The 72,057-nt window shown below is 42.7% G+C and overlaps 2 protein-coding genes across 6 annotated transcripts; one reads left to right on the top strand and one right to left on the bottom strand.

Moving 5' to 3' along the window:
- Positions 1–30,912: 30,912 nt before the first annotated feature.
- Positions 30,913–49,110, top strand: MPND (MPN domain containing). Of its 5 annotated transcripts, none has more exons than XM_063455930.1 (13): positions 31,290–31,350; positions 35,607–35,810; positions 41,866–42,096; positions 42,188–42,329; positions 42,564–42,636; positions 46,327–46,423; positions 46,517–46,589; positions 46,673–46,749; positions 47,295–47,463; positions 47,554–47,624; positions 47,700–47,789; positions 48,268–48,360; positions 48,795–49,110. In XM_063455930.1, the coding sequence occupies exons 1-13, from the start codon at positions 31,342–31,344 to the stop codon at positions 48,870–48,872; spliced, it is 1,407 nt and encodes a 468-aa protein (XP_063312000.1). In that variant the 5' UTR covers positions 31,290–31,341; the 3' UTR covers positions 48,873–49,110. The 5 variants fall into 5 exon arrangements, with proteins under 5 accessions (XP_063311999.1, XP_063312000.1, XP_063311998.1 ...); XM_063455931.1 differs by having other exon boundaries at positions 31,297–31,350; positions 42,191–42,329; XM_063455929.1 differs by lacking the exon at positions 31,290–31,350 and adding an exon at positions 30,913–31,136 and having other exon boundaries at positions 47,554–47,789.
- Positions 49,111–50,070: 960 nt separating this feature from the next.
- On the bottom strand, positions 50,071–68,519 carry SH3GL1 (SH3 domain containing GRB2 like 1, endophilin A2). The gene is made up of 9 exons (XM_063455926.1): positions 68,371–68,519; positions 61,891–61,959; positions 60,655–60,727; positions 60,281–60,424; positions 57,176–57,309; positions 56,436–56,594; positions 51,047–51,275; positions 50,877–50,933; positions 50,071–50,656 (listed from the first exon to the last, which is right to left on the bottom strand). The coding sequence occupies exons 1-9, from the start codon at positions 68,413–68,415 to the stop codon at positions 50,460–50,462; spliced, it is 1,107 nt and encodes a 368-aa protein (XP_063311996.1). The 5' UTR covers positions 68,416–68,519; the 3' UTR covers positions 50,071–50,459.
- Positions 68,520–72,057: the final 3,538 nt, after the last annotated feature.

Below are 72,057 nucleotides of genomic sequence, written 5' to 3'. Positions count from 1 at the left end.
TTAAACATGTTATTCAAACAACCCAATATCAACAGGCAACTTAAAAGTATATATACAGTTCTTGTTTCCGTTTACAGAGCTACCGTTCTGGTGATAGAGACTCCTGGAGGCACAGTTCACTAGGCCTTATTAGGCGATCCCGCCATCTGCCACTCTCCCTGAAGTCGACGCTGCAGTTGCTTGTGCAGGAAACAGACCCCATTATTTTATTGGGCGCAGGCCCACCTCTGGCTCGCTTATAGTGGGGTTCCTTTCATTTTTCCAAATGAGGATCTTCGTTGGATAGCCCCATCTATATTGGATGTTGTGGTTCCTCAGCATTTTCGTCATGGTAACGAACTTCCTTTCGGCGACACATTGTCAGCACTAACAGGTCCGCATACAGCTGGATGTCGGCGTAGGAATTAGTTACTCCATTTACCTCCATTTGTTTAAATATACATAGGGATTCGGGAAAGAGTGCAGGTAACTTTTTTCTTTGTTTTTTTACTGTATGTATTGGGGCTGATGTGTACTATGGTCATTGCTGCTGCCCAAGAGTAGTGGGAGTTTAAACGCAGGGCTTGTTTTTTTATAATCATATATGGAATGGCACTGTATAGTCCTGTATCCTTGGCTTACCCCTGCTGGTGTCTTCTGCCACTGTTATAGTTGAGCCTCAACATGACCTTACTACTGGAGAAGGAAAGGCTCTGAAGGTGTTCAGGAAGAGGCGGAAGCCAAAAAGTCAAAGGCCCACCTATCCCACGAAAATTGTCTGTCTTCAATGTACAATCCTTAGGTCTTCCCAATGTGGTGTTTTCAGTGACTGTGCAATAAAAAACAAACAAAAAAAAAACCAAAAAACGATAAAATAATTAAACACAATGTGCTGGGAAACCCCTTACAAAACAGTCAATGCTACTGTTTCATGTGACAAAACAAGGAAACTCAAAATGCTTTGTTCACAACACAAGCACTAGCCTTCGGAAGCTTAGAGAGCTCTTAACTTACAGTGATACAACCAAATCAATACAAAAAAATAAAACACACTTGCAGAAAACAATGCAGGAGAGCAGGTATCCAGCACTTTACAAACCGGTGGGGAAGACAAGGAAATGAAAAAACAAAATAAATAGTATTTTGTCGACAGCCATCACATTATGCAAATATATGCAAATATCTAAACAAAACATTTTAGGCATCTAGCAATTGTCACATAGAAATGTCACAAAAATGCAAACAGAGAAAGATTTAAATCTCAATGATTATAGTTTTTTTTTTTTTTTACAAAGTTCTCACTGAATCCCCTGGCACGCTTCTTGAGCAATGTACTTAATCATTAAAAATTAAATGAGTTACTCACAAAACACATAAAGAACTATTATTTTGTCCTCAGATGGGCCACTTTTGTTATTTTAAGATGATGTTTTAATAAAGACATTTTTGGATTTTTAATTTGGACTACCTGCAATTTATTTTTCAGTAGGCCAGTAATTGTCATTTCTACATTTCTATTTACAGCACTGAATGAAATGGAGAGTTGCTCAGATTTTAAAGGGAAAATATAAGAATTGACAGTAAACTTTGCAATGTAATATACAAGTAATGTACAGCCCCCCAATGCATGCCCATGAAAGGGACACTATAGTCATCAAAACAACTTTAGCTTAATGAAGACGTTTATCTCCTGCTCTGCATATTGGACTTTAATCACACACATTGGAGGCTCCTGCAGGGTCTAGCAAGCTATTAACAGAGCAGGAGATAAGAAATGTTCAATTAAACAGACTATTCAATAAAGGAAGTGTAAACATTAGATCTCTCTTTACAGGAAGTGTTTAGGAAGGTTGTGCAAGTCACATACAAGTAGGTGTGACTAGGGTGCATAAACAACGTGATTAAACTCCTAAATGGCAGAGAATTGAACAGTGAGATGGCAGGGGCATGAGCTACACACTTAAATGGCTTCATTAAGCTAAATTTGTTTTAGTAACTATGGTGTCCTTTTAACCCCTTAAGGACCAAACTTCTGGAATAAAAGGGAATCATGACATGTCACACATGTCATTTGTCCTTAAGGGGTTAAGGTAAATGTGTGCAATATATATGTTAGTCTTATTTGTCCTGACAAAATCCAGCTCTTAGTACAGGACATGTTGGACAGCACTTCTCTAAACAAAAATTTAGAGAAGTAATTCTTGCTGCTTTTTTTATTACATGTAAAACAGCAAACATTATGAAACGCAATATGACAAGAGGGTGATAGATGATAGCACAGAGGGACAAAAATACTGATTCGGACAGGAATCAATCCGCAGTTAAATATTTCTTCTTAATTTCACAGAAAGGAATGATTCCAACCCTATTGCCTGTTGGGGACCAGTGTGATGGTACGTTAAACTAGCTACTAGTCTTTAGAATTTGTGAAATTCAGAAAATAACCTCACTACACGTATAGATGCAGTTGATTTACCTTTACATTGTTTGCAATATAAAACAAATGTAAAAAAAAATACCTTATAACTTCTGCTCCTGTAGAAATACATTTCTGTACAGGGACCCCCCTCATCCAACTTGAAAAGGGAAAACGAATGTTACCCCCTCTTGCACTGTACACAAATCTTCCCAGCTTAATCTATATAATGTGCTGCTCAATAGCAACCAGAAACAAGCATTAAATAGGATTCTATGCATATAGCTGGGAGATCTGCAAGTACAGTTGCATGGGGATCTATAAATTAATTAAATAATCCCTTTGTGGTTGCAAGGAGGATCTGGGCTGGCCATTGGGCAAACCAGCAAATACCTGGTGGGCTGGAGAAATCAAAGATCTCCTGCACTGGCCTAGCGCAAATATATGGGGAAAAGTTCAGGGAGCATCGAGTCTGCACCTACTGCTGGAGCAGGATAACGAGTAATCCCAACACTCAATGGAGAAACATGGTCTGCTTCAACCAGAGAGTGCACTAAGGCCATTGATTCACTCAAATGCATCCCCTCCCTTGGTCACATGTAACAAAAGGGAGGGGAAATAAATATTACATTTAATTACAATTATCGATGTAATTAATATTTAGTAATATTCTGCTCCCCCTCCGCAACCTAAAGACTCTAGTGGAAACTAGACTTGGGTAGCAAGGAGGGTAAATCTGTTTGCTAATAATTACACAATATTGTTACCAACACTGAGTTTATTACTACTTGCTCTTTGTAACTATGAGCTGTTATTCTTATACATGCCATATTGTGCATATGCTTACATTGGCATGGCAGACTAAGAGGATGACAAACGTATCTCTGTCCAAGATACACATCGTTATTTATCAGCATAATTAAAAAGGTGTTTATTTACTTAAAGGGAATCTCTAGTGTCAGGAATACAGACAAGTATTTCTAACACTATAGAGCTCGCTGAAAACCCCTCCCTTGCAACCTCCCCCCGCCCCATTAGATAAAGGGGTAAAAAACACTTTACAACTGTTTACTTACACGATTCCAGTGCTGATCTCACTCGGCGCTTGATCGTCCCTCTGCCTTCTCCGAATTCACAGACGGGGGCTAATGCACATGCGAGACGAACGCATTCGGCCCTCCCCAAAGGAATGTCTTGAATCAATGCTTTCCTATGGGGGTTTTACTGATGCTAGATGTCCAGCATCGTTTCGGCGACTTGGAGTCCAGTAAAATCCCGGAAGCCCCTCTAGTGGCTGTCTGGAAGATAGCCACTAGAGGCAGTCTTAGTCCTGCAATGTATTTATTGCAGTTTCTCAAAAACTGTAATGTTTTACACTGCAGGACTAAGGGGTACAGGGACATTGTATCAACACCACTTCCATGAGCTGAAGTAGTCTGGGAGCCTATAGTGTCCTTTTAACTATGAATGGTGGAATATTACATTCTGAACTGCTAAACTTGGGTCATAATAGCTTGACCTTGATTAACTCAGCTCTAGTCACAGCTTTACGGCTTTACTGTTTTAACGTGAATGTTACCATTTCATAAACTACAATTTAGAGTGAAGTGAATAAACCCCATAGTGAATTCAAAGCAACAGGGGGGGGGGGGGGAGAGGGGGGCAAGCGGCCAAACGGAGCAGATGCCATTCCACATAGCTCCAGGCCCGAAAATCTAAATCAAACATATCGGCTAAACCGCGCTCCATCGACCTCCACAAATATCAGCCAGGCCTGTGTGACAAGTCAAGGAGCATATACATGCCATTCTTTTGTGGATCGCATGCCCAATCGACCCACAAGAAACAGCGGACATACAGGCCCAGATACCTGTGGTTTCCTGCAGGGCATGTGGAGACCCTAGCTGATTGGGCTCAATACTCACCTCCTCCGGACACTGAACATATTTCACCGGAGATGGGTCGCACAAGGCCAAAGACTCCGGCCACAGCAACACATGGGACGAGAGACATCAGCCAACTATTAATGGGCACCCCAATCCTGAAAGCCCTGGAACGGGCGGACAGAGTGGCCTCAACAGACCTGTCAGAGGAAGAAGTCAGCACACCTCAAGCTAGGCCTACCAAACACACTCCATGAAACTCCAGTGCACCCGCAGCAACGCCAGCCTCCAAACAAGATATTGTTGATTTGTACGATCGCATACGCAAACGGTTTGATGCAGATATAGCGCTGGTGCAAGAAGAGGTGCAGGCAGTCATGGAGAGGGTACGAGTCACTGAAGACAATGTGATGGACCTCAAGCATGGCCTCTCTATCCTCGAGGGGAGACGATGCGTGCACTGCAGTTATCACAAGCTACTACTAACCACAGAGTAGACAATAGGGGCCGACTAAATAACCTGAAGATTAGAGGGGTTTCAGACACGGCGACCTCTGAAGAGCTTCCTCCCTGCTCCAAAGATTGCTGGCTACAGTACTACCTGCCAAACAGGCAAAGTCGATAGTCCTGGATGGAGTGTACCAGATAGCAAAGTCGCCAAGAGCATCCGTGGCCTCCCCCAGAGATATTATTATGAGATTTCAATCCTTTGCCGACAAGCAAACAGTCATGATTGCTCTGAGGGATAAAACACCCCTGACCTTTGAGTCTCACCAACTGACTTTCTACCAAGATCTTACCCGTTCTACTCTGCAATGGCGCCAAACCATGCAGCCTATAACCCAAGGGCTACAAGAAGCAAGCATTCCATACCGGTGGTCCACTCCACGAGCCTTAACAGTGCAGGCAGCGGAGAAAATCCACAGGATCACAAGTTCCTGACAGTTCTCGGCATTGAGGAATTGATGCGCGTGATCCATAGCCCTCAACAAGGGCACCGCTTGGATGCCCCGAAACATCAGGCCCTTTGTTCCCTCCAGGGAACGGGACTAAGTGACTTAAACACACTATGGCAACCCGCTAAAATACTCTCCTTCAGTTAGGGAAAGTTCAGTTATACTCTTGTGTTGTAATATGTTTTATTTAATTTGCAACTGTTCAATTTTATTCCATACGGCTTTACGGTGTCAAAGCCGCTTCCCGGGAAAATAGTCTTGCAACATAGGCATATAGACAGAGGGGAGGCAACAAAATAATTCCCTAGGTTAATGCAACACCCTTGGTTAGTGTCAGGATCGGGACAGGGATCCAACACGCAAAGTACAAACAGGAGGTAGGTACGTATACCGGACCTTAGAATGGCCGGACTAACGTAAGGAGTAAGCAAAGAATGGTCTAGAGACAAGCCGAGGTCGAGGGAACGAGAGAGCAGATAAGCGAGAGACAAGCCGAGTCAAAGGGTAATAGAGGTAAGCAGGGTAGAACAAACAAGCCGGGTCAAAACCAAAGAGACAAATAGATAACAAGAGCACTGAGTGACTAGACAAGCTAGAACCACGACAGGGCAATGAACAAATGCAGAAAGCCCTACTTTATACCCTGGTTCTAGATAGGTAATCACGCCCCCGACGAGTCCTGATTCGTGCTCGGGACTTGATTGACAGGTCGGAACGGATTGTCGTCATGACGTCGGCTACTGAGCGCCGCGTCATAAAAGGAAGCGGATCCCTCGCGGCCGGCGTGTAAACGACCGAGAGAACTGCGAGGAACGAGTGAGTCAGCCCCTCTGAGAGGATGAACGTCTAAGTGTCTCACCTCCTCTGAGGTAGAGACAACAGGTACCCTGACAGTTAGGGGTAATAGCATGCACTGAGAGCTCAACTAGAGCAGGTCCAGTCCAACACAACCTACGGCCTCATAGATGGCCCCTCAGATCACACTAAGGCATCCTTAGTCTAAGACAGCACTCCCTGCCGGTACCCGAACCTTGAAAAGGGACCTCTAGCATGGAGATACCACACTATAGCCAGACCAGAGGCCAATGATATCTAACGCTAAAAGAGACACCGATAGTTCGAGCTACCTCAGTTCTAAATCGTGACAAAAATATAATCTTAGCATTTAGGAACGACCCTACCAGACATTTATTATATAAAAAAGTGCTGTGAATCGAATACCATGTTTATTGTTTTTCGTTCATATGCCTGATACTATTGTCGTGGTGTATCTGGCTTGCTTGTCATATTGTTTCGCCAGCACGAAAAATAAAGATTGACAAAAAAAAATAAATAGCAGAATTGAAAACACAAATGAATCATAGAATTTTTCCCAATTCATTTATTTTGGCCTAAAATGGAAATCACCGACAATTCTCATTTTTAGTGGATAACCCTAACGGACAGAAATCTATACCTCTCCCTACTCTGTAATTACATATGATTTTCCCATCTTACATTGTCTGACAGAGCAAATTCTAATCATAAACAGACAAGGGACACTTAGTACATTGTCCATGTGTCTGTAAAAAACTGAGGGGTCATTCCCTCCTTCTTCTGCCATGAGTAATGCGCTAGGCTGTATGCAGGGCGAGCAGAACATTGCAGGTCACACTGTGAGCAGCTTAATTTTATTGGTCAGCAATGCCTCGCTGCGTTTTTTGCATGTGCATACAACCTATAAATCCTGGTGCACGTGAGATTAGTCTGACGGACAACCAAAAAAATCTTTAGATACCTCAGGCAGGTGCAGCACACCACCAAGTCCTCTGGATAGGACTGTTAGTTCCCAGCTCTTATATTGTAGCATACCATGACATCACACACATACAGTGTCGTTACGGTCTGCCATAGAGAATCATTGTGTGCATCGCAGTAACTCCTGTGCATCCGCCTACAGTCTCTAATGTTCTATGAAGAGCAACTGAGTGTTGCAGGGGGGGGGGGGGGGGAGGGGACAGTAACAGAGATATTAAAGGGAAAGTAGTGCTAGGAATACAAAGATGTATTCCTAGCACTATAGTACCCTCTGCTCCCCCTCACACCGATAAAACCCTTTTGTCACTTACTGGATTCCAATGCCGATGTCACGCGGCGCTGGGTCAGGCTCTCTCCACCAACAGGTAGGACCTAATGCGCATGTGTAGTGAGCGCCACTATTGCATTAGGAATCAATGCTTTCCTATGGGGTTTTAGCTGACGCATGTTGTCCTCATGCAATTCCGCTTAGGACCCAGAAGTGCCTCTAGTGGCTGCCTGGTAGACAGCCACTCTAGGTGGAGTTAACCCTGCAAAGTAATTATTGCAGTTTCTCAATAACTGCAATAATTACTATTGCAGGTTTAAAGGGACAGGGGTCAGGGTGCCTATAGTGTCCCTTTAAAAACTGTATTATTAGGACTACAAATATGAATTCCTAAAGCTAGGGGGAACGGTTTGGATAAGGCAGATTCTGATAAAGCAGATTCTACCAACACAAGTGCTATTTACAGGTTCAGATAAGGCAGATTTTGCTAACACTGGTTCATATAACACAGGTTCTGACACTAAAGGTTCAGATAAAGCTGATTCTGTTAATACATGTTCTGATAACACTGGTTCTGATAACACAGGTTCATAGAATGCAGGTTCTGATAGCACAGTTTAGATAATGCAGATTGTGATAACACTGTTTCTGATAAAGGCAGGTTGTGATACCACTGGTTCTAATAACACAGTTTAGATAATGCAGATTCTGATAACACCGGATCAGATAAGGCAGGTTCGATAATGCAGATTCTGATACTACTGTGGTGGAATCTCGGTAAAAATAAATTTAGTAGGCCGAGATTACCACGTGGCATGTGTACGTGCATATGCTGACGTATCGATCAGTTGGTTGCACGAGGCAAGATACGATCAGTAGTGTACGGAGCATGTGCAAGAATACAGGATATAGTATTCCCCTCCTCCATTGTGCTGGACAGGCCATGCGGTCAAGCAGGAAGTTAATTCTTATTTGTATTGATTGGTCAAGAGAATGTGCAGGTGGAGCTTAATATGGGAGGAGTTATGTGCCTATATAAGGAGCCTGCACTATTGTCCGGGGCTCAGAACTTGCTGTATTTTGGTGACGCTAGTCCCTCTGAGTCCCGATCGGTGATCCAATAAAGAATCTCTTCCTTCCTGAAGAAACCTGTGTCCATCTCTCTGTGCTTCGCTTCCGTCAGTTTCTCCGGTATCATTTGGTGCATTGGCCGGGAAGCTCATCGTTCAACGGTAGCTGAGAGGCAGAGGCGTGAGACGGTCTATCTTTGCCCACGTTCTCTACGGCTGCACCCCTGAACTTCTGTGTGGACCTCCCTTCGTCTCGGCGCCACTGGTCTGTTGTCCAGGAGATCATCGGCCTCTACGTAAGAAGTGCTGGGGTGTCCCCGTCGATGAGTGTGAACTCAGGTTCAGGAATGAGGAGGTAAGACAACTGCTGTTCTAGACGGCAGACCCACTAGGGGTATACCGATTGTGCGGTAGGCCCAAAGGGGTTTGAATCTGTGTATCTGCCCCCTCTGTCGGAGGGAAGGAGCGAAGGCGCACCGCTCAATCGAACGCTCTTTAGTCAGACCGTTTGATTTGGTTAGGCGTCAGGCGGGGTCCTGTGTAAATAGCCCTAGCCGGACACCGGTGTCTTGTCTAGACTAGCGTTCTAGGGTGTATATTACGTTCGCTAGGTCGGAGGGACCGGGAGACTAAGCGGCGCCTGTGTAAATTCGGTTCGCTAGCTCTCAACCTATCTGGGCTAAGTGGGAAGGCGTGTAAATTTGGAACCCACTAGACTTTTGATAGTTATCGACTAAGAGGCGCCTGTGTAAATTCGGTCCTCTAGCTCGACTATATGTGGTGCTTGGGCAGTGTGGCTAACCAAAACGGGTGTATATAGTTTTAGGTAGTCCATTCAAGGTACTGGCCAATAGTTTAGTTGGGAATTGTAAATGTGATAAAGATTGTTTAGTAAAGTGTATATCTTGTTAGATAGCGCGAGCTCAGCCGTCTAGCGAGAGTGTTAATAGTGTGTTGCTGTATTATAGTGCACGGTACCATAACCCTGTATATTTACTGACACTGTATATAAGTACTAATCACTGTCATCTAATGCATGTTTAACACCATAACCACTAATAATTGTATTGTGACCTTAACTTGTGCTTTGACCTATGCTAACCGTACTGTAACCGCTATTTGTAAAAGACGATGTTACTGGGGTGTGTTATAGACGGGTAATTCATATATAGAGAATTATAGCGTGGGTGATTGTATAGTTTCGCCAAAGGGCATAATATTGATTATATAGTGACTGGTGTAACAGCTGTGTGTGTACGGGAATTCCCTGAGTGTTCATTGTATTATTGTGTACGTTTCACTTGGTAACCGTACCACGTGGTGCTGTTGCCAGAGGAAACGGGTGTGACTGTTGAATAGTACGCGTGTATAGTATTCGTTGTCGACGACGTTCCATTGTTAAGTATGGGTGCGTCGCAGTCAACGATTCCGGATCCCTTAGGTTGTATGGTGAAGAATTTTAAAAAGGGATTCAAAACTTGTGATTTTGGGGTTAAAATGTCTCCTGTACGTTTGGTCACTTTGTGTACTAGGGAGTGGCCTACTTTGGTTGCGGCATGGCCGCCACGTGGCAGTTTGGATCCAACTCTGGTACAGCGCTTACACGTGGCTGTATCAGGTAGGCCTGAACTTTACGGCCAGTTTCCTTATATTGACTGTTGGAGACAGGTCGTAAATGACTCGCCAAAATGGATTCAGACATGCCACGAGGAGCAATGTCGCCTCATGGTGGCTAGGACTTGTTTGTCCACTAGGACTGGTGTTAGGCCCATTTTGGACACGCCCCCTGAGTCCGAGATCCCTTTGCCGCCCCCTTACTTTCCTTTAAGAGGAAGTGACGTAAAGGCAGGAAGTCCTGCAACCCTTCCCTCATTGCCCTCATCCACTTCCGCTTCCTCCTCCAGTACAGAATCCACCCCCTCTCGTACTAAATCTCCCCTTCCGGAATCAGAGCCAACCCCCATTAGGTCTGAATATCCTGATTTGGCGCCACTTCAGACTTCCGGTCAAGCTTCTTCTAGCTCGACCCGAAGTGTCTTATTCACTACCTTTTCCCAAAACCAAGCTCCCACATCCTCATGCCCTATCTCTCCCCGACCGGAACCTCTAACTGACGCCCCTCTACGTAGCCCCATACAAACCCGACAACTGACCGGTACCCAACAATTAAAGCACTATCAGATGCCTCTTCGTCTGAATCCCGGGTCAGCCTATATCGATGCCGCAGGTCAAATGGCACATGCTGACCCAGTCTTTGTATATGTCCCATTCACAACAACCGATCTCTTAAATTGGAAGACCCACAATTCCTCGTATACTGAGAAACCACAAGCTATGACTGATCTGTTCACCTCAATAGTACAGACACATAACCCGACATGGGCTGATTGCCAGCAGTTATTAATGACTTTGTTTAACAATGAGGAAAGGACAAGAATAAATCAAGCGGCCATTAAAGCACTAGAGGATAGAGCCCGTGCTTTGAACCAAGCCAATCCAGCAGCATGGGCCGCAACACATTATCCCAACACCGATCCCGATTGGAATGTAAATGGTGCTGATATGGTTCAACTCAGAGCCTATAGAGACGCTATAATTGCTGGCATGAAAGCAGGAGGAAAGAAAGCCATTAATATGTCGAAGACAGTTGAGGTGATTCAGAAAAGTGATGAAGCGCCCAGTGTCTTTTATGACCGATTATTGGTGGCATACCGCTTGTATACCCCCTTTAATCCGGAAGACGCAGATAATTCCCGAATGGTGAACTCCGCCTTTGTCAGCCAAGCTTACGGAGATATTAAGCGCAAGCTACAAAAGTTAGAAGGGTTTGCAGGTATGTCCATCACTCAACTAATGGAGGTAGCGAATAAGGTTTATATGAATAGGGAAACAGAAAGTAAGAAAGAGGAAGAGCGCAAGATGCGTAAAAAGGCTGATATGCTAGCGGTAGCGATCGCAGGCGTAGATAGACGGGGCCCAGATAGAGGCGATAGTAGATGGAATAGGGAGCCTTTGAGTAGGAATCAATGCGCGTATTGCAAGGAAGAAGGGCATTGGAGGAACGAATGTCCACAAAGAGAGCAGTACGAGAGAGACCAACCCAGGGCAGGTTACGGAAACTTTAGAGGCAGAGCGAGAGGTAGAGGAGGCCCCGGAGGGAGTAATGGTAATAGAGGGAGCAATGGGAACAGAGGAAGTGTTAGGGAAGACAGGTATTTCCCAGCAGCGCAAAGGTCCCGCGATAGAGAAGGCAGGGACTTTGTAGGATTGGCTGACACGGTCATGGAGGACTATTGATACCGACCGGGCTCCATCCCCCTTGGTCGAGCGGAGCCTATGGTCGATGTATCAATAGGGGGAAAAAGGAGTGCGTTCATGATCGACACTGGTGCTGAACATTCAGTGGTGACTAATCTAGTTGCTCCTCCATCTGGAAGGACTATTACTGTGATAGGAGCAACTGGAAGAAGTGCTGAAAAACCGGTTCTTAAAAGTCGACTCTGTACATTGGGAGGCCACGTAGTAAAACATCAATTCCTTTATATGCCTGAATGTCCAGTCCAATTGCTGGGACGTGATATGCTATCTAAATTACAAGCGCAGATTACGTTCCTACCAAATGGAACAACATCCTTAAAGTTTAATGGACCTTCAGGTATTATGACTTTATCCGTACCAAAGGAAGAACAGTGGCGACTTTATACAGCGTTGACTATCCAAAACCCTAGGAGTGATGAATCCTTATTCAACATACCAGGAGTTTGGGCAGAGAACAACCCACCAGGACTGGCCCGCAATATTCCACCTATTAAAATCGAACTAAAACTTGGGGTTTATCCAGTGAGCCTAAGACAATATCACATCCCGCAGAAGGCTAAGAAGAACATCCAATCTTATCTGGATAAGTTCATACGGTATGGTATCCTAAAATTCTGTACTTCCCCCTGGAACACCCCATTGCTGCCTGTTCAAAAGCCCGGTACAGATGAGTATCGACCTGTGCAGGACTTGAGAGCAGTCAATGATGCGGTTGTTAGTATACATCCAGTCGTGCCCAATCCATATAACCTGCTTGCTTTAATTCCGGGCGGGGCTACTTACTTTACAGTCTTAGACCTCAAAGATGCCTTCTTTTGCCTCCGAATTGCCGCAGAAAGTCAATGTATCTTCGCTTTCCAATGGGAAAACGCTGTAACGGGCTCAAAACGCCAAATGACCTGGACAAGACTGCCCCAAGGGTTTAAAAATTCACCTACCCTATTTGGTTCAGCTCTAAGTCAAGATCTACTGGATTTCGAGTCCATCCCAGGAGAGTGTGTATTGTTACAGTATGTAGATGACTTGTTGATAGCAGCAGTTACAAAGGAAATATGTCAGCAAGCAACGCACGATCTACTACATATTCTCTGGAAGGCAGGATACAAGGTGTCTAGAAAGAAGGCTCAGTTGTGTTTGCCAACTGTCAAATATCTGGGATTCCATATCTCTGAAGGTCAAAGAATTATGGGGCCAGAGAGAAAAGAAGCTGTGTGCCAAATACCGATACCCAAGAATAGAAGACAAGTGCGAGAATTCTTGGGGGCAGCAGGCTTCTGTAGGATATGGATTCCCAGCTACGCGATACTGGCAAAACCTCTGTATGCAGCTATCAAAGGTACAGAGCACGACCCCTTCTTATGGACTCAAGAACAGCAAACGGCATTTGAAGATGTGAAGAAGGCTTTGATGAGTGCCCCAGCATTAGGTCTACCTGATCACACACGACCATTCTACCTGTACGTACATGAGCAAAGAAGAATGGCTGTGGGAGTATTGACACAGTACTTGGGATCATGGCAAAGACCTGTTGCCTACATGTCTAAGCAACTGGATGCAGTGGCCAGCGGACTTCCACCTTGTCTAAGAGCCGTAGCTGCAGCCGCCCTGCTAGTAGCTGAAGCCGATAAACTCACTCTGGGTCAAGAACTTTATGTACGAGTCCCACATGCAGTACAGACGTTGTTGGATTACAAAGGAAATCATTGGTTTAGTAACAGCCGTATGACCAAGTATCAAGCAATGTTGTGTGAAAACCCAAGAGTGCATTTAGAGACTGTAAACACCTTAAATCCAGCTACCCTTTTGCCACAACCTACTGAAAGTCAACATGATTGTTTGGAAGTAATGGATGAAGTATTTTCAAGTAGACCAGATCTTCGTGATTTTCCCATCCAGAACCCCGATGTTCAATATTACACCGACGGCAGTAGTTATGTGAAAGAAGGGATCCGCTATGCAGGATATGCAGTAACAACAATAGACAAGGTGATAGAAGCTCGGCCACTGGTGAAAGGAACATCAGCACAAAAGGCAGAATTGATAGCACTGACACGAGCGTTACAATTGGCTGAAGGTTTAAGAGTGAACATCTACACGGACTCCAAGTATGCGTTTTTAACCACTCATGCCCACAGAGCTTTGTATAAAGAAAGAGGACTACTGAATTCAGAAGGCAAAGAAATCAAGTATGCAGCTGAAATCCTACAACTATTGGAAGCAGTGTGGGAGCCGAAAGAAGTCGGTATTATACATTGTCGAGCGCATCTGAGAGGAGATGGTGATGTAACCAAGGGGAATCGGATGGCAGACAGTACAGCTAAGCGTGCCGCTGAATCAGGAAGACAGGAGTATGTAGGGCATATAGCTGCTCTAATACCAACCCCACTGTCTCAATGGACTCCAGTTTATACAGCTCAAGAAGAGGAGTGGTTAAAGACTGAACCAGGAAAGTATTTGGAGAACAAGTGGTATCAGCTAGAAGATGGAAGAATAGTCATACCAGCATCACTAGCGGTAGAAATTGTCCAAAACTATCACAACGGGACACATTCTGGGAGAGACAGTACAGAAGAATCTCTCAGAAAACATTTCTACATACTAAGACTGTCCAACTTGACTCAGGCCATTGTACGCAGATGTGTAACGTGTGCTAAAAATAATGCAAGACAAGGACCAGTAAAGCCACCAGGAGTCCAGTTTATGGGGGGACTCCCCATGTCCGATTTACAAATAGACTTTACAGTGATGCCTAAGTCGGGTGGACATCGTTACCTGTTGGTAATTGTGTGCACCTATTCAGGCTGGGTAGAAGCATGTCCTACTCGTACTGAGAAAGCAGGAGAAGTTGTGAGATTCCTGTTACGAGAAATAATACCCCGATATGGACTACCCTGCTCTATAGGATCGGACAATGGTCCAGCTTTTGTTCACCAGTGCCTACAGCAACTGACTCATATGCTTGGTATAAAGTGGAGGCTTCATACGGCATATAGACCCCAGAGTTCTGGTAAGGTAGAGAGAATGAATAGAACTATTAAGAACCAGTTGGCTAAAATGTGTCAGGAAACCCAACTTAAGTGGAACGTTCTCTTACCCATAGCTCTATTGCGAATCCGCAGTACCCCTACCAGAAGGATGGGCCTCTCTCCTTTTGAAATCATGTATGGGCGACCACCTCCCGTACTTGGTAACTTAAGGGGGGATTTGAGTCAGTTGGGAGAAGGAATTACCCGGCAGCAGGTTGTAGAGTTGGGTAAGACTATGGAGGAGGTACAGAAATGGGTACAAGATAGATTACCTGTGAATATTTATCCCCCTGTTCATAGTTACCATCCAGGAGACCAAGTGTGGATTAAAGAGTGGAATAATGTACCGTTAGGGCCCAAGTGGAGAGGTCCTTATGTTGTTCTTTTGTCTACCCCTACAGCGATAAAAGTAGCCGAAGTGACTCCGTGGATACATCACTCCAGGGTTAAACCAGCAGCAGTCGATTCTTGGCAAGTTACAGCAGATCCAGAGAATCCCTGCAAGATCCGGTTAAAACGCACTACTCAGTCGGAGTAACGAGGAATCGTGTGGATTACAAATTTTATTGTTACAGGGATTTGGTGAAGTGAGTGTTTTAGACGGCCATAATAAAGCCTGTCCGCTCACCAGCACATAGTATATAAGCCAGGAAAGTCTCGAAGGGACACCTGTGAAGACGAGCAGAACTCCATTCCCTGCAGCCCTTACATCCTGGAAGCTGAGGTGCCTTCGCACGGACGAAGACTGAGGATGACTGCGAAAGAAGTGTTTTTGATAGTGTTTATTTATGTGTGTTTTTAAATTCAGGAAGGTAGAGGTACCGACACTCCTAGCTGTGAGGTATGCATTAAGACTACGAGAACAGGTAATCATATTTCCCAAACCCTAATTTGGCATTCACAATACGAGTGTAAAGGAGATGTGTCAAGATGTAGATACCTTAATATAGAATATAGTGTGTGCCATTTAGGAGTAGGAGAACCTAAGTGCTTCAGTCCAGAGTATCAACCTCGTACAATTTGGTTGACTCTCAGGAATGGAGATCCTCAGGGGACCCTAATTAATAAGACGGTGTTAGAATCCGTACATTCTTCGAGTGTTCTGCTATTTGATGCGTGTAAGGCGATATCAAGTGGTAGAAAGCCGTGGAATGTATGTGGGGATCTTAGATGGGAGAGGACGTATGGGTCTAACGATAAATATATTTGTCCCAGTAGTAAAAATAAATATGTGAGTCCCAGATGCCCAAATAGAGAGTATAACTTTTGCCCATATTGGTCTTGTGTGGGGTGGGCAACTTGGGGACAGACAGTAGACAAGGACATGATAGTGACTAAGTTGCCTACCAGCCCATATTGTAAGTCTATGGAATGCAATCCAGTCCATATACTTATAAATAACCCCGACAAGTTCTTAGACAAGTATGGTAATTTATTTGGGTTTCAAATATATGGGACGGGTTTAGATCCTGGGACAGTATTGTTTATAGGAATAGAGACTGATACGGTATCCTCCCAGACTCATCAAGTATACCATTCCTTTTATGAAGAGATGAGCATAGATAATAAGATCCCCCATAATGCTAAAAACCTGTTCATCGATTTAGCTGAAAGTATTGCCGGTAGTCTTAATGTTACCAACTGCTATGTGTGTGGAGGTACTAACATGGGAGACCAATGGCCTTGGGAAGCAAAGGAGGTAATGTCCGGTTCTGAGGCAGTTGACCAATTAATATCCTCACAAGCCGATTATCATATGAGTGTTAGAGGTAAATCTGAGTGGAGATTAAAGACCTCCATCATAGGTTATGTTTGCATAGCAAGGAAAGGAATAATGTATAATACTTCTGTAGGAGAATTAACTTGTCTAGGGCAAAAAGCTTATGATGATGATACTAAGAATACAACTTGGTGGTCGGCTTCAAATGTCTCAGAACCATCTAACCCGTTTGCTAGATACGCCAATTTAAAGGATGTGTGGTTTGATCTATCCATCACATCTACTTGGAGAGCCCCAGCAAATTTGTACTGGATCTGTGGTAAGAAAGCCTATTCGGAGTTGCCACAGGACTGGGAAGGGGCATGTGTGTTGGGTATGCTCAAACCATCCTTCTTCTTGTTACCTATTGAAACAGGTGAGACTTTAGGTGTTAAAGTGTATGATGTGAATCATAGGAAGAAAAGGGGACCCATAGAGATAGGCGCCTGGGAAGATAATGAATGGCCTCCCCAGCGTATTATAGATTATTATGGGCCAGCCACGTGGGCAGAAGATGGTACCTTTGGTTATAGAACCCCTATTTATATGCTCAACCGTATTATAAGATTACAGGCGGTGGTTGAAATTATCACTAACGAGACATCACAAGCGCTCAATCTTCTAGCGAAGCATAATACCAGGATGAGGACAGCAGTCTACCAAAATAGATTAGCCTTGGATTACCTTTTGGCAGTAGAGGGAGGTGTATGTGGGAAGTTTAACCTAAGCAATTGCTGTCTTCAAATAGATGACGAAGGGCAAGCAATAGCTGAGCTTACTAGCCATATGGTTAAACTAGCGCATGTGCCTACTCAGGTATGGAAAGGGTATAATCCAAGTAGTTGGTTTGGTAGCTGGTATGAGTGGTTTGGAGGGCTTAAGGCAGTGGTAGGTGGAGTCCTACTGATTTTAATGTTGTGTCTACTCCTACCGTGTCTTATACCCTTAGTAGTTAGGTCTGTGCAAAGTCTGATAAAAAATATAGCAGAGAGGAAGGCTGCTGCACAGATAATGGCAATCTATAAATATGAGGCTCTAGATCAGGGAGAACCAATGCAAGAAGATGAATGTTGAAGATTCACATCATAAGATAAGTCTGGTCTGGTTCAAGGTAACTTGCGGTGTATGCAAACTAAGGTTAAGTGATGCCTCAAGTAATTGTGAAATATCAAGAGGCATCAAAGGGGGGAATGTGGTGGAATCTCGGTAAAAATAAATTTAGTAGGCCGAGATTACCACGTGGCATGTGTACGTGCATATGCTGACGTATCGATCAGTTGGTTGCACGAGGCAAGATACGATCAGTAGTGTACGGAGCATGTGCAAGAATACAGGATATAGTATTCCCCTCCTCCATTGTGCTGGACAGGCCATGCGGTCAAGCAGGAAGTTAATTCTTATTTGTATTGATTGGTCAAGAGAATGTGCGGGTGGAGCTTAATATGGGAGGAGTTATGTGCCTATATAAGGAGCCTGCACTATTGTCCGGGGCTCAGAACTTGCTGTATTTTGGTGACGCTAGTCCCTCTGAGTCCCGATCGGTGATCCAATAAAGAATCTCTTCCTTCCTGAAGAAACCTGTGTCCATCTCTCTGTGCTTCGCTTCCGTCAGTTTCTCCGGTATCACTACTGGTTCTGATAAGGCAGGTTGTGATACCACAGGTTCATATAATGCAGGTTCTGATAGCACAATTTAGATAATGCAGATTGTGATAACACTGTTTCTGATAAAGGCAGGTTGTGATACCACTGGTTCTAATAACACAGTTTAGATAATGCAGATTCTGATAACACCGGATCAGATAAGGCAGGTTCGATAATGCAGATTCTGATACTACTGGTTCTGATAAGGCAGGTTGTGATACCACAGGTTGTGATAACACAGGTTCATATAATGCAGGTTCTGATAGCACAATTTAGATAATGCAGATTGTGATAACACTGTTTCTGATAAAGGCAGGTTGTGATACCACTGGTTCTAATAACACAGTTTAGATAATGCAGATTCTGATAACACCGGATCAGATAAGGCAGGTTCGATAATGCAGATTCTGATACTACTGGTTCTGATAAGGCAGGTTGTGATACCACAGGTTGTGATAACACAGGTTCATATAATGCAGGTTCTGATAGCACAATTTAGATAATGCAGATTGTGATAACACAGGTTCTGATAACGCAGGTTCTGATAAGGCAGGTTCTGATAGCACAATTTAGATAATGCAGATTCTGATAAGGCAGGTTCATATAATGCAGGTTCTGATAGCACAATTTAGATAATACAGATTCTGATAAGGCAGGTTCTGATAGCACAGTTTAGATAATGCAGATTGTGATAACGCAGATTGTGATAAGGCAGGTTCTGATAACGCAGGTTCTGATAAGGCAGGTTCTGATAGCACAGATTCTGATAGCACAATTTAGATAATGCAGATTGTGATAACACAGGTTCTGATAAGGCAGGTTCTGATAGCACAATTTAGATAATGCAGATTCTGATAAGGCAGGTTCATATAATGCAGGTTCTGATAGCACAATTTAGATAATACAGATTCTGATAAGGCAGGTTCTGATAGCACAGTTTAGATAATGCAGATTGTGATAGCGCAGATTGTGATAACGCAGATTGTGATAAGGCAGGTTCTGATAACGCAGATTCTGATAACACGGGTTCTGATGCAGGTTGTGATACTGATGTGGGATTATTAAAAATCCTTATTGTACTTGTATTGAATTATTGTACTAACTCCATTTTAACTTTATACTGTGATGATCCTCCATTTTGTCCTCCTAACCTGACTTCCTCAATCCTCCATTTTGTCCTCATGACTTAACTTGTTCATTTTAAAACTACATTACGTGACTGAACTTCTCAACCCTATTAGTACAGTAGACAAAGACTGTGTTTTCCTGCAAGGACAAGTACCAGGAGGTGCTGGCTACTCCTTAAGACTTGCTGGCTACTCCTTAGAACTTGTAAGATAGTATAGTTTGAAGGCCACAGAACACAGTAGTAATGAAATGTTCTATTCATAAGAGACCTTGCACCTGGACATGAAGCCTGATATCATTGACCGTGTAAAATGACGCTTAGGACCCCCTTATCCCCACCCGTGTCCAGAATAATCCCACCTCTGGTGGGTGGACACGGGACTAACCTCTTAATTTTTTGAACCAATAGGTAAGACACTAACACCGACACTTAACAATTAATCCAATTGATGATGTTTATTTGCTGATATTCTAATAATCAATGATGACGCAAAATGCCTCTTAAAAGGGCCTGCGCGCCCGCTTTTTCTTCACTTGCCAATAAACTTTCTCGAAGTTATTTTAACCTGAACCTTGTGTGTCAGACTTAATTACTTCAGCGTATATACGCAATTTAATTTTATTGATTTGGACAGGAACAGATAGACATTTAAACATTTTGGTTTACTTTTAAAAAGTACCATAACAACTTGGCGCCCAACGTGGGGCATCGGGCTATGTCCGGCCGGTGAGCCGTCCTAAGGAAGACAAGGGTGGACGGAGGAATCCGGGGGGAAGGAAAGGAGATTGATCACCTCCAGGTACACGGTAGAGACTTCTGCAGAGCCACCGGTATGTTCCGGCCCCTTTGATTGACCCGTCCACGTGTCTGTGACTGCTTCCCGGGAGGACATCAAAGACAGGTAATATCTTGCCCGGTGCCTCGTTACTCACTTGTTTACCTGCATTTTAGTCTATCTGTTGCCTGGGTGTGTTTGAATTGTTTGCCTGTTTCCCCATTTTGAGATAAAGGGGGGTGGACCTGAGGGGACTTGCCTGGGTCTTCAGTGTGTCTGTCTATCTGTTTGTATTTTACCTCTTTTGGGATAAAGGGGGGTGGACCTGAGGGGATTTGCCTAGGTCTTCTGTTGCCTGTTTTACCCCTTTTAGGAACCACGGTGCTGTGGTTGTAGGGAAAAAGGGGGGTTGACCTGTGGATGTGTTCCTGGGGGTCATCTTTTCCTGTTTAACTCTTTTAGGAGCCTCGTGGCTGAGGCTGTAGGGAAAAAGAGGTGTGTTGGATCTGTGGAGATTGTGTAGACTCATAGTTTCCTGGGGATCCTTCTTGTGTCACTTTGATAGCCTAGCTAGCTTCTCTGTGCACGTTACTCTGCTTGCAGAGTGGTGGTACCCTCCAGTTTCGAGCGCTGAGCTGGAGCCATTCCAATTTTTATTTTGTGGTGTGTGAATTCGGGCAGGCATTGCTGTCTTCATCACCACGGAGTAGTGGGACTTATAAAGTGGGTCTTTATAGGGGCACTACAAGGGTGAGGGTAGCGCAGACACTACGAGTGGGCTGCTGTGACGAGGGAGGCATATGGATTTCGGACCGGTGTTAGCTGTTATCCTTGGCCGTTGGTAGTAAGATACTACGGGATTGAGGGAGGTGACTTTGGAGTAAGCACACGAGTAAAGGAAAGGAATTACTGTTGATTTCATTTGAATTGTGATGCATGCACTGTATTTCAACTGTATTGTTGTCTTGTTTGTTTAATAGGAGTCTCATGAACTCCTGTGTCTGTCTCTAAGGATTTTCCTTGCCTTTCATCTTTTCTGTACTTCCTATATTATTATACTATCCACTCCCATTCCTCTTAAAGGAGAAGTGATTGGTCACACACTTCTCACCTCGCTCCAATCCGTGTCTACCACCCCGGGTAGGCGGATTCAGTGACTAGTCTACGTTTTGGGAAGACGCACCTGAGAAAGTCCCACGGTTCTCGGGTGGCAGTCGAGCATTGTAGACGTTCTTGTTCCGTTTTCCTTCTCTCTCTCTATATCTAGGACGCTGGTATAGGGGTAAAGGGATTATGGGGCAGGATTTAAGCAAGCCCAATAAGGGCTGGTTAGCATGTGATTTGGTAGAAAACAGAGAGGGTGAGGAGATGGTTAAAGGTGTTGAAAAGATTGCAAAAGTATGTAAAATTACTGTACCAACGGGTGGAAGATTGCAACCAGAAAGTTGGCGCAAGTTACTGGCAGAAATGAAAGGCAAGCTTACAGATAATGGTTTATTAAAGACTGCTGAAGCATGGTACAGAGTAGCGAAGGCTATTCAGCTAGAAGGTTGGGTTGAGGAAGAAATAAATCACAAAGGTGTGAAATTGTTTGTGTATCATAATAATTGTGTTACTGGGGTTTACCCTCAGCCAGCGCCCCAAAGTGGCGCCCAGGGGACGTCTATCCCCAAGGTTCAGTCAGCAGTAGGTGATAGCCAGCTGACAATGTTCCCCACTCCCAATCCTCCTAACACCCATCCCGTCACCTCCCCTGTCTGCCCGGTCCTGAATTCTGATGGATCTTTCTTTTCCCCCTCCCCGTCTCTAACATTCCCATCATCCTCATCCATCCCTACGCTACCTGCTGTACCTCCCCTTAACATTTCATCTGCCATTCCTTCCCTACATTCTCTCTCCGTTAATGATCCCCTCCCCTCTTCATCCGCCCAGCTAACCGCTTCCTCCACCCTTGCCCCGGCTCCTCCCTCTACACCCACCCCTACCAATCCCTCTCCGTCCCCTCCCATCTCCACCCCAGTCCAATACCCCACCTCCTTCCCCTCCCCAGCCTGGCCCTACCCCTTCCCATATCCCATGACCCTGCCCTATCCCGGATATCCACTACCCCTTCCCCAAGCCACTCCCCAGGTTCCGGTCATGCCCAGTCCGGCACAGTCTGCCCCGGATGTGCCCACATCCAACATGGCCGCCACTTCTTCCCTTAACCCTAATGCAGTACCTTTTCCGGCCACCAATATGGCGGCCCCCAGTACAGCCCTGATGCCGGTAATTCCCGGTGACTACCTATCTGGTTATGATCCGCTAGCCACCCCTGCATCTGGGACCCCCTCTCATCCCCCGGTCCTGTCACCTTACTCGGGTCCTGCCCGTAAGAGAGCTCAGATCATAGAATTAGATGAGGGAGAAGAGGATAGGTTATCCCAGGACTCGTTGGAGGCTGCAGGAGCCGCTGCAGGAGCCTCAACTCATCGTTCTATCGATGATCCCTTTGGACACAAGGGTCGGGGAGAACGGACCCCTCCTAAGTATGTTGCTTTTAACCCCACTCAAGCCAGTGCATTAATGAAATCGCTCCCTGACCCAGAAAAACAGCCTATGCCTTTTTACCGAGGGATAGTTCAAATTCAAAAGACTTATTCCGCCGCATGGCGTGATCTACTCAGCATTTGTGCTATTTAAGCAGGGGATGCCTATTGGCCAAGCATGGCCCGTCACCTCAGTACAGATCTGCTTTCCAGTGATGTTGATTACCCCTCCGGGGTAACCTTTTGCACCCAATTAAGAGAATGGGCTAAGGACAAACTTGCAGATCAGGCTGCTGGCCTTACTGATGTTATTCAAGACAAGGGAGAATCAGTGGAAAGGTTTCATGCAAGACTGTATCAAATGTTCACAGATTTGGGGTTTGATCTTACTGACAAAATTCATTCACAAATGCTGTCAGGTGCGTTTGTCCAAGGCGTTAAAGACTCTATACGCAAGGGAATTATTGCTGCACGCCCTGAATATAAGGTTGTTCCCCTGGATACCCTGCTTTTAGTCGCTAGGGGCCTAGAATCTGCCCAGACCCCCAGAAGGCCAAGCTCTGCTCCTCTTATGGTATCACGCAGTATCCCTGTTCCCAGGGGCACCAGACCAGAGGATGGCTTCTGCTTTAATTGCAAAGCTAAAGGTCATTTTAAAAGTGATTGCCCGGAACCCAAAAGAGAGATAAGAAAGCCATCCAGACCTGCCCCGGTCACTAAGGCCGAAAAAGGGGTTCCAATAGTTGAGGAACCCGATGAATAGGAAATTGGCAAGCCTGTGTCTGTGACCCCTGTCATGGCAGTGTCTACAGGGGATAAAGGGGGGCCACTTGCCACAGTGACTTTGCCCATTGAAGGCCACCCTACCACATTTCTTGTTGACACAGGTGCAGCCCGTAGTGTTCTGCGAGAACAAGACCTGCCAGACCCATCTTTCCTGTCCAATATTGACGTCTCTTGTGTTGGAGTGGATGGCCAGCCAAGACATAGCCCTTTAACAACTCCTCTACGAGTTGGCTCTAGCCTGCTTGCTCGCTTTGTGGTATCCTCCACATGCCCAATTAACCTGTTAGGTGCTGATGTCCTCTCACGCCTGCAAGCATCCATCACCTTCACCCCGGACGGGCAAGTAGAAATGTTCACACCTCTATCTGTATCAGACACCTCTGCCCTGTGCTCCTTGCCTCTGATGCTGCATTTAGAAAAGCCCCGTGAGGAAGCAGCAGAATTAAGGTCCAATTTTCCAGAGGAATTAAAAACACAGGTGCCCGCTAAGTTATGGTCCTCAGGCCCAGAGGACATAGGTCACCTAAATGTTCCCCCTGTGGTGGTAAAGCTTATTCCAGGAGCTAAGTTACCAAGAAAACCACAATATCCATTAAAACCAGCACAGTCTGCTGCCATTTCTGTCCACATCAAGGCACTCTTGGAGAAGGGTGCCCTGGTAAAATGTAAATCTGAATGTAATACCCCATTATTTCCTGTGAAAAAGAAGACTCCAAAAGGTGAGCCAGAAAAGTACAGGATGGTCCAGGATCTCCGTGCCGTCAATGAAGCTACCGTCCTGGACACCCCTCTTGTACCAAATCCCCATACCCTACTCTCTGGAGTCCCACCATCTGCAAAATTTTTCACAGTCATTGACCTGGCCAATGCCTTTTTCAGTGTCCCACTGGACCCATCCTGTCAATACCTGTTTGCTTTCACTCATGAGATGCAACAGTATACCTGGACTGTCATGCCCCAAGGGGCACAAAATTCTCCAAGTCAATTTGCAAAGGCCATGGGTACCATCCTTGACCCATGGCAAGCTGAGCACCCAGAAGTTGTCTTGCTTCAGTATGTGGATGATCTACTGCTGTGTGGAGATGATATACCCACTACTGAAAGGTGTTCAATTAGTCTTCTTTCCTATTTGGCAGAACAGGGATGCAAAGCTTCACTCATCAAGCTACAATTCTGTCAATCTTCAGTGATCTTCCTTGGACATTGCCTATCTCAAGGTACCAGACATCTTACTCGGGACCGGGTAAGAGCTGTTCTGGACATTCCACCTCCAAGGACTTCAAAGTCTCTTCATGCCTTCCTAGGCCTCATTTCCTACTGCAGAGCATGGATCCCAGAAGCCTCTCTGCTTATGCAACCTCTCTATGATGCTCTTAAGTCTGACCCGTTCTGTCTGACCAATGAAGCTCTGGACAATTTCGATGCTTTAAAACGTGCCATTGCTTCTGCTCCTGCCTTGGGCCTACCTGACTACTCCAAACCTTTCAAATTATTTGTCTCTGAAAGACAAGGCCACGCAACAGGAGTTCTCACCCAAACGAATGACTTAAGAGGCCGCCAGAGGCCTATTGGATATTTCTCATGTCAACTAGACATTGTGGCCAGAGGGACTCCTTCCTGTCTCAGGGCTGTTTTTGCCGCAAGAGAGCTCATAGAAAGAACCTCGGACCTGGTCCTTGGCCACCCTCTGGTTGTTCTAGCCCCTCATGACATTTCTGCTATCATCAACCAAGTCCAGCTCAAGCACGTGTCTCCAGCCAGACACCTGCGCCTACAGTGTCATCTTCTTTTGCCTGACAACATTTCCATCCAAAGATGTCAAGTGCTTAATCCATCCACTCTTCTTCCACTCCCTGAGGGGGGTATCTATTATGGATTTATCACAGATGAAACCTACATTTACCTGCTCTGTGGATGTATCAAGAAAGTCATGCATCCACATTTGTCATTTTATGAAGATGAGACACCTCTTTGTGAAGGCCCGGATTACGCCTTCTGTACCATGTGGTACAAGCCAAACATTACTCCCGAACCTTGCTATGAAGATGAGCTTTACCACTGGACCGATGTAAAGCTCACTGCACAAGACTTCTATTGTGACTCTGAAGGCAATAGCATGGTCTTGGTCCAGCTACCTCAACAACTCAACTACCTCTACCGCCATTGGGATACCGCTATCCCACATATTCCTGTTACCAAGTTGAAGACAAGGTCATGGAATGATCTTGGGCCCATGGCAAAACTATGGGCCACCATGAATGAAGAACAGCTACAGGAAAATGGTATTGCCAAATACCCAACAACTGACCTTCTAGAAGCATGGCCACGCCATTTCCTGGAAAAGGAATTTCAAGAACTGGTCATAAAGAATGATTATGACCCAGAAACACCTCATGACTGTTTTGAACAGATGAAAATGGAAACAGTGCACTTACCAACTGTGCATGAGAATCCATTACCAGATCCGGATTTTACCCTGTTTGTGGACGGATCAAGATATGCCGATGAAGGAGGAACATATCACACAGGATATGCCGTAACCACAACAGACGAAGTCATCAAATCATCATCTTTACCGCCAGCAATGTCTGCGCAAGAAGCTGAATTACAGGCTCTGACTTCAGCATGCAAAATTTCCGAAGGAAAACGTGCCAACATCTATACAGATTCAAGATATGCTCTGGGTGTGGCACATGACTTCGGCCTAATTTGGAAGACAAGAGGATTTCTTACCACCGCCGGTACACCAGTCAAACACAGCACTGCAATCAAGGAGCTAATGGATGCCCTCCTACTTCCCGAAGAAGTGGCCGTTTTGAAAGTCAAGGCCCATGGGAAATTGGATACAGATGAAGCAAAGGGCAACCATTTAGCTGATCAGGCTGCTAAGCTAGCGGCCAGGGATCTGCAGGAAGTGGATGAAGAAGTGTCCGGACAAGAAGAAGAAGAAGTCCCTATTTTCGCTCTGCAAACTCTTCCTACTGATTTGCGAATTTTACAAGAACAGCAAGCTGCAGTCACTCCTGAAGAAATCCAGAAATGGAAAAAGAAAGGAGCTGTCCAAAAGGACGGAATATATTACAACAATTTCAAATTTTGTCTTCCCAGAAATTTGTATCCAGCAGTTGTCCAATGGGCACATGGGCCTGCACACCTGTCAAAAGAATTGATGGCCGCCCTCATACAGAAGTATTATGAAGCACCTGGAATCACAACATTGATCAATAGCTTCTGCAAGGCCTGTGTCATTTGTGCAAAATGCAATCCAGGAAGACCAATCAAGGTGCCTGCAAAACACCTGGCAAAGCCCATGTACCCCTTCCAGCGAATTCAAATTGACCACATCCAAATGCCCAAGAGTGGGCCCCATGAATATGCACTAGTAATAGTGGACATGTTCTCAGGCTGGCCAGAAGCCTACCCAGTGGCCAATATCACTGCAAAAACAACCGCAAGGCGCCTACTTACAGATATTGTATGTAGATTCGGACTCCCAGAAGTCATTGAGAGTGATCAAGGCCCAGCCTTTACAGCAACTGTGACTAAAGAAATTTGGACTGCTCTAGGGGTGACTCTAGCCTTCCATACCCCTTACCACCCACAAAGTAGTGGTAAAGTGGAGCGCATGAATGGCACTCTAAAAACCAGAATGTTAAAAATGTCACAAGAAACAAAGATGCCCTGGCCAGAAAGCCTACCAATAGCTTTATTTAGTGTTAGGCACACACCTAGAGGGAAGCATTCACTGTCCCCATATGAGGTTCTATTTGGGACAGCACCCAGGCTAGGTTGTTATTATCCGCAGCAGTTGCAACTCCAATCAGATGTTTTAGTAGACTATGTAACTGAACTTGCAAGTGTCCTAAACAAAATACATGCCCAAGTTTTCTCTTCAATTCCAGATCCCGAATTGGATACAGGTTCCCATAACCTACTTCCCGGAGATTGGGTCCTGGTCAAGAAGTTTGTGCGGAAAAATACCCTAGAACCGAGATTTGACGGTCCATTCCAAGTTCTCCTGATTACCGCAACCTCCGTCAAATTGGCCGGTAGGCCAAATTGGATCCACGCTTCCCACTGCAAGAAATCTCCTGCCCCAGAGGAAGCGAATATCGCACAAACATGTATCTCTGGTACATCTTTTCCTTAATTAGCCTTATGAAGGCCCAGCAAGTAGCCATTACCAAAGACATTAGTGGGTACACCTTCTGGTATAATTCATCGTGCACCCAGGTGGCTACTTATACCTTTGACTACTGTGATATTGTAGAATGTCCATTTCCCACACCACAAATCCAGAGCATTTATAGAGATATCCCTCATTCGAAAGACCCATATGTTTGTGTAGTTGACAAGCAATGGGGGCACAATTGTGACCATTGGGGGGCGGCGGGATGGAATGCCGGGCCTGCCTGGGGTTACAAACCAAAAAGTGCCGTATCTAAAGTAGATGATCATGGTAGACCCCTCCTCCAGAGAATGACTTTGAGAAAGCCTGGGGGGAGTACACCAATGAAACTAATCCTTAACATTGAGCATCCAAGCCCAACAGATGCGGACCAGTATGTGATGGGAATGTATTGGAAAAAGGGTTCCTATAAAAAGTTAGGGCATTTCTACCTTAAAGATATGTGCAACTCTTCTGAGTGGCAAGGGGCCACCCATATGGTCCCTAACCCATTAAAACCTCATATCCAGACCTTTCAAGACATGATGGCCATTGCTAACCCCACTTTTGAAGATACCATGGCCGCTGAAACAGGTTTTAATGATGTAAATTTATGGTTAGAATGGATGAAATATAATGCTAATAAGCATAATAGAACTGCATGTTATGTGTGTGGCGGTGCCCGGCCTCACCTGGGTACCGTGCCTTTAATCCTACCAGTAGATATAGAAGAATGTGTTTTAAGCCTTTTTGCCTATCACTATAATTTTAACAGGTCCATATGTATTGCATGGACAAAGGAGTATCCTCTCCTAACCCAGGATGTCAAACCCCCAGATGGTATTACCGTGTATAAAGGTAATTACACTTGTTATGCTAATTACGATGGAATAGGTAAATTCTTGGGTAACTTCTCCAAGGGGTATTGTGCTACCTACAGAAATGTCTCTATGGACTTGTTGCAGTTTCACACCAGGTCATTAGGGGATATTTACTGGTTGTGTGGGGATTTACAGCTAAGATCCAGAATGGACAAACAGTGGTGGGGGGAGTGTACTCTGGCTAAAGCTATTATGCCTATACATATCATTTCTGACACACACCTCGTCACCCATGGGTCCAAACACACTAAGGTTAAACGTGACGCCCCAGTGAAAGGAAGTTTTGATCCCCATGTGTATATTGATGCCATTGGAGTGCCTAGGGGGGTGCCCAATGAGTTTAAAGCAAGGGATGAAGTTGCCGCAGGATTTGAATCAATTTTTACCATAGTTACCGCAAACAAGAATTTAAATTGGATAAATTACATTTATTATAATCAACAGCGTTTCGTTAATTACACCAGAGACGCCCTCCAGGGGTTGGCCGAACAGCTGCAGGCCACATCCCAAATGGCTTTCCAGAATAGAATGGCCCTAGATATGATCTTAGCCGAAAAAGGAGGGGTTTGTAAAATTTTGCCCGACACCATGACATGTTGTACCTATATCCCAGAAAACACAGGCCCTAATGGTAAAGTTACATTAGCCATAGAAAAATTAAATGACCTGTCTGAAGAATTAAAAAGGAATTCTGGGATAAAAGATCCCTGGGAAAGATGGTTTGGTTGGATGACAGGATGGCAAAAGGCTTTAATGCAGATTGGTATGGCTATACTAATTTTTCTTTTTATCTTTGCTCTTCTCTTTTGTTGTATCCTCCCATGTCTGAGAAAATCCCTCATGAAGACTGTTGACCAAGCGGCACCCACTTTCACCCATCTCGAAGTTGATGACCAAGATTTCCAAGACGTCAACTCACCCTGTCTGCCGCTGCAAACAATCCCTTTCGTTGATAAAGTGCAGGAATTCTAGGAAGGGACTAGCTTAGGGACAGCATCTGTCAGTGAATGGTAAAGGCCCCGTGCGGAGAAGTGGTGGGTTAGCTGCCATGGGACACCCATGGGTGTGAAGTGTTCGAGAGCCATACTGATAGATGAGTTAGCCTATTAGGGTCAGCTCTAGGGACAGACTTGCACTTTGCATTAACACCTAGCTAGCGGCCACGGGGTTTCTGTGCCTTTGGGTTAACACGTCTTCTGATACTAACATAATAAAGTTTTTATCTCTTAGAATCTAACATTTCATAGGGGGGACTGATGTGGGATTATTAAAAATCCTTATTGTACTTGTATTGAATTATTGTACTAACTCCATTTTAACTTTATACTGTGATGATCCTCCATTTTGTCCTCCTAACCTGACTTCCTCAATCCTCCATTTTGTCCTCATGACTTAACTTGTTCATTTTAAAACTACATTACGTGACTGAACTTCTCAACCCAATTAGTACAGTAGACAAAGACTGTGTTTTCCTGCAAGGACAAGTACCAGGAGGTGCTGGCTACTCCTTAAGACTTGCTGGCTACTCCTTAGAACTTGTAAGATAGTATAGTTTGAAGGCCACAGAACACAGTAGTAATGAAATGTTCTATTCATAAGAGACCTTGCACCTGGACATGAAGCCTGATATCATTGACCGTGTAAAATGACGCTTAGGACCCCCTTATCCCCACCCGTGTCCAGAATAATCCCACCTCTGGTGGGTGGACACGGGACTAACCTCTTAATTTTTTGAACCAATAGGTAAGACACTAACACCGACACTTACCGTAACAATTAATCCAATTGATGATGTTTATTTGCTGATATTCTAATAATCAATGATGACGCAAAATGCCTCTTAAAAGGGCCTGCGCGCCCGCTTTTTCTTCACTTGCCAATAAACTTTCTCGAAGTTATTTTAACCTGAACCTTGTGTGTCAGACTTAATTACTTCAGCGTATATACGCAATTTAATTTTATTGATTTGGACAGGAACAGATAGACATTTAAACATTTTGGTTTACTTTTAAAAAGTACCATAACAATACCACTGGTTCTGATAGCACAGATTCTGATAAGGCAAGTTCTGATAACACAGATTCTGATAGCACAATTTAGATAATGCAGATTGTGATAGCACAGATTCTGATAAGGCAGGTTCATATAATGCAGGTTCTGATGGCACAGTTTAGATAATGCAGATTGTGATAACACAGGTTCTGATAAGGCAGGTTCTGATAACACAGGTTCATATAATGCAGGTTCTGATGGCACAGTTTAGATAATGCAGATTGTGATAAGGCAGGTTCTGATAACACAGGTTTATATAATGCAGGTTTTGGTTGCACAGTTTAGATAATGCAGATTGTGAGAACACAGGTTCTGAGAATGGTTACAGTTATCTCTCAGGATTCCATCCTGTGCTGAGTTCTAATGTCCTCCCTGATACCTGCCACGGCCGCTATGTGCCTCCATTCCAAGCAGCATTAAAAGCCAGCGATAAGAACAAGGCTCCTCTATTGTTTTATCGTTACATTATAACTCATGTGTTTTGAACTCACTGCATCCAATAAGCCCGTACCACCACCCTACAGCCCTCCATGCACCCTGCAGACACCGCCAGCCAAGCCATATTAACCCCATAATCTCAGAGGAATCAGCGATATATTCTCGGATAATGTACTATCATTGTGTGTCCCTGCTGCCCTGTGTTTATTACTGACATTGCTCTAAGCCGGAGAATAGAGGGAGAAAAGGGCGGAAGAAGAAAGGTAGGAAAGGGCCTGGCTAGGGGTGATGGGGGTGGGCTATGGAGAGGGGAGGAAAGGTTTGGGTGTTTGGAGAAGGGTCGTCCACAGGGCGGGGAAGGGGCGATGTGGGAGGGTGGGGATCAGGGGTGAAGAGGAAGGAGACAATGGGACATGTTTACAATGGGGCAGTATGTAGGGAGTCTATTAGTTATATATCTGTTGGCAGATGATTGCTGTGAGTATATTAATATTAATTTAAAAAAGTCTCAAAGTCTTCCTCAGTGGTGTTTAAATGTGCAGTCTGTCCACCATAGGTAAATCAGATGTAGCTTTCAGTAAGCTTCTGGGTTTTTTAAGGACCACATCCAATGTCATTGTTGCTGCTGTTGGTCAAAAATACAATTTATTTACCTTCTCAGAGTGATTCACTAATCTTATGTGATCAGTTATTTGTTCCTGCATCAGATGGAATGTAAAATGCTGAATACATTAGTTAATCTAACAGACTGTCATTGATCTAAGATCCCATGTGCAAAATGCAATTCTGCTTATTGTCTGTCACTCTTATATCACATTTCTCTTTATGCATAACATAACCTATGTCCCATTTTACTGCTTCCTCATTCTGTTAATTCTTCACAACCAGAATGTACTGCTTATATTGCTTAGAGCACCAAGTCACCTGTAAGTGTGCTACTGATTCCAGGGCTGAACTAAGCAGAATGCAGTTCTTAAATGGACACTGCAGGCACCATAACAACTTAATAGCAATCATGTTGTTATGGTGCAAGGAGCTCTTGGGTGTCGTTTTACCTTAAGGATTAAAGGAATACTGTAGGTACCAACACAACTTTAGCTTAATTAAGCAGTTATGGTGTACAGTTTATGCCACTGCGGTCTCAATTCTCTGCCGTTTAAGAGTTAAATAGCACTTTTTGTTTTTGTTTATGTAGCCCTAGCTTCACCTCCCATGACTGACTAACTGTATCCATGGAAAAAGAAAGTTTAGCTTTCAATCAGATCTTACAGCACAGAAGTTCTTATCTCCTACTAAGCAGTATTTACCATAAGGTGACCTTAGACATTCGCCAAGGGTCCATGGGTTATAAATGGCCGCTGGTCCCATTCTCGATCTCCTTGTGAAAATGGAGTGTGGGGCCCAAACCAGTAACATGCCTAGGTCCTTGTGGGATCTTAAAGAGAAACTATAGGCACCCAGACCACTTCATCTCATTGAAGTGGTCTGGGTGCAGTGTCCCATTCGCTTTAACCCTGCAAGTGAAGGCATTGCAGTTTTTAGAGAAACTGGAAATCTTACATTGCAGGGTTGACTACCTCTAGTGCTGTCTACCAGTTAGCCACTAGAGGTGCTTCCTGCAGTTTCACGGAATGACGCTGGACGTTCACATGGTTTGCATGAGGACATCCACCGTCTTGCAAGTCCCCACAGGAATTAAGCACATTAGGTTCTCAGACCACACTGACGTTTGAACCACATTAAAGTAGGTCTAGTGCCGAGGGACCTCAGTGCTAGAATCAGGTAAGTGAAAAAAGTTTTTTTTGTTTTTTGCCCTTCCACTGTCATTGGGTGGGGGCAGAGAGACACTATTGTGTGGGGAGTACAGTTTTGTATTCCTAACACTGTATTTTTATTTTTAAAGGAATGCTATTTTTACCAGCAGCTTAAAGGAAAACAAACATGTATTTGTGACACTATAGTGATAAAATAAATGTTTAGGCCTCCCGGATCCCTTTGTAGTAAATAGGTGAGTCCTCAAACTTAATAATCTCCTATAGGAAAGCATTGGAAGGCTTTTGCGCATACACGGCAAATGCTGCGCTGGGCCAATCAGCATCTCCTAAAAAAAAAAAAAATGCATTTCCAATTGCATTTCTCTTGAAAGGCAATGTTTACATTAAAAAGCCTGTAAGGACAGGCTATATACACCATACATTAAGCTGTAGTTGTTCTGGTGACTATAGTCTACCTTTTAATGTAGGAATCCTGATAAATATAGCCTGTTCTTGCAGTTTGAACACTACATTTTCCTAGAGCAGGCAGTTCGTACACTGCTGCCTATGACCACCTCCAACGACTTCCCAGAGACATCCATGCCGCTTAATGTATATTTTGCAATTAATTTTTATTTTTAAATTGCAGATATATCTAAAAAAAAATCTTGCAGAAGCTGCAGATCTTTTATCTGCAGCCTCGGCAAGCCCTCCCCTCTTGCTTGCCATGCTTTTCACACAAAAAAAAGACTTATGCAAGCTAAAGTACTTAAGGGGTCTAGAGTGTCACTTTAACGTTATCCATGTCATTGACAATGACCCAGATTATGTGAAAGTGTTAATAGAAGTGATTGGCTGAAATCACTGAGCTAATCCGCCCCCAGCACCCACCCCAATCGTTGTCATCCAGATTGGACGAAATTGACTTTAATAATGCTTAAATGTGGGGGGCAGGGCCTGACCGCCATGCTGACCGGTCGCTGGCCACAGAGGCTCCCGATAAACCTGGTCCACTACGGTTAAAAATATAAGCAAAAACGCAAACGGAGTGACCTGAAGCTTTGTCAAGCATCCGGGCAGAAGCTGGAGCCACCGCGGACCCTGAGATCGGGAGTGCCGGAACCCCCTGCGGGCGATACGGGACTTCGGGGTCTGCGGCCTATGAGGGTGGAGAGCGGGACGGACGGCCGCCGTCCTGTTTGCGAACCTGGCCGCCACTTAACAGCCTTGCGATGCACCTCACAGGCCTCGCTCCCCCCCCCCCTTGGACCGGGGGGATTATCCCGGTCCCCACCGGGGGGAATCCTCACCCTACAATGCACAGCATCGGAAGGCGCGCACCACGAGCCTGGCCTCTAAAATGGCGGCGCGTGCGATCAGCACTACATCACGCAAGCTCGCATGCCTTCAGGCGAAAACAGCATCACCCTCACCGACTAAGCCCGCATGGGACCATGCCTTCCGACTACAAGGAGAACAGGCTGGGGCAGGAGACGGATGACAGCCTCGGCGAACAGAGCCCACAGAAGCACCACTCACCTGGTATCCCTGAGGCTGGGCCTGGGGGAAAATGCCGACTGAAACGACTAGCGGCACCAACGGAAAATCTAAGCCGACACCAAGGCAATGGAGTCCATCGGCTGCCCTTCTCACTCGCATATGCCACTGACCAACGAGCGGCTCGCCCACATCATGAGACTCTCATACACAGACCTCCATACATCACCCAACGAAGGTGGCCGACCCCAGCCTTGGACTTGCCAACCACCCAGTGCCCTCCTATGTTGCACCATAGCACTCTGGGGACAGGGACATACATGTGGACAGGTCTACCACCGGTGGTTTTACTTTTAATTTTATTTTTACTTTTCCATTTTTGACAATATGCATGCTTGCTATTGCACGCTACATTGCTATGCCATGCTAATTAAGCTACCCTCAAGCTGATGGGTAAAGCCAGGAGCTTCGTTCTCCTTAAATAAGCGCAAAATGTCTCACATACACTGCATAATTGTTTAGCTATAACTAGCATTACGTCAGAGGCATATCAGCTGCATGCATGTTAGCTTGCAATGTGTAGAAAAGTGCAGTGCATGATGTAGTAGCAAGCAGGATATAATCTGTGTATATAATCACCATGCTTATCATATCTTTTGTAAACGGATATAGATGCAAGCGCTTACACTTAAACCTATGAAGTCTCGTGACCTAAGACTACATGAGCCTGTTCTATGTATTTAAAATCATTATTGTTACCCCCTTTTTTTTTTAATTTAATTTTATTTTACTTTATTATGCTTAAGTAACTATTCCTAGTACGGGCCTGGGCATCACCTAACCTACCCACCTGCCCGCATATGTATAGCTGTTAGCAGTAAGGGGCAGGGAAGTCCCAGCGGAATCTACAAAGCAGAGGCTAGCTACTAGAATTCAGCTTGTTTACATTCAATCGACTGAACCAAAGTTTACTTTGCATTACTTTTGGTTTTATTCATGCTTTTATTTGACATAACTTTATAGCAAGACTCAGGGCCTAGGACGTGACGCAGACAAGAATTAGAGCAAATATCACTATGTCAGACACCTGAGCTTGTACATGTCTGTAAGTATTTTATTTTATTGTCAGTTTGCATACCCGTTCTTGTCTACTTTGCTACGCTGCATGTTGCATGTTCACTGACATAGCTACTACTTCGCCTGAAACCAAGCTTGTATGTTAAAGATAAAAATTGTGCAGTTGTAACTTATGTTTGCTATACCAGAACCGCCGGCAACTGCTGTTGTGGCAGTGACGGCAAGTTTGTAATTTCTATGCACACCAAAATAAAGAATTAAAAAAAAAAAATAATGCTTAAATGTTAATTGATCAATACAGCGGAGTATGGAACAGTCTCTGGGTGTACGGAACACGCTTGTTTTCAAGATGTTTTGAGATATGTATATTCTCATATGTCAACAAATCTCTGGTCCATTTTGTAGATGGAGGCGCAGTTGCCATGGGGGGAAGAAGGTTTGGAAGACGATGAGGAAGAATTGGAAGATCCGGAGGTGGAAAGTTCTGTGAGAGCAGTTGCATCAGGAAAGGCCGGCACCTACCTGACCAAAAGGGGCATCACCCTGCGGGTTCTGTTAAAGGATGGTTTGATAGAGGCTGGGCAGGGGGTTCTGTCCATACATTATCTGGTGAGACATTAAAAGAGGCAAATGCACAGTGTTTATGATTTCAATTTTTCTTTTTAAGCAGGTAATACCATAAGTCCATCATACATATCTAAAAAAAAATTTATACCTTTTGATTATACAAAAATATGTTTGACAATAAAAAAACATACCTAGCCTTTTTTTTTTTAATTTATTTAAATTCTGTCTATATTTGTTTTTGCTGGGTCCCAGGTTGTAGAGGGGGGTGGGGTTGTGAGGCCCAGGGCCGCCAGGACAGTGTCCATCTCAGAAATGTCCGCCACCCTTTGTTCAGTGCCTTGGTGCTGAATGAGGAGTACATGTGTAGGTCCCCAGCGGTACTTCACTCCCCTAGCTGCCAGCGTAGTTGTCAGCGGACAAAGGGATTACCCTTTATACCCCAGCGTACTTGGGCTGTGTACTGGGGCCTCTTCTAAACTGTCAGTGAAGTCGTCGTACTCGGCCACTATATTGGATCCGACCGCGCCATGCGGTCTCTTCAGCAGGTCTCTTATGTCCGCTGTAAACCGCGGCTGATCCGCTCGCGTTTTTTTGTTTTTTCTCCCCATCGGTGTGGGCGCTCTTTCCGACCGTCGCCCGGGTCGTGTGAGGGTTTGTATCGGCAGTATTTAAGCCATTAGTGTTTGCCGACCGGGAGAGCTGCAGTCGTGCGTCCAATCTCGCTGGGCGCTAGCTCCGCCCCCCCTTAAGTAATATTTTACGATAGGAACGTACATAATGCCAAAAATGCTCAATATATACTTTTGTTTTTTTTTATAATAATGAAGGGATCCAGTACAGTGGGAAAGCCTGTCAATAAAATAATCATACTTCCCAGAACCCTGATCTGATATCTGCAAGCACTTCTGTATTGCGTGCAGTATAAATATTTAGCTTCTGAACTCGATGCGGAACTGTTGTTTCACATGTCTTCCTGGTTCGGTTGTGCTTGCTCGGGATTAATAACCGTTTATAGTCGTTCCCTTTCCTTTTTGCACTTTAACAGGAGCTTTCTGTCCTGCATGTTTCACTCTGTGCGTGCACTATATTAATGAAATCTTCACTGTGTACGTATGGGTCTGGTTCCAAATGCTTGCACACTTATTTAAAGTGAACCTGTAATGAAAAAATGAACTGACCTTAACTTTCCCCTGTATATGCATTGAATACATAATATATGACCAAAATACTTTATGCATTCAATGTAATATTTCGAGATATACTCAACTCCTTTCCAGCACGGCTATCTTGTGAGTTTGTGTAACACCCACATCCGGCCCGTCCTCTGCTCCTCCTCTGGTCTTCTGTGATTAGCATTTCATGTGGACGCTTGCCCAAGCAGGGCAGACCTACTGTATGACGCTAGCAGCGTTGGCTAGTGAGTTTCTGTAGCAACTGCAGCGCCTGCATGGCACTGGCTTTGCTTGGGAGAACAGAAGGACCGCCTGTGGGGAGGTTAAATTTAAATCCAGTTTAATTTTTAAATAGGGTTTTTCTCCCAATCTATACATTTGCTAGCAAATCTGCCAGCACTATGTACAGGTGAAATAGTACGCTCTTTGAAAGGGGCATAAGTGAAATTACCGATGACAGATACCCTTTAAGCTGACTGGCTTTGCTTTGTGATGTTTGTCTGTGCTGATATCATCTGTGTTTGTCCAGCTTTGTTTAACTGTTTATGCTACTTTCTCCAATGATAATTTACAGTATTTGTGTGGCTTGATTATACTCTGCTGCCACCTACTGGATACAAACTTAACCGCGGTTGCAGATAGCAAGCTGTTTACTGATTTTGCGGAGGGTTGCAGGGTACTCCTGGCACCATAATCACTACAGTGCTCTGTACAGATATTTCCGAGGCACACCTAATAAATTGTTGCTTTAATATTAAAATATAATATTTTCAGGTGTGGTAAGTAATGGGAAGTTTCACTTTTTCATATCTGCAGGGTACTTGAAAGGCTGGCCATCTATGCCTGGTGCACACTCAGGTGCACTTCTAAATACACTCAGATACTCTTACACACTCAGCTGCTACTGCTCCCCACCCCCTTCTTCCCCAGCTCACACTTTTTTTTTTTTTATCTGATCCTGGGAATAACCAGTCAGAGGTTTCTCATTCAGATGCCTTGCGGAACAAGGTGGCCGCCCAATCAGACTTGTCAATGAGCTGTATGACCGTGCTCACTGTGTTAAATTTCACTCTGCGCAAGCACCTGTATTTAAGTTTACCTCCATCGAGTAAGACGGGGCTAAAGTGAGGAGAGTGTTCTGGTACTGAAAGTTTCTTTGGTGGTTTGGTGGCTTTTTTTTTATTTTTAAAGGGCAACAGATAATCTAAAATAAATAACGAATGCATCTTAACCTTTTTTTATTATTATTATTTTTTTATTTTTTTTTTAAATTCTTTATTTTATTTGTGCAAGGGTTCAACAAGTCATGCTTATCATGCCACAACAGCAAGGAAAACATGTAATGAAACATCATGTTACAATAGTGAGGCATTAGAGGGTTCTGCACATTTTATATATAATTGTCACTTATCAAATAGTTTGTCAGTTCGTCTTATCTGAGAAGGTGTGATACAGGGTTAGGTCAAACATTACAACTTGAAACAATAACAGGTTAATATCATAGATTAAGTTAATGATTAGCTAGGTAGTAACCACTGGGTATTTACTTTTATAGAATGTAGAAATAGCTTATTTTATACATAAATAATCCCTGGGCATGGCATTTGCTAGTTATGAACAGTAGGTAACATACTGAATTATCATAAGTGACAGGGAAACATGTTGGCGAAGACTTAGGCTGGATCAAAGTAATAAAACCAGTGAAAACCGTGAAACTAATATGGAAAGGAAATATAATTAAAGCACAGTTTCCACTGGTTGTACATCTGCATTGCCTTAGAGAGATACTGCAGAGGCAGATATCCTGACTGTTAAGGGATGGAAGTAAAACACAGAGAAAAAAAAAAAAGGAAAAAGGCAACAACAACATAGCCTTGCATTAAAGCTTTGCATTAAGGGGCCTGTATGTCTCTGCCAGCGAGTGCTGAACCAATGCCTGCTGATGGTAGGTTGTTAGCCTTGGGGGACCTGAGTCCATCGTTCTGCAGGTGAGAGCCCCTCCGGTCCCAGATGCTTGTGTGCTTCTGTTCTGCCCTAATCGACAGTCCCTCGAGTCCTGTAGCTGGATCTTGGTCTCTGGGCTTACTCTGTGCTCTTGATCTGCGTTGCCTAATGTGAACCCTGCGACGGATTGGTTTGGAGCGTCGTGCAGAGAAGCCACTGCAAGATGGTAGGATGAGTGGTCGGTGATGGCGTGCTGCTTTGCGATTTGGTGCCTGGAGTGTCTGCAGGAGGGGTGTGTTTCTTTGTGTGCGCTGGATCGGTAAGTAGACGGTGCAAACTCTTTCCCCTTCACAGCGAATAGATTATTGCGGGTGGCTTTATTTTCCATGTGCTTAAAGAATTCCTGGCAGACTCGATCAAACCGAGCCTCAAAGTGCTCTCTCCAGGTCTGGATTTCAGGGCTTGGTGTTGGCTGCAGGGGTTGCTGCTTAGCGGCCATCTTTGGCCTGATCTGAGGTCCCCACTCCGGCGGGTCAGCCATTTCGAGTAGGTATGTAAGATTCCCCAGTGGGGACCGGGATGACCCCCACCGGTCCGAAAGGGGGGGGATGCGGGGTGTCAGGAGAGCTGCTGCTTATAGCGGTCCCCATGGTGGGAGATCGGCCGCCTCCCCCTACCACTAGGCCGCTTTCTTCGCTAGGCCGCATTTGTGGAGTGTGGTTTTTCTCGGTAAAAGATTATAATTCAGGTGTCCACTCTCCCCTACTCGGTTCAGACAGTAGTTATAGTTGAGCAAGACTGCTATAGTCGAGATTTTGGCCAATATTAGCCAATATTAGGTTGATTTGAGTCAGAGCTCTCTGCATGTGCGTCTGGCTAGCTCGGCTGTCGGGCCCCGCCCCCATTATTATTTTTTTTAATGCATGTTCCTTTTGGAATATTACATGTTCTGCTCTTGTCATATATCACATTTCCTGTGATAATTTTTTTTTTTTTGTACCACATTGATTTCTCAATACAATTTTGGGGAATAAGCCTGAACTGAGAAACAGAGAAAAAGGGGCAGAAAGAATAATACAGGGGTGACAGACTGACAACAGGGTACAGAGGAAACCTGATATAAAATGTAATTATATTGATGCAGGTTTAGCAAGTAAGTCACTGTTCAGCATATGTATATCCCCAATAAGAACATACATGTATATAATGATGCCTTTTTTCATTGGGTATATCTAAAAACCCCTTGCAAAACCTGCAGATCCATTGCAAGCCCTCCCATTCTTCCCCGGCCCAGACTTTCTGTGAATATTCAATCACAGACTTACCAATGCAGCTCAATTGCAAGGCTGGTGCTCTGGGCAATTGCTGCCACTCGAGTTTAGCTCCACTGAACTAACCAAACCAGGAAGTAACAGGACATTGTTGTCTGACAGCCAGGTGAGTGTAACAAGGTTAATTCATAATTAAATTTCTATTGAAAAATCTGCACTTTTTGTAAAATTAATAAAAGAGGACACACGATTGACACACAAGGCTTTTCAGAAAGCTAAAATGCTTTAGATGTGTGCAGTGTCCCTCTAAGCAAAGGGAACATTTATTATTTAAAAATCATTCTTAAAAATCAAACTTTTCACAACTTGACCTCTTTATAAGTAAGAACTTCTTGTGGTTTATTTGCTAAACTTTGAATTGAAATCCAAATATTATGTGAGTACTGTCTGCTCTTGCTTGTTTGTATCTATTATGAAGGTGTTAATCATAGGCTGATTCCGTCCTCTTTGCTAGTGCATGCAGTATTTAATTCATGATGGCTGGATGTCTTCGTTGGATGAATTTTTGTTGGCAACAGTCTTCAGGAAGTCCATTCTCAGATTCTTATCTTTCAGGGACGTTGAACTGCAGCCTGTATATAACTGCATTTGTTTCCCATTAATTTTCTACTTTGAACCGTTGTACATATTAATGGATCTTATATAAGAACATGAAAAAACAAGAAAATGCACTTTCTTCTTCTTAGATATGTTTAAAGGACCACTCTAGTGCCAGGAAAACATACTTGTTTTCCTGGCACTAGAGTGCCCTGAGGGTGCCCCCACCCTCAGGGACCCCCTCCCGCCGGGCTCTGGGGGGAGGAAGGGGTTAAACTTACCTCTTTCTCCAGCGCCGGGCGGGGAGCTTTCCTCCTCTTCTCCTTCTTCCTTGTGACGTCATCGGCTGAATGCGCATGCGCGGCAGGAGCCGCGCTCGCATTTAGCCGGCCTCATAGGAAAGCATTTACAGTGCTTTCCTATGGACGCTTGCGTGCTCTCACTGTGATTTTCACAGTGAGAAGCACGCAAGCGCCTCTAGCGGCTGTCAATGAGAGGCTAGAGGCTCTGGAGGCTGGCTTAACCCTCAGTATAAACATAGCAGTTTCTCTGAAACTGCTATGTTTATAAAAAAAAGGGTAAAAGCTAGCTGGACCTGGCACCCAGACCACTTCATTAAGCTGAAGTGGTCTGGGTGCCTAGAGTGGACCTTTAATCAAATTCATGCAGGAACACAGAAAATCACCATTACAGCATGCTCTATCTTTTGGGAGTATGAACCCCTCACATTGAAGCCACCAGAAAGGACAGTCCATCCACTTTATACTTGGAGAACAGTAGTAAACGATACAGTGACTTTACCAAAATTCCAACCACTGCTCATTCTAAATATATGAATTCTTAAGTATCTTCTTCAATCAAAAAACAGACAGTGGAACTAGCTCACACAATCCGCAGAACCACGAGATTATATAATGAAATTGCAACCATAATGAGAAAAGAAACAAACTAAAATTTACTAACATATGTATAATTCATACCTCGGACAAATAAAGTGAACAATATTCACAGATTGATACCTGCAGATAATAACGCAGACTGTGTGTATGAATATTGTTTAATTCCAAAAGTCTCTAGAACCTAAGATGAATTCTATTTATTTATTTTCCGCAGGGCAAGAAATTCATGGGTGACTTACTGGTGGATGGTAAAATCAGATGGCAGGAGAATGGACAGGCATTCAATTCTCCAAGTGCGTGGGCTACACATTGCAAAAGGCTTGTTAACCCTGCCAAGAAATCTGGCTGTGGTTGGGCGTCCGTTCGATACAAAGGCCAGAAACTTGACCAGTACAAGACGGCTTGGCTAAGACAGCATCAGCCTCATGGACCAGCGGTTGAAGTGGTCAGTTATTATTATAACGCATATTACACTATCGCACAGTTTGTCTTCCTTGTCAAATCACAGCTCTTTATTACTTTTCTCTGCTTCTAAGCAGAGCCCACTGAGTGAGGGAGAGGAAGATGACCTGCTTGAAGAGGAGGAATATGAAGAATCGCGAGACTGGAAAGGGAGTACGATGGAACAAGCCGTAGTTCGAAAACCGCAGGGTAAAGGTGGTGTGGAGCATGGACAGGGTAAGTGTACTGTGTAGTTTTAGTCACACAGTTGATTCACTGAAATTATTGGTGCTTGGAGTTACCATGTGTTTTCATTTACTACTTTTCAAAGTAATGAGTTATGTTTAGTGCATCGGCAGCTTTTCAGTACTTAAATGTATTCACTGTATGTGCACTATTCTTAACGTTTAGACTCTGCATGTATCTATGTTTTGAAATACTGCTGTGGGTTCTCTTCTGTTTTACACACAGCGCAGAGAAGCAGTTTATGTGAAATGCGAATTCCTGTGAAATATGCTACTTTAGGGAGCCGGGATTCAGCGAGGTAATTCACCTTCACACATTCAGACACCAATTCTGTTATAGAAAGATAACCGGGTAAATCGTTTTCATTGACGAATATGAGCGAAATGAAAGGAACAGCACATGCATATGTCCCCAAAGGGACGTAAAAGCCGGGATGACACAAGAAGATGACACATTTCCCCTCATTTTAGAGGTATCTGCTAATTCTTCACATCTTCACAGGGGTAAGTGGACACTGCAGGTGGTGGAGCAGAGGTAGGAAGGAAAGGCTACTGGATGAGACATCATTTAAATGACAAAGAGGCTTAAATGACACAGAGGATTAAGAGGGGAAGGGGGAGTATTCCAAATAGAGTTGCAAACAAGTTGTGTGCTGAATAACGTCAAATCTGTGCATATTTCTGTGAACTGAGTAAAAAGTGGATGGGAAGCAATAGAAAAGATAACAAAAGAAAGGTGAGATGGGTTAGAGGAGGGAATGAAGGAAAATTGGTAATTGCCTTAAAGAGAGATGAAGAAGGGACAAAAAGTAAGGAAATAGCTACAAGATACAATTTATTTAAATATTGTTGAGACTGTATGCCTAGCTTTGAAAAGGAAGCCTTTCTGGCATGATGGGGGAGGGCATTAAAGCTCCATAGGTGCCCCTTTTGAGGAATATACATTTGAGGCCAAGTTTCATCCCTAGAAGCACAGACTCCTGGCCCACCTTTCAAATCCTCAATATCCTTGTTACTAAAGGGGACATACTGAAAATCTTTTTTTTATATATATATATATATATATATATATATATATAAAAGCTGTTTCAAGCAGATATTGCCATTGTTAAAGAAGAGGTCCATACACTGACAGATAGGGTGGGAGCATGGTTTTGGCTTCAGAGGTGAAGGTACCGAAACTAATGGACTCCCAGAAAGCCTTAGCTTCAAAAGTCAACACTTCGGATGATAGAGCCTGCAGATAGACTTTAGAGATCTATTTGCATGAATGAACTACCCTATTTTGCCCAGAGGCTATTCTCTACAATCTTACCTCCTAAACAGGTTAAAGGGCTGACTATAGTTGGAGAGTAACGGTTCTCCAAATCTCCCCGTACTCCAGAGCCTGTCCCCAGAGATGTGATTCTCTGTTTTGAAGCATTGCAGGATAAACATAGAGTGCTAGTGGCTCTTAAAGGCAAGTTGCCATTAACCTTTTGAAGATCAACAACTCTCCTTTTTGTTTTTTTTAAGGACATCTTTTACTCTACTGTTCAATGAACATCCTCTCTGTGTCCGGTTACTAAGCCACTACATGACTCTGGCATTGCTTATTGTTGGGGTGCACCACAAGCTCTTTACATGGATAAGGACAGCAGCCAATATTGCTTAAAATTACCCTCTGATATTGCAGCATTTCTCTATTTTATCAACTCTCACTAGATTCTGCTGTTCACATCTGTGATGTGGCAAATCTCCCTTCATTTGTTCCTCAAAGCTCAGAGGAAATTGGTTAATGGGACTTTCTGAGGATTTCTGTGTTTTGGGTTATTTGGGTTTGAAGGTTGGAATTTGCATTTTGTTTTGCTTTTATCCTTTCTCTTTCGTTTGATTGTTCTACGGCACAACTGACATGTCTGATAAGCTTTTTGTTACGCTTTTAAGTATTGTCTCTATTCCACACCCCACCTGGGACCGATGTGATTAATTTTTTAGGAGGCCGCGATATTTCTCTTTGCCTATTTCCTACGTTTCATGTGATTATATATTTTCTATATCATACTCTTTATTTGTTGCACTCCAGGCCCAGTCTATGGACTCTTTTGATGGTTATTTGGATAGAAGCTTTTTGAATTACTCATGCATTAGGGAGACATTTTAATTGAACCATTCCCATGCTGAGGACTTTAACTTTCATTCAGATGAGCTCCATCTTGAGGTCAGTGAGATAGCAGCAGCTCAGTTGGCTAATGCATCATCAGTAGAATGTGTTCAAGCCTTGGGGTTTGCACAAATAAATTGGGTAATCGTAACATCCCCTGGATACATACTTTCCTGGTTAAAAACTTTGTTATTACAATCTTATTTCGCAACATTGATCAATCCACCATAGCTATCACTATGGGAGTAGAGAACAGATGCTGGTCAGGAGACACCATTGAACATTTTGTAACTTCGACAGAAAGTCCCCTTTGGCCACAATGTGTTTTGCATAGTGACAGCTGTCAATTTTCAGTTTCACTTGTAGCTCACAAACGCCCCCCCAAAAAGTAGTCCCCTGTGGCTCAGGAAGTATGTACAGGAAACAGCCAAACAATAGCATTCAGTTACCATGTAATAAAAAGTGAACACAATGCAGATTAGGTTTATTTATTGTTATGACTACTGTCATACAAACGATACAAGATATTTTAAAGGAACATTTTATCCATACAATTTGCTGGCTAAATTCGTATCAAATATACAGATGTCAATTAATTCCCAATTGTGCTTTACTACTTTCCTCTATAGGAATAACGAATACTGCAACACGCATCCGCGTGCTGCTGCCTGTAAACATGTGGAAAGACACGTATTGAAATTCACAGATAACATATGTATGTTGTTAGCCAACTCGCCTTACACATGAATTTAAAATATTTCACCATATGTCCTGTTTATTATTAAATTCTTTATTATTGCATAAGAAATACAGAGTCTTTGTCCTTATACAAGTGGGAGAGCAATACCGTTTTTCAGTAACCACAAAACAAGATAAAGTAAAAACACAAATCAAATTAAAGGGACACTATAGTTACCACAACAACTACAGCTTAATGTAGCGGTGCTGGTGAGTATAGTATGTCCCTGCAGGCTTTTTAATGTAAACGCTGCCATTTCAGAGAAAAGGCACTGTTTACATTACTGCCTTGGGACACCTCCTGTGGCAGTCACTCAGATGGCCACTAGCGGTGCAGAACTGATGTTCAGCGTCTCCAAGCTCTGCATGGAGATTCTGAACTTTCCCCTTAGAGATGCATTGATTCAATGCATCTCTATGAGCAGATGATGATTGACCATAGTGGTATTTGGCTCTGCCCCCTGTCCCACCTCCTTGGCTGAGATCATCAGAATTGACAATCTCATCCGATACAATGCTTTCTTATTCCTCACAAATTGAGAGAAATTTACAGTTTGGCAATTTTGGTCTTAAACATGCTATTCACTATGAACTCCCAACTATTTTTTCCTTATTGAATTCCCCTGTATTGTGTTTGTATGAAAAAATGTTTCATCGGATTTAGCTCACTGCATTAGTAAGTGGGATGGAAATCTTGTCTCATGTAGTCGAGCCGATGCATATTTCTGTAAAAGATCTGTGTGGTAGGCAACGTGAATATTGTGAAGTTAATTTCTTTACACCTTAGCAGGAGTCCTTCACTTGCTGTACCTACAACACCTTTTGGAAAATAACCCCTAACTGGAGAATAGGATATGTCCATTTATTAAACAATATCAGGGTTATTCACTAAAGTAGAAGACAAACATAAGGCCAAAATATCCGAACTAGAAGCATAGCTGACAGAATTTTTTCCAGTTTGTCTGTTTTGGCCTTAAAATGTAAATTATCTTATTCTTACTAAATAGGACCAAATGTGAGCACTAGTGTCCACGTGGTATTCTTACCCAAATACAGTTTCCTTTCTCCCTCACCAGCTGTAATGTGTCGATAATTTGTGCCGTTTCAGAGACCCTCACACCCTTGTTGAAGTGACCTCTTTTACAGCCATTAATAAGTTCCAGCCATTCCATGTAGCCATCTCCAGTAACTCTCTCCTGCTTCTGGTGAGTCTAAAGGTTTGTGCATTTCCCTTGATCGTTGTTTTAGTGTGCTGCTGTGTCCACTACTTTTTAATTATATATATCTTCTCAATCTAGGATTTCCACAGTCACCTAACAAAAAGCGAGGTAGTGGGATACCTGGGGGGACAGTGGGATACCAACAACCAAAGTAAGCACCTTCTTCTTTTCTCCTCTGTGTCACCAATGCCTCACTGTAGGCTTTGGGATATAATCATACCTTTCAATTTGCAGTGCTGACTATACTTCGAGCCTTCCCTTGCCGTTCCCGTTTAAAAGATACAGAGACTGCTGCAACTACAGAAGAGGAGGTAACACTTTGCTAAGCACACTGGGTTTCAGATATTTAAAAAAAGAAAAAATATCCACACATTAATGGCAAACTACAATTTGCTTAAAGGTACACTTTAGGCACGCAGACCACTTCATCTTATTGAAGTGGTCTGGGCGCAGTGTAAAACATTGCAGCACTAAGACCGTCTCTACATTCCCTTTGTGCATGCTAGGTGACTTTTGGTCGCTCTGGATCAGGACTTCCAGCATCCGTTAAATCCCCATAGGAGAGCATTGATTCAATACTTTCCTATGGGGAGGGCCTAATGTGCTTGCCGTGCATGTGCATTAGGTCCCCCTGTCGAATGATGCCGGAAGAGGCAGAGCACGAGGTAAGAAAATAAAGGGTTTTTTACCCTTTATTAGCCTGGGAGGGGGGCACATGAGAGGGGAGAGGCAGCTATAGTGTTAGGAATACAGGCTTGTTCTCCTAACACTATAGTACCCCTTTACTAAGGGGGGAGAGGTGTTTTTTTTAATGATTATTAATTTGCCTCACATTTTCCTCATTTTGCACCATCAGATTTGTCAGAGTCTCTTTTTGAGAGGTCTATCCCTTGTTGGTTGGTACCATAGTCATCCTTTCAGCCCAGCCCAGCCATCACTGCAGGACATTGAGGCACAAATGGATTATCAACTCAAGTTACAGGGCACAGAGAATAGCTTCCAGCCTTGCCTGGGCCTTATCTGTGGTAAGATTTGTCTATATTGTTTTTTGATTTCCTTTGAAAATAAACTGAAAAGGAGGAAAACCAAAAACACTACTTTTTTTTTTATTTTAGGGCCTTACTTCCATGGGAACCCAGGAATTCAGTCGTCTATTTGTCCATTTTGGGTGATGCCACCAGCTGAAGTGAGTAATATTATTTTGCAGGGGTGCTGGATAAATATGGAAACAAGCGATTTGACCTTGTTCTGCCCTTTCCAGCACAGGCCAAATGATTATGGAATTCCTATGGAGGTGGACGTGACATACATCGAAGACAACTTTCTGACCAATGACATCCTTCATGAGATGGTGAGGACTTTGTATGGCAGTTTGGTCATTACACCATGTTGCATGGACAGGGAGATAGTGGTATAACTATTTAGCCCTTATATAAACTAGGAGCTGTCTATTCTGTGATTTTAATATGCATCTACTCTCAATTTATCAGCTTTTAATACAATTGCACCTTTCTCTTTGATCACCTACCACCCCTTTCATATTTTATTTTACCTCTCCTCCTAGAATTACTTTACCTTAATGATTTCACTGCAACATTCATGCTTTAACAACATCAGTTTTGAAGAAAGCCTTTTCAATTTACTGTTGGAAGCCCTCTGGCTAATGGGTACAGATATTTCTCAGAAAACTGTAAAAGGCCCCCACAGCCTGAGGACTCAAATGCTTAAGAGCTCTAGATTCTTCTCTACAAGCACTGCCCGTACGGTTATGTTTTTCTTCAGCATACATTCTTTTTGTCACTTTATTCATTTGCTATACTACTTTGTAGATTATGTTGGTGGATTTCTATAGAGTGGCCCCCGACCTCATTCCCTTCCAGGACAGGTGGAATGAGGAGAAAACCTACCTGGAGAAATTAAAGGTACTTCAATCATGAAATACAATCAAATTGCTTTCAAAAGGAAAACAAAAATATATTTAACACTTGTAATGGAATAATGGCATAGTCATATGTATCAATTAGAACCTTCTTTGTGTGCATATTACAGAGGGATATAAAATAAGATGCTTTATTTTCAAGATGAAAATGCTTCAGTACTTTTGTCATTTATTTCTCAACGTGAAGAATTAGGAAAATGGTTTTGTAAAACAGACCTTAAAATGCATGACTGTTCTAATCTTTGCAAAATCTTTACCACAATGCTAGTTTTGAAACACAAAATACAACAGTTACTTTCATTTTTTTTTTCTTTTTTTTTTAAAGCCATCAATAGGGATGGGGTATTAAAATTTTATTACAAACAATTCTGTTCCACAAAGAGTGATGGCTGACCCACTTTTTTCCTTTTCGTTCAGGCTTCACTATCAAGTCGAATGCCCAAGGACCAAGGTTTTGGGCCTGTTCTGGACCAAGTTTACATGCTGCTTAGCTAACCCTGCTGGTGTTTTGTTCAACATGAATTTCTAACTCTCTCTCCCCTTCCCCATGTCACCCTGGCAGTCACGTAAATATGCTTTACAACGGGACTCAAGATTGTCTACACTGTCATTTTACTCCACTCACTATCAGCAAGAATAACTTACTGAGTTTACACATGAACTTTAAGTCCCTATACAAAAACAAAAAACAGGCACAGTTGTTAGGGTTTTGTTCTAATAAACAGTCTTTGTTTTTAACCTCTGCTGCTGATGCAATCTTACTTTAACAATTCACATTAAAGGAAACAAACTTTAATTTAAAAAAAAAATCAGAAACGGAAGATTATACGGGATATTTTAAACAAAACTTCTTGATACAAAAACACTTTTTGTCAGCCAAGTGCTCCTCAAGGTATGACATTTATTTAAAAAAAAAAAAAAGTTTGTAGCATAGTCACCACTAGACAAACTTGGACATGATGGCCCAATCCTTTTATTTATCTGCACTGTGCGGGAAGTAGTTAGGCAAATGTTTCTAAGAAACACTAACTTCACTTGGTCATTGTGCAGCCATTCAGAAACCATAACCCGAAATGTGTATTCGCTAAACATGGAGAATCAGTTCCAAGAATCAGAGTTAATGTGCGTTCTTAACAAAAGGACATTTCAGCTACTAATACTTTATCTGCTTTTGTAAAAATTGTTTTTATTATCCCAAATTTTAAACTTAGACAGAAGACATTGTATTAGATAGCCAAGACTACGGGGAGATGCTTTCGAGCCAACGGAAAAAAATATGGAGGTACTGGGATTGTTTTGATATTGTAACACTGGCCCAGCCAGGTTCAGATATAGTAGAGAAAAGAAAAGGAAAGCTCGACTACTAACAAATATATCGGACATGGTCTCCTGAAGACTACTGCACATTTGGCTTCTAAAAAACAGTTAAAAAGCTTACGATGTAACAGATATAGGAAACGGATACTAAAGTATATAAAGGATACATAATTTTATATACAGAAAAAGGAGGTTAACACCTGAGCTGCAAGAGGATATGCCTCTGGCAGTCAGAAGGATAAGTAACATATGGTACTGTTGTCTGTTATATAATATATATATATATTTTTTTTTTTTATATACGCAAAAAAGTTTTCCAAAGTGGATATTATTAGCATATCTGAAGAGGATAATGTGTGTGTGTGTGTGTGTGTGTGTGTGTGTTACAGGGTAAAAAAAACAAGAACCAGACAGAGAAATAGAATTTTGCAAAGCTGCTGGGAAGTCTAATATGATTCACCCAGTTAGGGATATTTAGTGTTCTATGGCATACATTCACATTCAGTGAATCCCTAATAGAAATAGTTTGTAATTATGAAATATGCTTTAGCAAAAAGAAAAGGACGGAGATAGATTTACTATTGAGCTGGTGCCCACGAACAAGAAAACCATTAAAAAAAAAAACAAGTACTGTACAGAAAAAAAAAAAGGAAAAACAGCTGGTCTTTAATACATACGCCCAAAACAGGGAACTGTAATCTCGGATTTTGGTCCTTAGTGTTAGTAAGAAGGTTGGATTGTAACCCCAACCATGAGTTAGAAAACTCACTGAGGTAATGGAACCAAAACCTCTACATAATTGAGAGGAAAAAATCCTGATTGGCCGTTGATCATTCCTTCATACCAGTTCTCATCAATCTGATTAGTCAGAGTGATGATATCGCCCTCTCGGAAACCAAGTTCTCCGTCGTTCTCGGGGTCAAAATCATACAACGCTTTACAGCATGGTTGATCCAGGGGAGCTACAGTGGGGAGGAAATAAAAAAAAATATATATATTTTTTTTTTAAATGAGAAATAGAAGACAAGATACAGAGAATCAAAACGATGAATTGGTGACGTAAAACTGAAAAGAGAAAAACTAAATATCACATGGAAACATGAAAGTCGAGTGTTTATAGTAATTTGGAAGGAGGGAGAGAAGTGTAGTCTTGGTGGGATGAAAAGTAAGGGAAATACGTACTAGAGCTGCGGTTACTGGAGTTCCTGGCTGGCTTATCTGATCGGAATGATGATGAAGCTAAATAAATAAAAAGGTAAAGTATTTGTTTCAAATTATGCCATAGGCCACTTTTATGTTGAGAAGACATCCCAAAATCACTAGTTTTACCCGTTACGGCTTGACAGACTTACCTGGTGTTCTAGTGGGTGGGTTGCAGGAGAAGCCTCCGTTGGAATGTTCATTCTCAGAATAATCATAGGTCTCTCGCGGCTTAGGTTTGTATTCTCTCTTGGGTTTGGAGGAGGCTTCTTGCATTCTATCCTTCAGTTTGTCAGACAATTCATCCAAGATCTGCACTGCCTGTCTGTGATAATCAAGTGCCGCCTCCACCAGGGCTGAGAGTTGGCTCACCTGCTCCACCTGCAAAAAGAAAAATGTTTCCAATTCACATTATGTATATTTTATTGGCTCAGAGTCAATATCTGATAGATGTATAATAAACTTATTTTTATTTTATTGTTTTCAAACACTTTTTTCAAACAGAGAATTTCTGAATGAGCAACTAAAACATGAGTAGACATGATTGCATCAAGAAAGATCTGCTGAGGGGCGAAGCCAAGCTGCCATGCTGAGCGGTCGCACATGAGACGAGTTCCGTGCAAAAACGCTCTAAATCAGCCAAAATCGGGGCAAAAACCCACCTAATCGACTGTTAGGCGACCTGGAGAAGGGAGCCCTAAAACTGTAGAGCCAAGCAACCCGACCAAAATCAGAGGCTCCTAACCAGGGATAGACCTGAGGCCTACCAGAGGCCTACTCTGACAAAGCAAGGGAGGCGGCCGATCCCTACGCCGACTGAAGCCACTCACCTGGAGGTCTCCCTTGCATACTCCCCCCCCCCACCCCCACCCCAGCGCCCCTGAGACCTCCTACCCAAGAGTCTGACCTGCCTCACACGCTGACTACCAAAGCAGCTCCCAGTCAGTCACCCTCTCCAGCTACAACACCCCAGCTCAAGGGGGGCATCGGCTGAAATGACCACGCTATCAAGGCACAAGCCCCACACACTCGCACGCTGGGACTCTCTCATACAGATACCGTGGATCTGGTGTTGCCTGACACGCATCCCTAACATGATTTTGCGCAGCATCTTATAATGTATAACGTGTAATGCTCAGTTTTTGTTTCACCAGTTCTAACTTAGCCTGCTTCTCCCATTGTTCTAACCTGCCAGAACTATATTCTAGATGTCACTTCCTAACTTAATGCTTGTAGCCTACTGTTTACAAATTAGCATGATACAGTATGAAACTTGGCTATGTCTTAGCAAGCATAGTGGCTATAAAGTACACCATAGAGCAAACGTGATCTCGGTTTGTTTTACTGTGATATAATCTGCTGTGAAGTGAACGAGAACCAAAAGCAGAAATTCTGATGATGCCACCAAGAAGGCCGATCGGGGGCGGTGCCAGTGTCGGTGGACCGCACAACACTGGAAATAAGGTGAGTTTTAAAATTTTCTAAGGGGGCTAAAGGTAGGCAAGCCACCTAAATGGTGGATTAAACACTATATGGTAAAGAATACATGTATACATCCAATTCCACTGATAAACAAAAAGGAAATGGCATTTGTTACCCAAACAGATCTTCCAACCCCTTTACCTTATAATAATACTTAAACCTTAAAGGGACACTATAGTCACCTGAACAACTTTAGCTTAATGAAGCAGTTTTGGTGTATAGAACATGCCCCTGCAGCCTCACTGCTCAATCCCCTGCCATTTAGGAGTTAAATCCCTTTGTTTATGAACCCTAGTCACACCTCCCTGCATGTGACTTGCACAGCCTTCCATAAACACTTCCTGTAAAGAGAGCCCTAGTTAGGCTTTCTTTATTGCAAGTTCTGTTTAATTAAGATTTTCTTATCGCCTGCTATGTTAATAGCTTGCAAGAGCCTCCTGTATGTGATTAAAGTTCAATTTAGAGATTGAGATACAATTATTTAAGGTAAATTACATCTGTTTGAAAGTGAAACCAGTTTTTTTTTTTCATGCAGGCTCTGTCAATCATAGCCAGGGGAGGTGTGGCTAGGGCTGCATAAACAGAAACAACGTGATTTAACTCCTAAATGACAGTGAATTGAGCAGTGAAATTGCAGGGGAATGATCTATACACTAAAACTGCTTTATTTAGCTAAAGTAATTTAGGTGACTATAGTGTTCCTTTAACAAAAAATTGTGCCGATTAACCCATTGCTATTGGGGCACCACGAGCTTGTCTGTCATTATTTCATTGCACAATAACAAAATAAAGAATAAAAAAAAAAAAAAAATGATCTGCTAACAGACTTGCCGTTTTGGAAATGCTCTGACCCAGTCGTGTAGCCATCACTATTTGGCTTTCGAAAAAGTCACTCCGATCTTTTCGGTTGCCCATTTTTCCTGCTTCCAACACATGAAATTCAAGAAGTGACTGTTCACTTGCTGCCTACTATATCCCACCCCTTGACAGGTGCCATTGTAACAATATAATCAATGTTATTCACTTGATCAAGCAGTGAGTTTTAAAGTTGTGGCTAATCCGTGTAGATTCATTTTGCAGTTTTACTACAAATATTGCAAAGTTATGGTTTGAAAACTTTACATTTTGGTATGCCAAGACAACAACTTTAATAGCAGTCACAGAATCCAAAATCGTTAAACAAAAGTAACTGCCCCCCTCCAATGGGTATTTAACCACAAATATTTTGTCATTTTTAAATTAAACCATTTTATCACTAACCTCTGTCAAAATCTTACTTTTGTATTCTACATATTTCATGGGTCCTACAACTCTATGACACTTTGACACAGTGCTCCTCAACCCTCTCCTCAAAGCACACTTAACAGTCCAGGATTTAGGGATTACCCAGGTGTATCTAAGGTGTTCAAAAATATATATAATTTATTTATTTATTTTTAGACACACCCAGGTAATCCCTTAATCCTGGCCTGTTATGTTTGCCTTGACGAGCACTGCTTGACACGACTTTACCCAGTCATTCAGTTTTGAGGACGTGGCTTCCCCCCTCTTCCTTGTGTGCAACTCGGTGCATTTGTTTTTGTTAGAATTGTCCCAATACAACAAAAAGGCAGATAGTGGACAATTGTTTTCCATATTTTGGTTCCACCTGGACAAGATGAAATCCAGTTACCCTAAACGTAGTCTGGAAGGCTTTTTGGCAAATTCCAGATCTTGAAAACAATATCTGGATTTTGCATTTGGTCTTTTGTCAATAACCCTGCATGTGTGTACAAAAGCAGTATGGAATGTTTAATTCCTGGATTATGTGGATCGGAGGAAGATTCCCGTTTGCTGCATTATTTTGTTATATTTTTGTATTTAAATGATTAACATTTTGTGTGGGCTCCTTTCTTTCTTTCTTTATCTTTCTTGACTTGCGTGGTCCAGAATTTTAATATATAACTCCAGTCGTAAAAAAAAAATAAAAAAAAATATTTGGGTTGGCAAAAGAGAATAAGTAATGTTTTGCACCTTTGACAAACAAGCATAGCTCCTGTACACACTGAGGTGATGAAAGCGTGAAAGTTAACACGTACATGCAGATTGTTCTCCTGTTTCAAGGACTAGCTGCCATTTCTCCAATCATACATTTTACAGTTGCATTTACCCATGAAACAGTCTTTCCACCTCATCTAAAAAGCTGTGAGAACAAGGTCTTAATATTTCCATAAGATTATTAATCATCCTCCCCTTGATGGTTTTCCTGGAACCGAAAGAAAAAAAACCAAAAAAAAAAAAAACACCAATAAACAGCCCCGCACACTCCAGGATGTGATTAAAGGGCTAGTTCACCACGACCAAATTAAGTGTTTTGTAGTGGTCATGGTGTAAGAAGTCGGTGTATTCAGGGCTTTAAGTCTAAGTGTTCCGGGCTGACCAATGGTAATGGTACACTAATCGTGTTAGAAATACATATTACTATAGTGTTGGACTACCTACTTAGGTATTCCGGCCTTCTTTAGAATGGAGTTAAAAGGGTAATCTACTTATCTTTTCTCCATCGCCACCCTGAACTCGCCGCAGTTGGCGCCGCCTCCATGGCTGAGACCATCAATCTTGACAATCTCAGCCAATCCAATGCTTCCCAGAGGAAAGCATTGGGAGGCTAATGTGCATGCGCGGGAAAACGTTGAGCTGTGTCAATCAGCATCTCCTCAAAGAGACACATTAAATCAATGCATCTCTATGAGAAGCTTTCAGCGTCTCCATGCAGAGCGTGGAGACACTGTGCAAAATTGACACAGAAAGCACCACTAAGTGGCTGCCACTAGAGGTGTTACCAAGCACCAATGTTAACATTGCCTTTACTCTGAAAAAGCAGAGTTTACAGTGCTAAGACTACAGGGACAGGCTTCAGACACCAGAACCACTATATTAAGATGTAGTGGGTCTGGTGACTATAGTGAGTGTCCTTTTAATTCTGTGTAAATCTTTTGTGACCAGAGTTTAATTCATGGGCTGCGAGTGCTCAAATTCTGACTATTTGTTATAGCAGGAACATAGATCAGGTGACTTTATCAGTCTTCGACTGTCAAATTGTGGTCCATGATCTATACACCAAAACTGCTTCATTAAGCTAAAGTTGTTTTGGTGGCTATAGTGTTCCTTTACGAGTACCTTTATGAAGAAGACATTGATCTCTCCCTGCAAAATAGATCTATCTGGGAGGTATGCAGCATTTTCTTTTATTATATTAATATAGCTTTGCAGCCTTTCAAGAACTTGCTGCATTAGGCCTGTGCCAGGTGAGGGCTGGCATATTTCTACACTCATGGATTCAAACTGCCAGTCCAGACAGTGATAGATCTGTGAATTTTCTCTCCTAAGGGATGAATTTCCACTTGCCATTGGCTAGTGGGAAGCAACTTGTATTTATGAAATATAATTTTGTTTGAATAATAAAGGAACAATATAGAGTCATAAACACAAACATGTATCCCTAATCCTATAGTGTTAAAAATACTTTCTAGGACCCATGGTAAATTTAGTAAAATCTTACCTTAATTCCAGTCTGCTAGTGCTGGCTCTGCCCCTGATCTGACATAAGTAATGATATCAGCCAATCCAGTTCTTTACCATAGGAAAGCATTGGGTTGACGGAGATTGTCAATTATAAAGATCTCAGCTAAGAAGGCTGGCCGGGGGGGCAGAGCCAAACATCACCCCAGCCAATCAACATATCATAAAAATACATTGAATCAATGCATCTCTATGAGGAAAGTTCAGTGTCTCCATGTAGAGGGTGGAGACACCGAATGACAATCACACTGTGCAGCACTGCCCCAGGAAGCACCTCTAGCAGCCATCTGAGGAGTGGCCACTGGAGGTATCACTGTAATGTAAGCACTGCATTTTCTCTGAAAAAACAGTGTTTACTGCAAGAAGCCTGCAGAGACTGACTATACTGATCAAAACAACTACATTGAGCTGTAGTTGTTCTGGTGACAACAGTGTATCTTTAATTTTCAAGGCTTCTAATTAACAGGTGTAACTAATGTATACATATTTACGTCTTACATCAGTATCCAGGAGATTAAGCATGCTGGTCTCTGCCACCTCTTTCGACTCTTCAAATTTTTCCATGGCTTGCCTCAGTTCCTCATCCGGGATCTTTCCCTGACGTTTCTTCTTGTAATCGTAATCTAATCGCCTGCCTTCCATCTTCTTCAAATGGTGCTAAGAGGAAGAAAAAAAAAATGCAGTGAGGTGCTTCCAGTTCAGAGATCATGTTTACAAGTTAAAGAATCACTATAGGGTCAGGAACAAACATGTATTACTGGCCCTATATTGTTAAAACCACCATCTAGCCCCCCAGCCACCCCTTGACTCCCTTAAATAGGGTGAAAACTCCCCGCCCTGACCCGCCTCCTTGGCTGACGTCATCAGAATTGATCTCAGCCAATACAATGCTTACCCATAGGAAAAGCATTGGATTGGCTGAGATAGTCAGGGAGGTGGGGCAGAGGTGGAGTCAAACACCACCCTAGCCAATCAGCATCCCCTTATGGAGATACATGCAGAAGGTGTAGACACTGAATGTCAGTGCTGAACCGCAGGAAGCAGCACTAAAATTACATTAAAAAAATCCTGCAGTGACTGACTATGCTCACCTAGTATAATAATAAGCTGTAGTTGTTCTGGTGACTATAATGTCCCTTTAAACAGTTACAGAGTGGATTATGGAACAACATAAAAAAATTTCAGGACACCGTAACAAATCCCTTTAGAACCTGGATGTCAGTGTTGTTCCTATGTACCTGTATCTCCTTCAGATCTTTATCACACAGATTTTGTAGGGGGTCCAGAAAGTTTTGTTTCACTTCTATATCCAGAGAATCCTTTACTTCTGCCAACCTCTTCATGGACTCCCCAGCATCCAATAAAGCATCACCTTTTAAGACATGATAAGTGACAACATGTAAGTGAGAGCTTTATTCTCTTTCTCATTCATTTATACGTTCGTGAAACATTTGCCCTACAGCTCTTGGACTACAATGTTGATAATTCTCTCTAAGCCATTGTGGCAACAAGTCAAGAGGTATGTGGATTTTTATTTAATTGTATTATTATTGTGGAATACAAGGTGGGATTACCATCAATTCACCCTTTAGTGAAAAACCCTTATAAGTTTTCACTTAAAAATAAAAAATGTACATGCTGCGTGCTGGTTCGATGGTCATGTGATGTATTGTGTGAGCACTGAGACAGCATAGCACAGTGTAGATTGTCTGTTTCAGCGCACGGGTGCCTCTACATATCTATGCAGTCAGTGTTTCATCTCCATACATTCAATATTGCAAATCCTTTACTTCACTACACCTAGAACATGCAGTACTGGTGCTGCCGTAAAAAAAAATTAAATATATACAAAATACTGGTTACGAAACAGCGCACACACACAAAAATAAACATGGTTTTAAATTTTACAAAGCTACTTAAAATCGCCCATCTTAGCAAACAAATATGGAGATTCAGTTCCACTATATGGCCATAACATGTTAAGCCCACCACTACATCACTACCCCAACATTGGTGGGTCCTACACTCATTTTAGCATGGGACATAAACATGCTAACTGCTAACATGCTAACTAAACAATATGTACTGCTACAGACTCTCCTCAAATTTAGGCTTTCCTGTGGTTATCTCCAAAGGGGCACCTAAGTTCTCTTCCCAGTCATACAAATACGATATACTTTACAACATAACCATTGGAACTTACAAACAGAAAACTAGGAGAGTGAGGTGGAATATTGCAGAAAATGAGGAGAGTCTCGGGAAGGCTTGCTGCACTTGAGACTAAGGTTTCTTGAAATCCATATAATCACAGCTATTCATGAAGGTGCTGTTGCCTCTCTGAATAGTTCTCTCTTCTCTGGTCAGCAAAAAAAAAAAAAAAATGTGGTCTCCTATGTCTCTGGACTATCTAGTTATGTTCTTTACTCGAGATAATGCAATTAGACAGTTAGGGAGATTGTCTGTTGTCCCCAACCAGTTTAAAAGCAGAGCACCCATTCTCCCTCCATGCCCTTAGCTTCACTAAAGCACCCATTCTCCCTGATTGACGTCACGTCTGCTAGGGAGTAGGAGGAACGTACAGAAAAGAGATCATGGCCTGTTGGTCCTTGGTGTTTAGTAGAAATGATCATGAGAACTGTGTGCTTGGCAACACAGATTCATCTTGCCATGCTCTATTTCTTTTTTTTTTTTTTAATTCTTTATTTTTCTTGTGCATTTGATTACATAACAGAGGTACCTGTAGCGCCACAACAGCAATTAGGCATTTTGATGGCATACATTGTCATGGCAGAAATAAACAGCACTTTTTTTTTTTTTTTTTATGGAAAACATAACAGGCTGGGAACACTTAAGTTTATAAACATGCTAAATACAGGTTAGCTTTGTATGTCTGTTGTGGTGGGTCATGGTGGGGTCGTCACGCTTGAGTCAGGAAACGTACAGTGGTTCTAGTGTATATAGTGGTGGTTAGATACGATTAAACATTGCTTAACTAGCTAAGGATATCGGGTGATGCCACGACAGCTTAGGTAAGTACGGCATCTTAACTGTAATTCGCAAGCATGGCTGAGTAGGAGCACTCTTTTGTCTACGGTGTAGGCAATATAAACAGGCTTATTGAATTATGTCAGGGGATTAACAACATACAGTGTGAACATTAACAGGTTATATTAGCTGACATTTGAGTTAGGTGCAGTCATATGCTTGATAATTTGTCACTTTTAACTGCTAAACTGAGAAATACTAAATAATAAGCTATTGGGTGAGGGAAGAGTTAATAGCAGAGAGTCCCACCATGCGGCTCCACTCAGCCCACACCCTCCGTAGGCAGGGTATCATCCAGTGGTAAGAGAAGGTCAGCCTATACCCGACAGGTATTGTCCCGATAGCCAGTGAGAGAGCCCATCAGTGGGCATCGCTTGGAGTTTACTGCTTTTTTTCAAAATCCGGGCCATGCCGGTGCTCAGTTGGTTACGCGCTGGGTTCCTCTCAGAGTATTCTCCGCGCTGCAGCAGTATTCCCTCTCCCGGCTGGTTAGGACCGGGGTGCTGTAGTGTGCGCCGGGGTTTCCGTCTTGGACTCCGCGTTGCTGCACGGGGATTTCCCCTGTGTTGCTGCCTGTTGCTGATATGCCTGCGCCTTGTGCAAGGGTGACCCGGCGGCAGTCGGGGCTTCTGCGCCTTCCGTGGTGTCGATCGGGTGTCCTGGTATTGGGCTGCTGGCCGGCTATTTGGTCGTGGGTTCTGCCTGGTAAGGTCATCACTGTGAGGTGGGGCAGGCTGAAGTAGTCTGCACTCTAGCCGCTGCCAAAACTTTTCAAAGTGTCTGTCAATCTTCGCCAGGATATCATGTGTAGCGTCGGTGGGGCTCTCAGCACCCATGATTTCCACCATCTTGGGTGGAGCTCTGTGCTCGCGCTTTGCCCACGGGCTGGCCTGTGTTACTTCGGCCCGCCTCGGGTCGTCTCCGCTTGGTAGACCCGGATCACCCCCACCGGTCCAGGGGGGGGGGGGGTGGGCAGGCTGAAGTCAAGTCTCTGGAGGGCCTCAGTGCCGAGGAGAGCGGCTGCCTCTCCCCTGCCTCAGTAGGCCGCGCCTGGATCTCCGTGCTCCCTGCCCCGACGGGCGTCGGGGTAGTGTCTATCGATTCAGCGGGGCACCCCCGACGTGGGTGGTGCACCCGTGATGAACTTTGGGCCATGTTGCCACCGCTTTTTGCCCGCTCGGTTTGAGCTTGTGTTAGACACGTCTGCTCGGTATGGTGTCTCTATTTTTTAAGGTTTCTTGCAAGGTTATGATATATCTGGCATATCATACAATCACAGCTTTTGCTCCTGTACTTACCAAAGTTTGATTCGTCCCCAAGCTCTTTGCCATATCTGATCATGGTTTCTCCAAGGAGACCCTCTGGTTGGGGATAACCTGGATTTTTCACTTGTCCTCGGATCTTTGACACGGTGTTTAGCATGGACAACTTGGCCCGGGATGCTGAGAATGAGAAAAGGCGTAAAATGAGAGACCATACAGAAGTCTAAAAATTGGAAAACTGGAGCTGCAAATGCAAGAAATTAAACAATTTAGTAGAAGGTGGGTATAGAAAAAAAAATGAAAGGAAAAGAGAGAACATACTGTGACAAAAAACAAACAAACAAAAAAAGAGTAGAACTCAGATTAAAAGTAGTATAGTAGTCATCATAAGCCATGGTATGTAAACTTACCTGGATTTGGCTGAAGATACTCTGTTGTCTTTGCCAATACATCAGCCACAGCTTTGCTGGTGACATCCACTTTCTGCATAAACATAAGAATCTGTTAAGAATCCTAAGCTAAACACGGACAGCATAATTTCCAATGACAATGTGTCAATGGTGAATAGGGTGTAAGAGCTATTGTAAATATGGCCACATGATATAAATCAAGGCTTGACATTGCCCCGGCAAGCACAAACCCAGCCCTGGCCTGTTTGCCATGGACCTTCAAGGCTTGTGGTGACAAGTAACTTTTAGGGCCTGGCTAGTAATGTAAGACTAGAAATATTAAAATGTTACTCCAACCCATTATGAGGGGTGGGCCTTTCTGATGTAAAATGCCATATTGGGCACTATGGAGAGTTTTACTCACCTGTAATCCACAGCCAAGCAAAGCTCCCAGTGGCAACTTCCATGCCCCCTTCCAAAGTCACAGAGAGTTCACGCAGACCTATCAAAGGCTTCTCACAGAGAAGCCTGTGATTTGTCTGTTTTGCTGTCTCAGAGCACATGCGCACAACATGGGCCGGCAAGGGGAGAGAGGGTTCTTTTTTTAATTGTTTTTTTTAAATAGAAAAAGAAAGATTCACTGAGGGTAAGAGAGGCATCGCAATGTGGGTGGAAAGGATTGTAATCTTCTCCTTGCAGTCACTCTACCAGCAAGGAAGAAGATGATCACGTCTGTCGGCAACGTGCAGTGAGTCCTGGTGATAGACGCGAAATATGCATAGAATTGACAATAGACCGCGCCCAGCACACAATTAAAAATATCTCCGGATATGCTGTGTTTCAAGCTGAAACACTGCACATACTGACATTACCACTTCAAATCACTGAAGTGATCATGGTGGTTGGAGTAACCCTTTAAATCCCTGTTCTAAAGTTCTTGTTTAAAGGGATACTCCAGTTACCACTTAAGCAAGATATTAAAAACACAAAAACCTGTATTCTCTTGTGCCGGAAAAACTTTAAACAGGAAAGATCTTATCTATTTTCTATTGTGTGTAATATGATTGATATTTTTGCATTTCCTGTTTGCATGTAAAACTTAATGTAAACCTAATATGCAAAGTAAATACAAACAGGGTACATTAAAAAAAAAAAAAAAAACATAAGTAAAAACGCCTAACGATGAGTTATTAGATTGAGGGGAAAATATAGAACTTCCCCCATTTTAAAAAAAAATTAATTTTGTGTTAACCGTACCTTTTCCATTTCTTTGAAATCATCGTCCAGTTTGGTCCCTTCTGCACCTCCTACTTTTTCACTCACCATCTGAGAGAGATTAAGATAATTTCATGTTAAAGTATTACATTAGGAACATTCACCCAAACTGCTTTTTACACAGTTGTTTATTCACTAAACTAAAAATTATGACGAGATGTCAAGGGAATTGCACACTAAAGGCCAAAACGGGGGGAAAAAAACAAAAACAAAAAAACCTATTTCAGCTATTTAAAAAAAACAAACAAAAAAAAAACCCCAAAAACTATTTGCTTACATCTCAAATTTGCATTTAATTTGTCATTTCATCAATCCATGACATACTAATTATATTCTGAATGTCCTCACAGCACCTAAAAAACAGCCACTCCCGTTACCACTGTGCTGTTTACATGTTGTCTATATTATTTTAACTTGTTCCTTGTGCTTAGCTCTTATTTTACAGCTTATCCACAACTTTCTTTGCTCTCTAAAAAAAGTTTTTAAAACCACAGATGTAACAATTGTCAATACCAAAAAAAATGTAAGCGGAATATTTCTCATAGGGCTTTAACTAATTTTAAAACATTTTCAGTTTGCTTTGATTACGCAATCTTTCTTTTAGAATTCCTTTTCTTTGTTTATCGACTTCTGCGTCCCCTGTGGTATTATTTTGGTGTGATTGTGTTGGCTTGACAATAGTTTATTCATTATTATTATTCTACAGCATGTATTTTACAAGACAAAATTTGAATTGGACAAAAGGGTTTTCACAAACACATCAGGAGATATGGCGCCTTGGAATGCCAAACATGATTCAGCACCAGAACCACTAGAGCAAAAAGAAAATAAGGGAGTGTCGCGAGTTAAAAACGATATTGAATGAGTCAGATACATTTACATTCTTATGCACCTGCAAATAGACTTGGTAGGTTTAACTCAAAGAAACGACTGGATAGTTAGTAGAGGGATTAGAGAACAGTATTCAGGTTGTTATGCATAAATTATCACGAGCATTTTGCATGTGTGCCAGTAGGAACACTGCGTTTTGGCATTTCTACTGAAAATAAATAAGTTATTGATGCTTAGAGGATATTTTAGGTGTGTTACACTGCAGCTGTAGAATATCAATAATCAAAATAGGGAACTACTTTGATCCACAGAAGAGTCAATCCAATAACCACCTCAATCTTTGCCAGTATCCAAGGACAGGAAGACAGAACTCTTCACTGGAATGTTTTCTTTTGTCCTGGTGGCCAAGATTCCAAATGTCCTGCTGTTTTCGAACACGTAGATAAGCATCAATCATTTCGAGTCATTCTTCTCTATATTACCTTGGTTACTGATTAAATGGAATCCACTTGGAAATTTTATTTTTGCCACAAAACACATGACCTTTTTTGTTCCAGGAAAATAGTGACCTGATTTTCCTACTAGAAACATTCTGGAATAGGTTCTTGAAGGATTTTCTTCTGGCACAGATTCCAATATAGCTATTTCTTCGGTTTACTAGCTTCTAGCTTTAGGGACCTCTGAATAAGGAAGACGATAGGGAAACACTGTAAGAGGAACCCTATTGAATAACCATTTAGGATATCGTTTAAAGATCCAGCTGACAGAGGTGGAATTTCCCAGGCCGCGTAATATGCTGAAGTTGTCTTTCTACAGGAAACCTGGTGTCAATCTCTTATAAATGTTTCCTGCCAGGAGGTCTTTCCTTTTTTTCTTTTTTTTGCATCATAGGAGGACAGTCAACAGGATTGAAATGGGTTGATCAAAGAACAAATGTTTTGTTTCTTTTTCAACTATCCCGGGACAAAGCTTTTCATCCTTCATTCATCAATTGGCCCTTGCTGAGAACCTCAGTCCTTCCATTGACAAGTCCCACAAAGTTAAAAAACACTTTCTGGATCCTTTTATTCTCTTAGCATGGTCCACCTCAACCAACGCATGTGTGTACATTCCACTCGAGGATTTTACCTAACCAGTTAAAAAACGTAAGGCATTACAGATATGTTCCAACATTCTATAACTTAGACAAGTCTACTTTGCTTCTCCTATGGATGGAAGCTCCATATCGCCATACAACAGCCAAGCATTGCTCCGCCATGGCACTTGACAGAAGCCCAGCTTGCAGTAGAAGCCTAATTAAGGAGTGTATGTCAGTTCTCTCCATCCATCCATAAGAAAACATCAGTGTTCCCAAAAAACAACAAAACAAAAAAAAAAACAAGTAGGAGTATTTACAGTCTGAGAAAAGGCAGACTTACAGCTGCACATATAAGCAACTGTGTGCAGAGAGATAGGGACAGCGGATCTCCTTGCATCGTAACCTAGACAATAAGCCATTATGGTGCATGGAGTGTCTCTTTAAAGAGGGGAATGACTGGTATGTGGGAAGATGTGAAATCCAATCACACCCACAGCCTAGGGAACAGAGTGCAAACCTACTAATGATCCAGCAAGAACGTATGCACACAGCATTTCCAATAATATTTCTACATTCCTTATCATCACTCCATCCACTCTATACTGCAAGATTTAAAGCGAGCATTTTAACACATGAACAGGTTTATTGTCACTAGTAATTTTACAGGAGCAGAGCTTGCATCTATCACGCCATTGAAATGGACAGATTTGTTTAGAATGACAATACCAAAATGAATATTCTACATTTTCTCACCAGCAGATGTAGGACTGGGCTTTGGGTGCCAGTTTTTGGCTTGAAAACGGTACAAAAACTGGTGTGACGGCACACAAAGCCTCCTTGAAACCACAATTACTACAATAGACTGTAGGGGGTGATGGTACTATAAAACTATGGGCATTGACTCAAATTTACCTCGTAATGCCTGGAAAACTCGGGTTTAGCGAATATTCCTGGTAGATTACCACAATATATTTAATTTAACCACTAAAAGAAAAAGCAGCAAGTACAAAACTAGTATTTTAGCAGTCTTATGTGGTTAAAATATCCAGGATCAAATGTATACAGACTACGGTAAGTTATTTGGCTTAGCAAAATATATTCCTGAAATCGACTACTGGACAGTATCGGCAAGAAATTTCAAAATACTATGTTCTTATTTTGCGTTCTCGTTCTCTAAGGGATTCAGGAATTATTGTGCATTATAGTAATACATAGTTTATAAATATATGGCGACAGAATATTACATGGATAATTAGGTCTGGCGTTTGGGCGTCTTTCATATTTTTGGTCAGAAAACAAAGCATCTTCAGTGCTCCTCTGCTAATCTGAGCACTGGTATGCTTCAAAGGGAGACCCACTGATTGCCATCTAACATATAAGCTGTGAAAAAGCCATTTCCGACAGCCATCGCTCAGAATAGCTATGGGAAACAGACATAAGTTAGCAGTGGAACTCCACCTTTTGTCAACTTAAGCTTTGCACGTAAGACAAAGTAATACCTATCTTTTGATTGCATTGAGATTTCCATGAGATTCTAACGTAATCTATGCAAGTATTTCATACAGGTATATCATTTTGAACTATATAAAGCACCCCATTAACTTTGTGCCCCTATTTAAGTATCCATGTAAGCAAGGGAATGATCTGGCACCAAACAGGAGCAGGATTGATGAGTACCAGGTGCTCTGTTCCCATTTCCAGCGATAATTCTAAGATGGTGTCTGCGAGAGCATTTGTGACAATGCAAACGGTCACCCACTAGTGAGAGGAGCAGAATAGGAGGCCATGCTGCCCAGTTCTAAATGGAGCATCAACATCATGCAAATACAGAGCAATGGCAGTCACCAAATAGTTCTGTGCACCTTTCTCTGCAGTATTTGCAATATGGGAGAGACAGTCTCCTTCCCTACACAGGACAAAACAGAGGCTGACAGAAGCACTCCGTAAAAACAAAACCGTATTATCTATTCTGCAATACAGGAAGTTGCTTCAGCAAATACTTTATACTGCAGCCCAGGAATATAGCGGGTTAAGAGCCAACGACAGATGTTTGAATATAAATCAATAAAACCACCAACAGTTGTTTTTACAATTACTTGCCGTTACTTTCCAACCCCCATCGTTGTGCAATATGGTGCCTGATAATACTATTCCCGAAGAAAGTAAAAATGTATTGGGTGGATACAATGCATTTTACACACTTTATAAAAGAAGAAAAAAAAAAAAGAGGAAAGCTCACGCCAAGACATTTTTACTAAATTAATCCCACAAGGAGAGAAAAAAAAACGAAATCCCTAAACCCATTACTAAGAACAGTGTAAATGTGGATTGGTGCTGCCTTTGTTTCAGAGAAAATATTTACTGTAGTCAAACTACAGATTAAGTAAGCACACACGTGACATCACTATACTGGACAGTGTTAACATGTGTTACCAATTACAGTGTGTTTTGTTTCCTACCCCCTTCAAGGTAAACAGCTAGGCTCGATAAGACCCTTAAAGGAACACTAAACCGTCAAGAATAAAAACCTATATTGCTAATGCTTTAGTAGACCTGTTCCATTTTAGTTATAGGTACGTGTCCCATAAAATTAATAAAACGTTTTGCCCACAATTTTCCAGCGCTCTGGCTCCCACGTGGTCACAGAGGAGCATTGAGGATCTCTTGCAAACACCTGATGCGTTCACATGATGCACACACATCCAAGCTTCCTCATAGGAACACTGAATCAATGTTGTTGAGTCATGTTTTACTTGTTTATAGCTGCAGAAGAGCCCCTATTGGTGGTCAGAAAGACTAGAAGTGGATTTAACCCTGTAATGTAAACATTGCAGTTTCTTTAAAAAAATTTTTTAAAAATTTTAAAGCAATGTTTTACATTGCAGAGGAGGGTTGAAATGACAGGACCACTGCACCCAGAACTCTTCGATGAGATGAAGAGGACTGGGTGATGTTAGTGGTCCTTTAATAGAACACAATAGTGTTAGAAATACAAACCTGTATCCCTAATGTTATAGTGCCCCTGATCCTAGTAATGTACAGTCCTCCCCCCACCATAGAAAAGGTGCTGCAATGTAGGGCTTAGCTCATTGGCTGAGAGTGCTCAGATGGTGCTGTCAAACAATGTGCCACTGAAGCTACCAGAAACTCATAGAGCAGGAGCTTCCTTCTCCTGCTATAGGTACTTCCGTTAGCTACGTACCCTGGAAGAATAGCCAGAGCTCTTCTGACACCATAACCACTACAGAAGGTAAAAAAAAAAAAAAAAAGCTGATTCCAATGTGCCAGCTTCCAGAAATGAGAGCCACAACGGTTCTGGGTGACACCAAATTTGAAAGACTGAATAGCCGCTTGAAATCTTGAACCTAGACTTCCTGAAGTTGAACCTTGTATCTTATTTACACAAAATAACTTCTAAAAGGAATGTGCTCTAGTTTAAAAAAACAAAAACAAAAAAAAAAAAACAGATTGCATACTTTATTGCTGTCAAAACACTTTGAGTTTGTAGACAATAGTGACTCTAGGTGATTTGTACTCAAAGCAGGGATTATTGCTTTCCAATAGGGATACCCAAGAGGCATGTGTTCACCTGCCAAGGCTAAACTTTCACTCACCAATGGCTAGTGGAATCTTTGAACCCTAGTATATCATCTTCGTCCTCAATGGAAAACACAGGTAATTAAGTTGTCGCAAACTGAAATCTGAAGTTATTTATTTATTTTTAGACTGCCATGTGCCATTAAGCATTCAGTTTGCTACAATTGGCACTTTAGTAAATAAACATTTGAATTGCAAAATGTTAACTAAAGTAGAGTATCTGTAACCATAGGGAATTTGGAGAATGTTTCAAAATAAGCTATTTGCCCCCCTAAATATTGCAGTGCAGCTTTCAATGCACTAAAAAGTGATATTAAGTGAGTTAATCCCAAAGTGTAGTGGTACAGCAATGCTAGAAACATTCCACAAATAAATGATTACTTCCAAAGGTTGAAACATCACACAGCTATGTGCAGAGCACATCTGTTCTATACTTCCCTCTCATATACACAGAGGAAAGGAATTAGGTCAGAGTCCACACATCTATAGCTTTATAGCTCGTTTAACGCAAGGCAACAAATGATTGCTAGCCAATCTGGCTCAAAATGGTCAATGGGCTAGCAGGGACCCAGACTCCAAAAGTAATTACATTAGGCAAAGCTTTGCTAGTATATGTAAGCCCCAAAGAGTAAAGTCCTATTGTTTCTGATCGCCCCACCACTGCAACCAGTAGCCATCAAGCAACCCTACACCAGCTTCAGATCCTGTCAAGGCAATAGCCTCAAAGGCTAGCACTCATTTCAGCCACCCTTTCCTAAAGGCAGCCTATTCACACAACAAGAGATTTGCACAGAGGGAAATTGGCCTCGAAAACAACTGCTGGACCCCCACAGACCCCCTTTTTAAGCCCAGATGTGGGGTAAGGAGAATGGGAGGAGCACCAAGGCAGGATGTGGAAGAGTTTAAGTAAATGTATCCAGTTATGGAACGTTGAGGGCCGCGGGGTTCTGGCTCACCTGGCTGGCTTTGTAGAACTGCTTCTTAAGCCCGGCCACAGACATGGCTCCTGCCGGTAAATTCAGGGCCCGAGAACGGAGAGCTTACAAATACCGCTCTATAGCCTCTTGGGGCTACAGTGTCAGGAAATTACATGGCACTCGGTCACTTCCGCTGTAAGAGAAAAGAGGACGAACTTCAAACAGGAAGTGTAGTATAACGTTCGGGGCAGCCATTTTACTTTTGGGCAGAAAGACTCTTGAAAAGTAACAGGAGGGCAAGTCCTCTAGTAAATAAGTGCTACAAATTCCAAGTTGATTTATTAAAGGGATACTCCAGGCGCCCAGACCACTTCTGCCCATTGGAGTGGTCTGGGTGCCAACTCCCACTACCCTTAACCCTGCAACTGTAATTATTGCAGTTTTCATAAACTGCAATAATTACCTTGCAGGGTTAACTCCTCCTCTAGTGGCTGTCTACTAGACAGCCACTAGAGGGCAATTCCGTGTTTATAGCACATGTAAAGTGTGCTATAGCGTCGCTGGACGTCCTCATGCTGTGTGAGGACCTCCAGCGTCGCCGAAATCCCTGTAGGAAAGCATTCAAAGCATTTTTCAATGCTTTCCTATGGGGGGGTCTAATGCGCGGCATTAGGTCTCCCCCGTCGGCGGGCGCGCATTCTCAATAGGTCTCCCCCGCCGGATGACGTCGGCAGGGGAGGAGTGTGGGAGGACCCTGACCCAGTGCCGAGGGACATCAGCGCTGGATACAGGTAAGTCACTGAAGGGGTTTTAACCCTTTCAGCAACTTGGGATGGGGGGTGGGAGGGAGAGGGGACGTGCAGTGCCAGGAAAACGGTTTGTTTTCCTGGCACTGAAGAGTTCCTTTAATTCTCAAACCAGTCAATAACCACATATAAGTTGCAATTCATTTTTCAGTTAATTATTATTATTGGCATTTATATAGCGCCAGCATATACCGCAGTGCTTAACAATATTATAAAGGGGGGAGATTTAACAATAAACGAGACATTTACAGAGCACACTGCTCAAAAGAGCTTACAATCTAATTCTCTGCAATTTGGGGATTTAGTGAATAAACACCACAGTATATTCATGTGCACCAGCTTTAAAGGGACACTATAGTCACCAGAACAACTACAGCTTAATGTAGTTGTTCTGGTGAGTATAATCATTCACTTCAGGCATTTTCATGCAAACACTGCCCTCTAGGGACATCTCCAAGTGGCCACTCCTCAGATGGCTACTGGAGGTGCTTCCTGGGGCAGTGCTGCACAGTAGGCAGCACTGTCGTTCACTGCTGAAGTTTCCTCATAGAGATGCATTGATTCAATGCATCTCTACGAGGAGATGCTGATTGGCCAAAACAAGGTTTGGGCCCGCCCCATCCCACCTCCATGCAGATTTCAGCCAATCCAATGCTTTCCTTATGGGATTGGCTAAAAAACGGATTTGCCAAAAAGCAGAAATTCTGATGATGCCACCAAGAAGGCGGATCGGGAGCGGGGCCAGTGTCGGTGGACCGCACAACGCTGGAAATAAGGTGAGTTTTAACATTTTCTAAGGTGGCTAAAGGTAGGCAAGCCACCTAAATGGTTGATTAAACACTATATGGTAAAGAATACATGTATACATCCAATTCCACTGATAAACAAAAAGGAAATGGCATTTGTTACCCAAACAGATCTTCCAACCCCTTTACCTTATAATAATACTTAAACCTTAAAGGGACACTATAGTCACCTGAACAACTTTAGCTTAATGAAGCAGTTTTGGTGTATAGAACATGCCCCTGCAGCCTCACTGCTCAATCCTCTGCCATTTAGGAATTAAATCCCTTTGTTTATGAACCCTAGTCACACCTCCCTGCATGTGACTTGCACAGCCTTCCATAAACACTTCCTGTAAAGAGAGCCCTATTTAGGCTTTCTTTATTGCTAGTTCTGTTTAATTAAGATTCTCTTATCCCCTGCTATGTTAATAGCTTGCTAGACCCTGCAAGAGCCTCCTGTGTGTGATTAAAGTTCAATTTAGAGATTGAGATACAATTATTTAAGGTAAATTACATCTGTTTGAAAGTGAAACCAGTTTTTTTTTTCATGCAGACTCTGTCAATCATAGCCAGGGGAGGTGTAGCTAGGGCTGCATAAACAGAAACAAAGTGATTTAACTCCTAAATGACAGTGAATTGAGCAGTGAAATTGCAGGGGAATGATCTATACACTAAAACTGCTTTATTTAGCCAAAGTAATTTAGGTGACTATAGTGTTCTTTTAAATCCTCCACCTTTCTAAGCACAATTTGGTTGCAATTTGGCTGGAAGATTTTTTGGGGCTATTTCAGATCTCCCCACCATCATACCGAGTTTGTTCTCTGGTGTCCCATTATTAGGCACACCAACGTACTGTCCCCAAAAAGCATAGCACGAGTACGTAATTAGATGTGATTGCACTAAATCAGGGCATTAGGACCATTCCTTAGAGCACTGAACCACAAGACTGGCTGACAGCACTCATTTATATAGAGCATCACTTCTAAAGGGATAGTGGCCATTTTTTGTTGTTGACCCGATAAAATGCTCCTGTGTTCACTTGGCTTGTTTGTCATATTTCCCGACCTCTGAAATCCTAAACTCGGCTTTCCTTATCATTTAGTTGGCCCTTGGCCTTCCTTTTGGCTACACTGTCTTTAGTTACTCACCTTTCTGGAAGATTTTAGCTTTAAGACTGACAATTCAAAGTATCGGTAATATGCGTTGCTCCTTTACTTTTTTGTAGCTCTTGTTTCATTTATGTACTTTACCTCTTTCTTGCAATATTGCTTATTGAGGTGGTCATTACTAAGGGGACTCTAGGGCATCACTTGAGTGCCAGTACCGCCATTCACACCTTTTTCTTAATTCCAGACATTTGATTTAGGGCCTGTATAAAGCAATCTTCAACAACCCATATCCCCTTTTGTGGTTTGAAGATTAATTCATTGTTAGTCTGATTGCTAGTCATTCATTTATCCAGTTCCCTGTTAACATTACTCTTGCTTATTCCTGATTATTTTACTGTCTACTGCACGTTTTCACTGTCGACTAGTTTACATTTACTTTCACCTCTTTTCTCTTGTTCTTAGTTCGTTTTCAATTACCCCAGTTTACATGCCAGCAGGTATTTTATCTTATGTTTATAAGTAGTTTTATTCAGTAAACCAAGACATGAATCAGATCATCATCAAATCATATTTATATAAAAAAAAAAAAAAAAACAGAATAGAAACTATAGACAAACACAAACATATCAGCATATTACGACCATTACTTTATTTCTGGAACAGTCCTTAAATTCAAACTAGTCCTTCTCCATTGAGAGAGGCTAGAGATGTGATCAAAAATCTACGTCAAACAAATTCTCAAGAAAAAGTACATCTCCAGTGTCAACACACCTTAAGGCAGTAACGCCAGGTAGGCCCTCACTATCTGAAACTTCAATCAGTTAGACAATGTTTTGTATATTTACCGTGAGATTGTAAGGAAAGCACCTGTAAACTCTCCACCTCCCTTAGGCCGCAATTTTTGAATAAACTTTTCAAATCATTTAATATATTGACAAATATTTTAATATATTGATATTTGTGACATTTTATTTTTGTATTATGATTATTATTTATTTAAATGTATTTAATTTTTTTGAAAATAAA

Source organism: Pelobates fuscus, chromosome 5, assembly GCF_036172605.1.
Source record: "Pelobates fuscus isolate aPelFus1 chromosome 5, aPelFus1.pri, whole genome shotgun sequence".
Taxonomy (NCBI): domain Eukaryota; kingdom Metazoa; phylum Chordata; class Amphibia; order Anura; family Pelobatidae; genus Pelobates; species Pelobates fuscus.
This window is presented reverse-complemented; position numbering and strand designations above follow the sequence as displayed.

Excerpts from the sequence above, each read along its gene's own strand:
- MPND (XM_063455927.1), top strand. Across the intron at positions 46,590-46,672 it reads GTGGGATACCAACAACCAAA|TGCTGACTATACTTCGAGCC; the intron begins GTAAGCACCTTC and ends TTCAATTTGCAG. Across the intron at positions 47,790-48,267 it reads ATGACATCCTTCATGAGATG|ATTATGTTGGTGGATTTCTA; the intron begins GTGAGGACTTTG and ends ACTACTTTGTAG.
- SH3GL1 (XM_063455926.1), bottom strand. The coding sequence starts at position 68,415 with ATGTCTGTGGCCGGGCTTAAGAAGCAGTTCTACAAAGCCAGCCAG. Across the intron at positions 60,425-60,654 it reads GTATCTTCAGCCAAATCCAG|CATCCCGGGCCAAGTTGTCC; the intron begins GTAAGTTTACAT and ends TCTCATTCTCAG. Across the intron at positions 57,310-60,280 it reads TGGGGACGAATCAAACTTTG|GTGATGCTTTATTGGATGCT; the intron begins GTAAGTACAGGA and ends ATGTCTTAAAAG.